Below are 71,565 nucleotides of genomic sequence, written 5' to 3'. Positions count from 1 at the left end.
CGCAGAGCCGCGCCTCGGGCCCTCCGCGCTGCGGCCGGGCCAGCGAGGGCCCTCCCGCCCCGAGGCCGCCGGAGGGCGAGGGGAAGCGGGCAGAAGCCTCACGGCTGGGGGCAGGCGTGACCGGAGAGCCCCGAGCACGGCGTTCTTGGATGAGGAGAGCTGAAATGGAGCCGGGCAGCGGCGGCAGCGGCGCTCCCTGAGCCGCCCAGAGCGGCTGCGCAGGGCCCGGCCCGCCCCCGCGGGGCTGCGGGTGGAAGGGGCGGGCGGATTTCAAAGTGTTGCCAGCCAGGTTTTCCTGGCAAGGCGTTTAGCTCGGGTTTATGTCTCTGGATTCAGGGGGAGGGGTTTTGGCGCGGTTCGGCAATGGCGCTGTCCCGTGCCTGGCACACCGGTGCTGACTCGGTCGCTGCACACCGCTGCAGCCTGGCCGGGCCCTGAGCCGCGCGGGGCTGCAGCGTGCAAACACCGCAGCGCGGCCCGAGGAAAAACCAACGCGATTCCACGCGGAACATAAGCTGCCAGCCTTCCTCCGAGGGCCTGCGGAGCTCACGGAGATGTGCACCGAGGCCGCCCGTGTGCTCCCGCCAGGAGTTTCAGCAGGCGGAAGGTTGGCAAACCCCGCTGAGCAGCGGGATACAAACCAGGCTCGTTTGGGGCATCCATCGCTTCGGCACCTGGCGCGATCGGTGTGTGCCGCCACAGCCACAACAGGCGTGGTGACAAGGACATCCCGAGTCTCTCTAGCAGGGAGTGTCGCGGACAAGCGCTGGGTATTTCTCCGGCACAGAGAACGAAGTGCAGCGCACAGCCAGACACCCGGGGCGGAGGTCAGGGATCCGCCCTGTCACCGTCTGGGCCGGCATCGGGACGAAAGCAGCCGGCCGGGAAGAAGTGCTGCCAGGAGAGAGCTGCCTGGGCCCTTTGGCACACTGCTGTGAGAGAGACTGGGAAGGAGCTGGGAGTTTTTTCCAACAGCCTTTGGACATCAGAGTTACTGAGGGCAAACTGATGTGTTTAGGAGGAAATCACTAAAAGGAGGGAAATCAATTTGAAGTCCCGTGACTGCCAAGAGGGCTTTGTTTTTCTCGCAGGTTTGAGCTGGGAAAGGTCTCCATGGGGAGAGCCTTTGGATCTGTGTTTCAGGCACAGTGACTCTGCCTCGCCCTTACAGTGTCTCTCGAGCCAGGCCTGGGCATTTGAGGTCACTGCCCAAGTGGAGATGCAAACCCAGCTGCACCCTGAGCTGTAGCTAACCCTGGGCCCTGCCCTAGTGCTAGGCTACCTCTTGCCAGTCGTCTGCGTGCCCAAGAACTACCCCTTCCTCTCTGGGGGTGTTCTGTGACCTGGAAGGCAGCACCCCAGCCCTTCATTTCCTTGCAGGGATTGGAGCTGAGCTGTGGAATTCAAAACACCAGCAGATCTGCTTTATGTAGTTCTGGGAGCACATGCAATATTACAGCATCCAGAAAACAGCCATCTCTGTGATTTCACCCCACTGGATCATGCCAGGTCTCTGCCACTAGAAGAGCTCTGGCAGTGGGGAGCACCACTGGCTCCTGGAAAAGCAAGGAGCTGCAGCAAACAGAACTGCCAAGGAAGCTGTAGTACTCATTAACAAACATGCACAGCTTACCAGTTTCTATTTGTCATACTGGGTGGGCAGCCAAATCTTTGAACTTCATTTCCCTCCTCTCCCTCACCAGAATGAGGAGCTCCTGCAGTGCTGGCACCGCCACCATCGTAGTCTACACATTGTAATCTTTATTCCTTATGAACTGCATTATCAGCAAAAAGATTAAGTTTGCCTGTAGTATTTAGGGCAAGTCTCTAAGTGTGTACTACGCTCCCCTTTATCAGTGCCTTGTTGCTAGCACACGATAAAACTCTACCAGCAGTCATGTCTGAAGCTCGTTAAAATAGAAGGTACGTGAGAGCCAGGAAACTCAGAACTAAACCCCACACTTGACATTTACCAAAGATCAGACTACTGAGAGTCAACTGGGGGAAAGGAAATGCGTTTTCTGACTATTGCAGCTCTGTCACAATGAGATTTTTCAGTGCTGACAGTCTCAGGGCCAGATGGTACAAGCTGTACAGATCCATATCATTGAAGATAATGTGTACCTGCCAACTTACCATCTTAAATACTTAGTACATAACATGAAGAAAAAGAGTCTGTCTTCACAAACAGCAGAACTTGCACATTCATGTCTTTTTAGTTCTTTCCCACTGTCACACCACAGGGGAGCCTGCCTACTTCCTTCTTTCTTACACAATAGCTCGAAGTTAATTTAGTACCTCAAAGCAGAGCAAGAGCTGGATTAATAGAAGCTAATCCAGGAAGTGAGCTGAAGGGATGCTAAGGAGACATGAACAAGATTGATCCCTACACAGTTGAATTTAAAAAGATTGTGCTGTTGATTAAGAGAAATTATTTCACCAAAATTTTTAGCCTATACTTCAGTGTTTTGGGTTCACTCCTCACCATGAACTAGTCCTTTGTTCTCAGAACTAAAAGCAAGAAAAAATACCAGTATATTTAAATTTGTTAATTGCATGCATTTTCCTTCTCAGCTCAAGATACTGTTACTAAAACAGATGGAGTATCAGGCTCGATCCCAGTTTCCATTCTGGAGCTTTCCCCAAGCACAGCAGACAGTGTTTTAGTGGCCTTTGCTCTGAAAAATCCTGTTGTGGTTACCCCAGGAATGAGTGTTTATAGGCTTCAGGCCAGTGTCAGTGAGAAAGAGCTCTTCAAACCCACGAGATGAGAAACAGCAACTGGCAGCTCATCTCCACTCCTTCCAAACCAGCAAGGCTTGCTGACAACACTGCAAGCAGCAAAAAGCAGAGGAAGGCTGTAAGAAAAGCTCTTTTCCACCAGTCCACTATCCCATAAAATGTAAGACACCTGGCATTCTCAAGTCACTTTTTGCATGATCATCATTCCTTCACCTAGAGCCATGTCCTTTGTGTGCACAGTACAGCTTTGAGAGTGCAGCTCAGCTGCAGAGGCAAAACACATTCACAGCTCTATTATCCATCCTGATTCCTACCAAGGCCAGACCAGGATTAGCATACTTCTGGGAATATCCTTGCTTACCTCAGGGAAAAAAAAATAGGTTGGCTACCCTAAAACTCATTGATTTCTCCATATGTGTTACTTGATCAGATGAAGAGTATTACAGTCCCTCCAAATTTGCCAATGTTTTCAGGCCCACATAAACAGACATTGTGTGTTTCATGTTCTGCCACATCAAAGGCAATCACTCAAAGCAGCAGACCTCCCTCTGAAGGGTCAGTTCCACTTAGACTGAAATACCCCTCCTGGTCATTAGTATCTCCAAGCTGTGGTAACTGCAGGGTTCATGCCTTTCAGAGTTTCCACTGAGCTATCTCAGAGAACTGATTGTTGACTCAGGTTCCTGGTTAACTCTAGGGTTAACATGTAAGCTATTTTACCTGTCTTTCTAATTTATAAGCTAATCTACCTGTCTTTCTCATCCACAGTCAAGCAGGCATCTCCCAACCTCATAAACTCTGTTCTGGTAACTTCTGTTCAAGACAGGTGGAGCTCATAAGCAGCAAGCAGTCATCTGCATTACAAAAAGTGGGTCAGCCAGGCAATCAAAAACATTCTTGGCCTTCTCTTCCCTGGCTATAGGACAAATAATGCTTTTTGTTTCCTCCTTAGGTAACAAGAGGTTTAAGCCTTTTGCATGCTGCAGTCAACACCCTGGGGTACAGGAAGTTTCAAAGACCAAATGTTATTTTCTGCTGTACCACATGCCAGTAAATGGACTTTTTTTTTTTTAATGAATCTCTTGTTGTTGCCGTGACCTGCTTTTTCTGGTATCTTACTTTTTAAGGTGTCACTTCTAAACGAAACATGAAATCATGGTAGCCAGTTTATGTATAAATACTATGTCTTAGAATTCTGTGATTCCAGGAGAAAATGGTTTTCTCTTCAAAAAGTACTTTACTATGGCAAAGGTTTGACAATGTGAATGTTGGAGATCTTTCAGTACAAGCAGGAGCAGGATTTTTTTTAAATACAGTTCTGTGCCAAACCCCACCTCTCTCCTTTGAGATCCCCTGCTAGAATGGGTGCAGAACCATACCTTCCAGTGCTCTGAGTGATAATACCTTCCCTCTTTTTTGGGCTACCTCCTTGGCATCTGCTGCTGCTTGAACCCACTTTTAATGACAGCTTTTTAGGACCTAACACCATTATTCTTGTTCTGTACAAGATTTTAGATCTGTGGATGCTGATGTAAGGCTCTGTGGGGCCTCATTTCCTCTCTTCTGCATCACAATTGACTAAAATAAAACAAAAGCATTAGGTGACTCAGGAGTAGGCGTGAAGCACACTGTAACTTATCTCTCATGATGCTGAAGAGCACAACGTGGGTCTCCCTTAACTAGCATCCTGTTTCCTTCTGCCAGACTTCTCTTGCACTGCATTCCTGTTTAAATCCCCACACCAACACCTTTGCATTCCTGCTGCCCAGGAGTTCTGTTCATCCCAATCGCTCTGCCTGGCTGAGCACAGCTGCTGCCCATGCAATGCATGTAAAGCAGAGACATTTGGAGTTCCTAAGCTCGTGTCTCAGTCTCCCTTTGGGGCAGAATCACCCTTTAACCCTTGGGTTATCATCTGCTGTTTATCCCCTTGCGCTCTTGAAATGAGTGATCAACAGTCTCTTCAGCTTCTTAGACGCTGTACACACAGCCAGCAGCAGGACTCTATTTCTGGCAGGAAGCATGTGACTGAGTTTCCAGTTCTTGTATTCCTGGGATCTGGATGGAAATTGTTACAGCTGGACCTTCATCCCTCTATACACACATAAATACTCATCAGGGATATGTCATGTTCTCGTGCTGTTGAGCCTTCAGGGAATTTCCAAAAGATCCTTCCAGTTTCACTTGAAGTAAACAGACACAGGAGAACTGTCACAGTCTGGCTGCTTGCCTGGATCTTCCAGCTCCTGATATAGCATGGAGGTACAACAAGAAGTGTCAATTGCAGTAATTGTGCACTTCTCTCCACTGGAAGACCTCCTGTGTTTAGGAGCTGAGCTCACTTCCTTGACTTTCTACACTGCTAGGGTGTCTCCCCTGTCCAGTAGCAGGTTTTTGTTACCAGCAGCACACCAGCTGGTGAGCTCTGACCTCATTACCTAACAATCTGTTAGATTGGATCCAAGAGTTCAGAAGTAACCTGAGATAAGAATGTCCACGTTGACCCTGTTTTTCCTAGAAGCAAGATCAAAGTAGAGTCAGGTCTGTCATCTAAAGGGCTGGTGTTCTGCAGATGGGTGATGATGAACAGTGAAACTGAAGGGCAGAGATTGTAGAGTGCCCAGGGAAATCATCCTCTGCTCTGACACAGCTCAGCAGTATTGAGTCAGGGAACTTCTGAGTAGTTTTTGCAGTTGTGAGCACATAATTTTACTTTGAGTTTCCACTCACAGGACATAGACTTGACAATGGCTTTGGTGTTAATTTTGCCCACCAGTTCTAGGAGAGCATCTTTATAACTTAAAAGGGAGGCTCCATTCTGATGCCACTCAAGATTTCTTTATTTCAGTCTTACTACCTGCCCCATATATTGTGGTGGGGTTTGTTGGGGGTTTTGGGTTTTTTTTGGAGTAGTTACACATTTTCATGTAATTTCTGGATAAAGTCTGGCTCTCTGTGAGATTTGTTCAAGGTGTGTCTACCTCTAACCCCTGCCTTCTGTGTGAGTCACAGCTAAAGGACTAAAGCCCACCAAAAGTCAGGCTTGTGTCAGTGCCTGCATGGGAGGGACATTGCTGAGCTGTAACTCTGCAGAGACACACTGCTCATGGAAAGTGGTGAGATTATGCTCAGAGAGATGTTGGCTTCCAGCTGTTCTCCAGAAATCCACCTGGGCAGGGCAGGGCAGGGCACAGCTGGGCAGGACAGGGCAAGACAGGGCTTTTTCCTGAGCTGTGAAATGCTCACAAAGTCCTGCTGGTTTCTCTGGAGGGCCTGGCAGTAATACCAGAACAAAAAGAAGCTTCTCATTACTGCTTGGGGCTATCAGCAGTGAGAGAGTCGGTTTGGGCTTTCCTTTTCTGAGCTGTCAGCAGAGTAGAAGCACAATAGAAATTGTCCCCCAGGCTGGAGATCAAGAAGGAGGCAAAGCTAAACTTGGCAGAGTGAAGTACTAATGCATAAATTGATCTTCCCCTCAGCCTGGTCAGCCTTCAACTGGATTTTGAGTATCCACATAAGCTGCCCTGATCCAGTGTCACCAACACTGAGAACATGCTGTTATGTAATGAATCTATGTGAGCACCGCAGAAGGAATAGCAAACAGCAAAATTCTGGCCTCCCACTTCATTCTTCACAGCTCCAAAAGCCCCCACTCCTACTGGAAGGTTGAACCAACAATGTTTTGTGTTTATAAAGATTGTAGCCTTGTTGCTGGCTTTTGGCTGTTGTTGCTGATATCCTTCTAGTTGAATTTATCCACGACCTTCCACAATTGTGGAGAGTCCATCCTTTAGGAGCAGGAAGAGCCATGCAGGTTCCAGAACAGCTCAGACTGCTTCTCCATTCCCAGTGCTCACACAGCTCAGGAGAAGGAAAACAGAAGCCTTGGGCTTGCACTGAGGCAGGGGAACCCCAGGAGACCTCTGCCCTGCTGGAGCACGATTCCATGCACTGTGTTCCTGAGTCAGCTGAAGCCAGCCTTGAATTCCCTGGATGAAAGCATCAGACTGAGACTGCCATAAGCCCTGAAGTGAGCAGAAACAGAAGAGACCCAGCCTCTGGCCTAAGGCTTATTTACTGCCTAAAGGCAAAGACACTTCACAGACAGAGAGCTGTTCTTAGTCTCCAGTGTAAGCTCCTTAACTGCTCTTCTCAAGTGCTCCCTCCCTAATCTTTTATTTTTAGATTAGCTATTTTTAAGAGATTGCTTACTGCCTACTTAGAGGTTTTTGATGCTCACATTTCTCAGTACTGAATGCTGTTTTATTTGCAGTTGCATCACACCAATTATTTATCTACTGGCTGGATCACAGAATTTGACCTTGGCAGGCATGGGAACAGAGACCTCTAATTAAAAAACCCAAGTTACTAAAAGAAAAAAAAAAAGAAAATAAAAATCAAAGCTGCAATGACTCAGTCACTGGGTCACATTACGCTGAGAATACAGCAGATTCTCAGGGTGGAGACCTCTTTTCCAAGGGTGATGCAATCTGCAAGTCCTGACCTCTCAGCACTTTTCAAACCAGGGTGTAATACATAGAATTTGGCAATGCATTTCAGGGCTGTTACACTGACGGATACTCCTCTTGTATTTTCAGTTGTGACTTCAAACTTTCAACTTTTCCCCCTAAAAAGCAGGGGAGGGGGGAGCAGAGAGAACCCTGATTCCCTTAGAAAAAGAAATCTGAATTTGCTGATGGACATCTACCAACTGCAATGACCTACTAGCCAAGCATCCTCAGCTCCCAGTGCCAACATCACACAAGCCACTTAAATTACTTTCCTTCCTGTCACCACTGCCATTCCCATTGCTCCCAGCTCAGGTGAATGGCTCTACAAGATCTTGCAAGGAGCTCCCTGGCTCCACACAGCCCTGCCTCTGCATGGACCTCTCTTGTGCAACCTGGTCGAGCTCATGCAGCAAAGAGGTGCATGAAGCATGGCTTGAAATCTGAGGAGCCTGAGCTGCCTGTGTCTGATTTTGATCAGGCCTTCAAAATCAAGGGATAGCAGGTCCAGGACCTGTCAAACCACAACTCCTCTCCAACAACAGATAGAGGTTTGGGGGTATTTGTGTGCAGAAGCATCAGAAACAGCTGAGAAGTAGGATACATCTGTCTGCTACTCAGCTACCTGAGCAAAAGAAATCCATGTGCTCACAAAATCCTTTCAGGCTGTTACTACCAATTTTTCCTCCTGATGGAGACAACTGTGCTCAGATTCATTCAAATCTGCTTTTGAGTAGAGAAAGCAGCAGCCTTCTGCCTATTCTGCACCACAACCCTGTCTGGAAGTTACACAGAGACCAAACCACACTTTCAGTCACTGTGGCTTTGCACTGCAAGGCTTTCAGATCCAAAGCCAGAAGATGGAAGTCAAATGTTTCCAAGTCACATGATGACTGAGCTGATAAGAAGTATTGAATTCCTGGAATGCAGGCATTTTGGAGGAAAATGTATCACTTTTCAGTGGCTACTAGAGTAAATGAACTTCTCTGTACAAGTCATACATATTCAACCTAACAAAGGTAAGCTTAGCAGCTTCTGGCTAATCATCTGTAGGAAAAACAGTACACAAGGAGGGCTTCTGATGCATGAGCACAGCATCAATAATGAATCTCTGTAAAAAAATACCCATTCCCCAACTACACCAAAGAGAAAACCGAAAAGGTTTGATTATAGCTCAGAAGCTCCAGCTGGTCCTGTTCCTCTGACCCAGGTCACTCAGGGCCCAGCATCACAGAGCAGATGCTGCCCATAGCAATTTTTCCTGCAGCTCTGAAAGATTCAAGCCAGGAGCACATTCCAAACAGCAGCATCAGTACAGACAAGTGAGCCAAGACATTTGTAGTGTATTTTTGAAGACCAGTGAGGATCTAACCAGTAACTGCACTTGGCCTCCAAACCACTGCCAAAGATTGTATGTAAACAGCATAAAGATTTTTTTTTTCTTTTTAATGCTAAAAGCAAGGACTGAAATGATTTCTATACAATATCTATTTTTACTTTCATACCATTGTTTCCTCTTGCTAGAGGTCATGCCCCTTCCTTCCTTCCTTCCTTCCTTCCTTCCTTCCTTCCTTCCCTGTTTGCCTCTCCAGCTGGAGTTTTGATACACACACAGCAGCTCAAGTCCCTTGAAGCTGGAGAGGTTGATCAGTTTTTCCTTTGGCCACATGGAAGTCTGTGACTTCCTTCCCAGTGTCACAAAGGTTGTTTAGAGAGCAAGTCAGCCCCTCACCCTGCTGCATCAAGTGGTTGTACCTGCTAGGGCAACACTGTCAGACAAACTGTGCATGTCTGTAGCTTAGAAGTACTAAACAAATATTGTTACCTCCATTTGACCTTTTAAATCAGAAAATAAAGCAATGGTATATTTAATATTTCAGTGGGATATATTACTGGATCTAATCTGCTGCTCTCTTACCATCATGGGGAACACGGAGTTACTAAATAGCAAGTTCCCTAAGTAGATTGGAATGAAATCTTGTCTTTTTCAAGTACAGCATGTTCCATGTTACAGAAATTAAAACAGCTACGTGATCCTTGTGAGACCATTGTTCTGGCACTAGATGCATCTTCCCTTCCTGCATTTTCTCCTCCTTTGGGTTTATATGAGAAGAATTCCACATTCCCTCATAAACATCGTGTCTATTGATGCTTCCCTCGCCCTCATAAACTCTGCACTGGTATTTGCTTAGCAATTCCCTGGCACTAGTACCAGTTTCCATAGCAAAAGATGTTAAATGAGACTGTAATCACAAACTCGAGGAACTGCTGAGGACTGAAAGTCAACCAAACCACACATGAAGCAGCACAAAAATGCAAAATATCCTTGGAACACCCCTACTGGGAACTCCCTGAGAGATAATGGGAAAACATTCCCTTAGAAATCCTGTCCTGAGCAGAGCATCCAGAGCCTACGAGACACTGAGCTAAAAATGCCAGACTAGATCTGATGTCCAGAGCTGAACTGTCACAGGTAGGACAGGGAACAGATCACAGCCAAATCTGCCCCTTCTGCCCTAAAATGGCTCGGGATGAAACAGCACAGACAAGGCCAAAGAAGGGCAAGCTGCTCCTGCAGGCTGGCACTGGTGTCTGCTCCAGAGGCCACAAGGGAGCAAAGGATGGACTTCCACAGCCCAAAAACTGCTGCCAGCAACCCCCTTGCACTGAAGGCTGTCCATTGATACCCCTAGCAGCCCAAATTTGCCCTTTTCACCTAGGGTACAATCAGGGGGACAGAAATTCACCATGCAAAGGTTGCTCCTTGTTCCTGTTGTCTGTCACTGTCTCTGAGCAGGAAAAGCATTACCTCACTCAGGATATGCATGGATACTGATTCATTAATTTGACACTTTTTAGTGCTAATGGTACATTTGGGTGCCCCTGAATCATGTCAAGTGCAATGAATTTTTACATTAGCACCAATAACAATTACCCATCCAGTTGCCAACAACAAGGATTAATCTGAATTATCCCCTTGAAAACACTTTTTTTGTGTTGTGTAAGCCTTTACAATTACAGATAAGGTTCAATCTGCCAAACCAAGGACTAGAGTACAACGGCCATCTTGTAACACATGCAGTCTCTGTAGGGCTCCAATTTCTTCCTCAAAGGCCTAGCACGCTTTAAACTAATTTTTTCCACTTCCCCTGCTCCCCACCACCCCACAAAATAATTGAGATATTCTTTACACATTCTCTTGCTCATTTAGCTTTGAGGTTGTACGTGCTGTTTTCTTTCAATATTTCTCAAGACAGTAATCTTTACTTCCCTGCCAAGAAATAACTGATCACTGATTCATCACAATGAATGCCAGAGGCCAGCAAGATGACATATTAGATATTTCTAAAAACATATTTAAATACATTTTAAATAGTCCTTAAATACTGTGCTATAGGCCTCTAGGGATGGCATTCCATTTCTGGAGGTAATACAGCTTCTCAGTTACTGCAGCCTTGAGCAGCTGTAGAACTTATTGTCACACCTCTGCACAAGCTTAAAGCAAGTACATCTGCATATGTTCTGGGCAGGCTTGGGTAAGATATGGACAGGGAGCATATGGGTTTTAATCAACACTTGGGCTTTCACACTGATTTTGAGCTAGCACAGAAAGTCAGGCTCACTAGCCACAAGGTTCTTCAGCTCCATCCTCCCCCTGCCCCCCATGACCACATTAGAAGTGGGCAAATGTCTGTCTGCTTGTATCTTTAGTGTGTCCCCTGCTGCAAGGAGTGTTTTCACACTACAGAACTGCCCTTGCAGCTGTGTCTGGAGAAGGACCAGAGGGGTCACTTCGTGGTGGAACAGCATGAGAGCTGCCTGGGAGCCAGCTGGTCATTTGCTGCCATTTGGGTTTCCTTCCTCCCACTGCATGGTCAGACCCGCAGTTACAAATCCACAGGCTCTGCCCTAAATCTTCCCACAGCAAATGCCAGCAGGGAGATTGTCATCCCATGAGTACTTGACTGGAAGGGACCTTTGGAAGTCACTCTTGATCCCATACTCCTGGATGATTGCCAGTGTTAAATCAGGTCTGCTGTGGTTTTGTTCAGCAGAAACTTGAACCCCCTTCAAGGATTGAGGTTCTCCCAATCCCTCTGATGATGTGCCCTAGAGCTGCACATTTTCCCCATGATGAAGTTTTTCCTAACATCCCAAGCCACAATTTGTGATCTTTGTCCCACCACCAAGGAGAGTTTGGCTCTGCCATCTTTTCAGCTGCCCTTCAAGGTGCTGGAGGCTACTGTCACCTTAACCTCCTGGTCATGCCAGTACTTTGTTGCTGGCACTAAAGATGTGACACTCTTCACAAAGGAGTCACCAAGAGGACCCTGCTGGAGGGTTGCCAGCACTCTCGGCACCTCTCAGCTGAAGTTGCCAGTATTTGCAAACAAGCCACGTAACATCCACGCCAGTGGGTGTGTTACACAATCATGTGCCTTGAGTCAGAGTGCCAAGGGCAAGATTCTCTGCCAGGAATCTCTGAGCAGCTGCTCCTTCAGTCCCCCTGCATCCCTCCTGGAGGGGAGGGACAGGAGATCGTATTGCCTTGAGCTCAGAGATTCATCAAGCACCACCATGTAAACAAAAAATACAAAACATGTAAAAAAGACAAGAAGAATCACTGAAAGATGTTTATTTCCAGGACAAGGCTCAGCCATATTCATAGAAATCTTGTGCAAGGACATGCCAAAGGAGATTGCTGTGGAGCTAAGTCCAAACAAGCATCACAGTCCAGTGTTCAGGAAGTGCCCGTGTGGGCACAATCACCATCAGTCAGTGCTGTCCAATTTTAGTGGCAAAGCTCAATTCCAGTACATTCTACTTTCAGTACAGAGGGGGAAAGGAAACCTCAGCAATATTTAAAATAAGAACAAAATAGATCACTGAAGGCGGGCAGCCTAGCTTCCCTACAAGCCAGCACCTAAGTCCTTTAGGCTCTTGGAAAGCCATTGGTCCTTCATTTAGGACAAAATCACAGCAGAAGAAGCTAAAGCTTCCCCCAGGCCCAAAGCTACACATGAACACTGATCAGTTCCTAATGACAGCTGTACCTGGCTCTCCCCTCTCCTGTATGTACAAACTGCCTCCCCACCCAAATCAGATGCTGGAGGCAGGGCCACACTTCATGAATCCTTTGCAGCCCTGGTATTTCTTGAATTCCTTATTTACTTATTCCTGCAGAAAAAGGGGAGAATAGGTATTTGGTGTGTTCTTGACAAAAAGAGGTTTTAATAGGATTCAGGAATGTTTAAACATATTCCCCACGCAGGGTTGGGTTGCATTTTATGGAGAAGTCAGATCCCAAGGGTGTGTAATTCCTGCCTCCCGGAAAACATCTCAGGCTTCCAACAAAACTTTACATTGTGATTTGCAGAGGGTGAATTTTATGGGGTTTTAGTGAAGTGACCTAGAAAAGGCTGTGAGGCTAGACTTATCTCTGAGTACCTAAACAGAGATGTGATGCTCAGCTGCAAGATAAGAGTTTGCTTCAGTGATTTATTGATTTGCAGTGACTTAAACAGAGCTGCTTGCTTTGTGAGTCAACATTTCACAATATTTGGGTGCAGAACCTGACTCCCAACCACCCTGATGAAGTAATTTATGGATAGGAAGAGATTCTTACAAGACTGGAGTTGACTTGATACACTGATTTAAAAATGGTATCTTTCTGTGACCTTCTAACTGCAATAATCCTAATTGCACTTTGCCAACTGAGAGGATGATGTCACAATGCTGACAAATGGGCAAAGGACGGGGTGGTTTGACTGCACTACTGTGATCCTGGTAAATTAATTTCATGACCTTGTGCCTTGTATTCCTGCTTGTGAAAGTGGAGGGAACTAAAACCTCATTTCTTCCCCAATGTGCTTATGCTGCCTGTTCAGATGATAACTTTTCAAGAGAGGACAATACAAAGCAAAGCACAACCCAGGAAGAATACTAAAGCAATTATCAATGCCATGCATTTTTTTTGGCATCGGTTTGCAAAAGGGATTTAGTGGTTATAAATTGCTGTGGGGCCATGGCAAGAATTGTAGAGAACTCTGGTTTTTAGAAATGAGGCAAAATCTGCTTTTATAGGAAGAATTTATGGATGATCAGTAAGTGAAATCATCTTTTACTTCCCAAAGAAACAGAAAGATTAAATAAAATCCTGAAGTGCCTTATTTTCAGTAACGGTAAGATAAATCAAAGTGAGAGCTATTAATCTGAGACATGTAGGATTAAAATAAATTTGGGAAGACAAAAGGAAGAAACACAGAGATAGTTTGGTGTAAAACAGCAGAGCTTGTGTTACCCATCACATGCCCTGAGCAGAGCTCAGCAATAAACCAGGGGCTTGGTGTGACAAAGAGGGACCTTTTCCTTTTCTAACTCAGGTGTGTTAATAAAGAAGAATATATGTTTGCTTGGGAATTCTTATTTCTGGCATGCTCACTAAATTCTTTTAGGTTGCCAGCTGAAGTGCTGTGGGTCACATGGGAAGACTCATTACTTGTCCGGTAAAGAGGATGTGAAAAGATCCATAACTGATTGATGTCAGCTTCCCCTCAATTTCCACTTCAGCAACACTTTAAACTAGGTCAGAGCATTAATTAATTTTTGTATGAAATCTCCCCTCAGCCCATCCAGCCTCCCATTGGCTAGTTAATTAAACTCAGCACCATTATTTGGCTGCTACTTTGCAGCAAGAAAAAGAAAAAGCCAGTAATTATCCACTGGGGGAACAAATTAATTAGGTTACTATGTGTTAATGCTCAGCAGCTCTCTTGTAGCTAGAAGCCAGAGTCCTTTCTGTCCTGCCTGGGTTTCTGGAAGGTAACTGGGTCACAGGAACATGTGCCTTGGCTTCAGCCTTTGCTGTACTTCCTCTTGACAAATCTTTGTTGAAGATAATCTCCTTAAAATAGAGGCTGTTTCTTCCTGCCTTTTTGCTGGAAACAGGCTCCCTGAGCACCTTACAAGGACCTTGGAAAAGTTCGACTTCATGCTGGCAATCAGCTGGGCTTTCCATTCATGGAGCAGCTTCCAGAAAGCCAGGCAGGGTTTCTCATGAGGCTTTGCTGGCCACCCACTGCAGGTGCCTGCCCAGGTGTGCCCCAGATGCCAATCCTTCATGGGAATTATCACATCAGGTAACTCCCATCCATCACACCTGGCCTGTGTGCAGTGGGATGCAGCAATATTTACACAAGAATCTGATTCCTGTTTTGGGATAGGTCTGTGCTGCTCAACTGGCAAAAAAGTCCTGATGCTCACAGTTTTTAAAAAGAGAATCCAACGCCAATAGAATGTCACTTATATCCTGACTGGTGAATTTATACTATAAAAATGCAATTTCATACTTTGAATGTATGAGGAATAGCTGAAGAGATCAAACAAGATAATTGCCAAGGCAGTAAAATCAGAGAGACCATGGCAAACAGATAGGTTGAACTAGGGGTCAAAAGGACAGAGGTTCTCCCCTAGCTGGCCACCAGAATAATTTCCCTGCAACAGAAGGAACTTGCCTGTGTTGCACCAGAAAACTCCTGGTGTTTGAAGCCGTGCATTTTGTGCTGACAATACAGCTTTTACAATGACAATACAGGTTTTTGTGCAATACAGCTTTTAGCCCTAAAGCCAAGCACAATTTTCTCAGTTATTCACATTACACCAGCAGTATCCATAGGGATATGCCATTGTGCAGCACCTCTGAGACTGAGTGCCACAAACTTGCAAGCAAATCCTATATTTTTGTCTTTGCAAAACCTTTCCCACTGATAATTAATCCCTAATGCCAACATTCTTTCTTTTCTGTAGGGAAAATTGTTGGCAGCTTTTTTCAAGCCAGCCTTCATACCCCATGGCTCCTTTGCTATCCCTATCCAAGATGCCGCTGCTGTTAGAAGTGCCAGATATGGTGCAGTATTTTGTCTGGGAAAATAATAGAGTCATGCCTATTCTTTGCAATCTGAGTATGATAAAAGACAAATTAGGCTACTTCCAAACCCTCAGCTCTCATGAACTCTTAACCTGTCTTCCAATTTTGTCTTCCAGATTTTATCTGCATCTATCTAAAGTTTATGTGCAGTTTGTGCAAGATGCAATCTCACCATGAGATAAAGAAGATACAACGATTACATACTTCAGAAGGAAAAAGCAGACTTGTAAAACACTGCTTTATCCTAGAATTTTTTCTCTTAACACAACAGTTGAAAGGTAATGTCTGATGTAAACAATGACAATTACTTCCTCTTGCCTTTTGAATTCTGCCAATTGCAGTAAAGAGGCTTTGTACTGCTCATAAAGTAATGCACAGTAGTTTATTGTTTATAAAGTAGTTGTGCACGCTGAAATATAAAGCAGCCAAACATCAGAAAATAGAGTTAAGATCTCAAATCTTCTGAATTTGAAGGGTTACACACTTATATTGGCCCTGTAGGCTTTGCTGACCTGCAATGAGGACTGGTTGCTTTCTTTCCCTCACACCAGTCTCTACAATGTTCTCAATCCTTGCCCTCCTTTAAAGAGGCATTCAGTGGATAAGTCACTAAATCCTTGATGGATGCAGATGCTGGATCAGGCCTTTAGCAAATAAAAAATCACTTATTGGGTTGGAGACAGCTGAGTGGAGTGTAGAGGACTTGTGGACATGCTTTCCATCTAATAATATATTCCCATAGATAATCCTCCATTGTGCAAACAGTCCCACTGAACACAGGAATTACAGTTAAGGACAGCAGGATGAAACCCTGAGATAAGATGCAGAGTAAACAAAGTATGCTATTAAAGCTATTAATTAATGTGTACTAATAGGCAGCTAATGAAGCCAGAATGGCCATGAGTCATGAAGCTTCACTGGTTCCTGAGCTTATCAGCAAAACTGTTCTTAGTGCAAAGCCAGAGTGCCATTTTTAAATATAGCTACTGTCCATAAGCTGAGGCTGTGACCTGTCTGTGACTGGGCAACTGGAGGTGACAATGTCACCCTGGGCGTAAAGTTTCGACAGGAGCTCACTGTTTTCTGTTCAAGTCACTCTCCCTGCTATCCTCTCAGCTAGGGATAATTTTGATTTATGTTTTTAACATGCTTAATTTCTTTTGCCCAGTGCCCTGAGAAAAGTCAAGGTTTACTTATCTAGCCAATGTGTTTATATTTTCCTATTTTCCAATACATTCTGAATCTGTACACTGGTTTTGGACTTTTTGACAAAGGGGCAAGGCCATGGGAAAATACATCATGAGATGTCCCATGTCATTTGCAAGCCAGATTCCCAGCACCTGAAAACATTCTGAATCTGTACACTGGTTTTGGACTTTTTGACAAAGGGGCAAGGCCATGGGAAAACACATCACAAGGATGTCCCATGTCATTTGCAAGTCAGATTCCCAGCACCTGAAGGGATGCAGGATCTGCTGTCCATCTTTATTCCTATTTTCATTCTACTGTATTACAATACCTGTTCTATTATGCCCCTTGTTCTTGGGGTTTTCTTATTGAGATCTGGAAGAGCCATGCACCATCTCACCCACTTACCCTCCCAGGGGTGCACAGCAGGATCTGGGTCATGTTGGACAGAGGATGCACAGGCAGGACAGAGAGGCAGAGCTCATGTGCCACTTCTGGGGGAAAACCTGCTGCATAAAATTAGTCTCTAGAACACACAAGTAGGAGAGAGATGCTGACAAAAACTTTTCTACTCCAGAATCTGTAATATTTAATTTTAAAACATTTTGTGAAAGGTGCTGCAACTCAGTTGATAAATATAAAACCACCTCTGAGTGGTGAAAGCGTTTTGTGCAAGAGCATCAATTGGAAAACAAGATATCTTTGTTTTATTTCTACAGTAGTTTGACAAATACTTTCCTTGTTGAAACAAAAAGGATTTTCTGAATACTTATTTTTGTAGAAACATCTGCTGTGTGGGAAGTTATTTGACCAAAAAAACATATCTCTTTATTTATATTAGAAAGTTCTAAAAGTCTAGAGCATGTTACAAAACAAAGCAAAGAGAAATAAACAGGAAATAAGTGACCAAGTAGTCACAACATTTTAAGGTCAGTTCCCCTTGCTTTGGGTTTAAGTTGTACTCTTTCCCAATGTGTATTTTTTTCAAGGAATTTTCTCTTTCTGCCTTTTTTTTGGTGACTCTTTTTCCTTTCCTGCTGTAATTGAATTATTCCCTTTGGTCCTCTAGAGGGTTTGAAAACAAGTAAACTTTATTTCTACTTCACACTGGGTGTGACAATGCCTATGCACAAGTCACAAACTGCGCTTCAGAATATGTCAAACCCTGGTTCATTGACTGCCTTTTCAATCACTTTGATTTGATCCAGCCTGATCTTTGGTGTGCTTCGGGATCCTTTGCAGAAGATCCATGGGAGAGAGACATTGGAAAGCTCACCTAACAGTTTGTTGAGGCAGGGCAGTCTCCTGCCTCGGAATCAGCCTGTCCATTCAAAATCCTCCCAGTAATTCCATCCCTGGGATTTTCCAGGTATCTCATCCACCCATTCCCCAGAGGAGTCCTCATTTCAGGCAGCATCTAAGAATCTCCACAGATTTTGACTGCATGCACACAGTCCTGAGATCTGCTGAAAAAGAGCTTTCTGCTCTTGGACTCTCTGTATTCATTAGCCTGAAAGACCTTATTGTGGCCTTTCAGTACTTGAAGGAGGCTTGTGAGAAACAAGGAGAGAGACCTTTTACCAGGGCCTGTAATAACAGGGCACAGGGTAATGGTTTTCAGCTGAAGGAGGGTGGGTGTAGATTGGACATCAAGAATTCGTGAGGCACTGGAGCAAGCTGCCCAGAGAAGTTGTGGATGCCCCATCCCTGGAAGGGTTCAAGGCTAAATTGGATGGAGCTCTGAGAACCCTGATCTAGTGTAAGGTGCCTCTGCCCATGGCAGGATAAAATGGTCTTCAAAGGCCCTTTCCAACACAAACCATGCTATAATTCTGTGTTCTTTAAATCTTCCTTCCAACCCAAACTATTCTGTGATTCTAGTTCTGGTGAACAAGGGTGAATGTTTAGTCTCTAAAAAAAGTCCTTTGAGTTTCTTATTATCCTTTTACACAAATTATGTTTGGACCCCACAGGATACTGGAATTCTGGTTTAATAATGTTAAAAACTGGTTCAGTTCTTGAGGGTTGTAACTATTTGTGGATCAATACTTTGAATGAAAACAGCAGAAATAATTACAGCTGTTGTAGAAGAGAGCAGGAAAACACTACAGGCATACCATTAACACTGAGATCATTTCTGTGCTCATTTTACTCCTCAATGCTACCCATTCATCTGTTCTTTAGAAATGTGAAAGTTTTGTATAGTGCCTAACTGGCCATAGTTCAATACTATCAGAATTTAAAGGCAAATACTTTTCCACCTTGGGAGTAGGTGGGTGCTGTTTCTGGAGCAGCCTCTCTCCAGAGAGCATGAGCCCCAGGCAATTGCTAACAAAATTGGTGAGCACCACAGATCACCACCCTGCAAACTAGAGAAGGTTTTTTTATGCAGCCCAGAGAACTGCAAGGTGCAATAAAAAGATACTCTCTGCCACCTCAAACTGTGTCTCTCCAGCCAATAGCACCCCCAGGGAACTTGCTGTGCTCTGTGCTGCTCTGGGTTCAGGATGACCCCTCAGCCCAGGACTGCAGCACTGCTCCTTCTCACCAGGAGCCTTCCCCACAGGCTCTTTTAATCATTATTTCACCCAACTCCTCAGCAGGGTCAGGTCCCTGGAGGAAGAGCTGAAATACAGCACAGAGGTTTTGCCCTTCTGCAGTTTTTCCAGTGAAAACGAGTTTCCCTGGATTGTGAGCAGCAGCTGAGCTTTGCAGCTGCAATCTCACTGGCAGGGCTGCCAGCAGCTCCAGGACAGAGGCTCACACACTTCAGTTAATCAGTCATTTATCTGTCTGGGGCCTGTCTGTGCCTTATCTGTGCTGCCCATGCACACAGGCTTGGGACCAGGCCAGTACTCCAGCACACTTGGATGTCTTTTGCTCCCATGGCTGAGAGCAGCTGGGCAGGATTTTCAGTGCTTTTCTGTGAGGCTTTTTTTTCCACATAAAAGAGTGTTCACATCAACCAACAGGCTGCCTTTGAGTTCTCACTACCTCACACCAGTTACAGCCTAGGCCTTGCAGCTCTTATTTTGCTGCCTTTGGTCCTGGTACTTTTTTTTTTTTTTTTTTGAATATTCATTGAACACTCCAATAGATTTTGCAGTGTTTCCAGATTGTCTGCAGTGAACCCGATAAACCAGTTTTTGCTGTCGCACAAATGCTATGCATTGTTCAGCTCTACAATGTGCCTTTTATCACTTATCTTGCATTTTCTTGGGGGTTGCTCTTAACTGTTAAAGCTTTGACTAAAAGGTAAATGGCAAACTTGTGAACAGCTTCACCTGGAGAACTGTCAGACTCAGCAAAGGATGCTGACATCTTTTAAGTTACATACACCCATATCTATCCTCAAGTTTGAAAATGAGAGTTCTTTGTTCTTCTCAGCAAGGAAAATAAGAGTCAGAATTATTCGAAAAGTTTTCTTGGCTTGTATTTTATTAACCTTATTAAAATAAAAAAAAAAAAGTTAGTTTTTTGATATCTCCAAAGCTGTGGGCAGAATAGGAATGTTTTGTTTACAAGAGTTAGTGGCTGAGCACAACAGAGAGAGCTAAGAGTACAGAGTAAGCATAAAGTAAGTGACATGTACTCACATTTCCCCTCAGAATTCCACTTTGAGGTGGCTCACTCTTTTATATAGTGCCTAACTGGCCATAATTCAATACTATCAGAATTTAAAGACAAATACTATTTCACCTTGGGAGTAGGTGGATGCTGTTTTGGAGCAGCCTCTCTCTGCAACACAGTCTGAGCCCCAGGCAATTGCTAACAAAATTGGTGAGCACCTTTAAACACAAATTGATAAATCTGCTTGAGCTGCTCTTTGTCACAAGCAGTTCCCTAAAAACTAAGGGCAACTCAGCTTCTTCCCGCTGATGTCCCCACTTAAACCAAGGCAGCTCAAACATTCATCCAACCTGAATCTGAATTGTTTCAGCCCACTGGCTCAACACAGAGCTAACCTCATTAAAAACCTGCATCAGAACAGAACCCTAAGCAAAACCCCCCCCTTTCTGACTGAGAACTGTCCTAGCTCAGTGACAGCTTAGACAAGAGAGAGTACAAAGGACAGGTAGGAGTGCAGGAGGAGGTGTAGCAGACCCAAAATGCTGCAGCCAGATGTTGGGCCAGCTTAAGGCAGGGACACCCTCAATTTCTCCTCAGGCTGAACTTTGCTCCCAAGAAAGAAACTGTTTCTGTGATGTGGCTGCAGGAACAACAGCACAGTAACCTTGGGTGTTGCAGTAAACATGGGAATTGATACTCTTTAATAACCATAAAAAGGAAGATGATATTCAGTTTACTTTTAAGGACTTTCATGTCAATAACTGAAACCACATTTCTCTGTCACTATATGTGGCAGATGGGGGACAGGAAAAGCTAACATTTTCCCCCAATTAGATCTGTCCCATTTACTTTCTCCATATTGGTACATTCAATAGAGGCACACTTCAAGAAATGTTAAGTCTGGAAGTACAGAGATCCAATGGACAAAAAGTAGCAAATTTCAGGCGCTGTTGGGTCTTTGGTGTTCACACAGGTCACTGAGAACACCATTTTCCTTCTCCCCTGGCAAACACTGGGCACCACCACACCACAAACCCCACGCTGCAGTTACTCCTTACCTGCAGAATTCAAAGGAAGCACTTACATCACTACTACTGTTATCTGGCAGAGCATAAAGGTCAGCCTCACATTTCATTTAAAACACAAACATGACCTTTGGAATGGGATTTTAAATGACAGCAGAGTCAAACTTTCCTGCTGTCATAGGAAGCCCTGTCTCTCCTTATCTTAAGGTTTTCTTCCCCATTCTTGTGATTAAAGAAAAAAGGAATAAACAAAAACGTTATCTGTGCCATATTCCATAACTGCTCTTCATTTTATGACCATTTTAATTGTTTCTTACATAGTAAAATGGGTACTGCTGGGAAAACTAGCATAGGAGTACAATTCCAGAGATAACAAGATGGAGATAGTAACACAAGAAGATTTTGTGGAAGAATACAAGACAACAGCTTGTAATTGGCACGTAAACAGAACTAGGAGTTCACAGAAACCACATATACAATCACATTTACAAATTAATGTAAATATTTGTATTATTATTAAGGATATAGCCTCAGTTTTATACTTATATACAAAGACCTTGAGAATAGAATTTATTCTGGTTGTATTAAAACCTAAAAAGTTTCCCATTTGCAATTGACTTTGGCCAGTTTAAATGTGGTGGTGTGACTGTGTGGTACTTGAGTCTTTCAAGTGTTTTACAAACAAACAAACAAACCCACCACCACCAAAACCAACCAAACAGAAAAGATCCAACATGAAACAAAAAAAAATTCACAAAACCAAAACCCCCCAAATTATATATGTTTCATTTCAGAAACTATAAACCAGCTCAGATCAAGAAGCAAATAATGCTGGAACCCTCAAAACTAAATTATAGCTCGTCTCATTTCAAATGAAAATTTAATGCCTGCAATATTCTATTGGCACTTGGGGTTTTGTAGGGGTTTTTTTTTGGAAAATATTTGTTGTAACATTGTCTATCACCGGTGCCAAATTATACATAATAATTAACAGTGTTTGAAAGTGACTGAATTTTTGATAGAAGAAAGAGAAACTCTTCTCTTTCCTGATGTAAATTTGATTATTGCTCATAGTATCCATAACAGGGTTTCATTTTATATTTATGGTACTTTATACTTGATACTTTGTTACTTTATTTCTAGCGATTCTCTCATTGCCCACCTTGCAAAGCTCTAGAGAGTATGACAAAAGCATTAATTCTCACTGAAGAATGTCTTAGCCTTCCTTTCCACTTAGAAATTGGGACTGGGAGGATGAGAGAGAGGGTAGAGAAGAAGACTCAAAACTGGGGGGAAAGCCCCTAAACAATCCATAAAGCAATATCCCAGTCATAGAATGGTTTTGGCCATGAGCCCTTCCAGGGACAGGGCACCCACAACTTCCCCCAGCACCCAGTGTCTTGCTAACCTCCAGGTACAGAATTCCCTCCCAACTTTTTATCTGAATCTCTGCTCTTTCAGTTTCAAACCATTCCACCATCACAAAAGGCCCTTGTAAAAACCCCTCCCCAGCTATCCTTGTAACCTCTTTTGAGGCTCTGAAGTCCCTAAAGGACTGAAAGGGACTCCAGAGTCTCCTTGGAACCTTCTTTTCTCCAGGCTGAGTAACTCCAGCTCCCTTATCCTGTCTCCACAGCAGAGGTGCTCCAGTCCTCTGAGCATCTTCAAGGCTTCTCTGGACTTGTTCCAACAGGAACTTCACCTTTTCCTTTGGGGACCCCAGAGCTGGCTACAGCACTGCAGGTGGGGTGGCACCAGAGCAGAGGGGCAGCGTCACCTCCCTCAGCCTGCTGGCCACCCTGCTTTTGATGACAAACTGCTGACTTGTCCACAGAGAAAAATACATTATTCTGTACTACAGTAAATATTACAGAAAAAAAAAATGCCATTGCACAAGGAGCATTTTTTCTAATATTCCTTTCTTATCCTTCTCCATGAGACTGAGAGGCTTTTGCCATGCTGACAGCATGGTTCTTTATTGCTATTTTTTCAAATCCCTTAGCACCACTTTTCTTTAGTGCCTATAATCTGTCCAGATTTCCCATTAGGTAGTGATACAGCAATATTCTCAGTGCCAGAGAAAAGGTCAGAAGTGTATTTTCAGCTATAAGTGATTCTACAAAAGACCAAAGAACATCAATTTGACCCTGCATGCCTAATGCTGTGCCTTCATTTGCACAGTTTTACCAGCTGTTTTTATTCACAATTACCCACCAGACCCAGAACAACTACAGAAAGATTAAGTGCAGTAAAATGAGGAGTGAAATTAATCTGTATATGCAGCTCTCATCAGCTGCGAGCACTGGTGTCAGTAAAACCAGATCACTGGGACTCGGTGCAGGCTGTGGAAGAGGAAACACAGCTGTAATTTGATGTTCACAATCTTTACAGCTACTTGTAGTATCAATGAAGCTTGATTATAGGTTGAATCTATAATTCTGGCAGCTGAAGAAAATATTCCATTGGCTACAGAAACAGACACAAACCCCTGAAGGCCTTTCCTAGTGCCTTTTTGGTACAGGTTTGCCAGTGCATTGTAAACATCGGCCTCAACCACTTATTTCCCACACTTGGGCAAGTATTTGTCTCATTATTTATAAAAATCATTGCAGTCCCATTGGGCTCCACATCCCAGCCAGTGCAGCCTCAAGGCTGCTTTGATATTCCACCTACAGCACACAACTCCATTCCACGTTGTCATGGCAGGGAACAGTGAGAGGGCAGATTCCCCACAAACCTTCAGCATCTTCCTTTGGCTCTTTCACTCCTGCTCAGGGACTTCATGCCAGAAGAAAGAACATTTTACCCTCTGGTTAAGCATTATTCTCATTCACCTTGTTAAATTTTTATTAAATATGAAAACCTGTTTTCCAACAGGTGCACACATGGTTTAAATATTTGTGTTCGGGCACTGGAAACACATCTGGTAACCTTGTATTTCTGGATCTCTTTGGGGCTTTTGCAAGCAGCACCTCAATTCAATGAAGGTTTTATATTATAAAATCCCATTTCTCTTGTTTTGTTTCTTTTTTTTCTTCTGTATAAAAAAAGCAGATCATCAACCTTAATTTTTTTAATAGACAAGAAGAGTTCTATAAACTGATCCACGTGCTCTAATTACTGCACAATTTAATGTTTTATATTCTCTTAAAGAGTGGCTGAGACCTGTCTGCTGCATCATGGCAAAGTGTGAGTTTATCTGACCCAACCATATTGAAGCAACTCCTTAGGGTGGAAAAAAAGTGTGCTGGCAAGTTTAATTAAATGTAGACTTTTCTTAAGTCAACATAAAACAGTATTTCCCATCCCACCCTTTTCTTACTTGCTCCACACTGATGCACATCTTTAATAAAATGAACACATAAGTATTTATGGAGTCCATTAAGGGACTAAATTGTAATTTTTTAGCTACAGTGAATTAGGGAATGAAATGCAATATTAGCTTGACAAAAAAAGTCCTTTTTCTTTTTACATGAACTCTAGGGCTGAATGAAACTGAGTGTTACATTCCTAGTTTTTAACAAAAAAAAAAAAAGGTACAATTTTATATTATTTCTGGCATGACATAAAATTTTGGAAAGTTTAACACACCAAACCATGATTGAAAATGTTCAATTCTATCCCTGCTTTACCACTCCTTGAACTAATAAATCTTTAAGACAGGGAAAACAAGAAGACAATTGCTTTTCTAAATACTGTTTGCTCTAAAGTTTCTTTATCCTCTTTCCTCCCTCAGTAGTGAATACACCTGGAGAAGTGATGGCTCCTAATGTTTTCCTAAATACCAAGGGTTTGTAATTAGAGTAATTCACATCTGTGTTTAACAAGGAAATCACTTTGCACCAACCCTCCCTGCTCCTCACCCAGAGAAATTCCCCTTTCTTTTTCACTTAAAAATGAGTGCTTTCAGCTACAATTTCTTTTTATTGCATGTTTCCCCCTACATTTCTTTCCTTGAAGCTTGCAACACTAACATAGAGACCTCAGCATCTGATATTAACATTACTTTTGCCTACAACACCCAGTGGAATGTCACAAATTACTTATAACCACAGCTAGATCTGCAGGGCAGGAATAAGCAGAAAATAGTCCTTTAATTTAAATGGCAGATTGAGGGACAACGTTGTGTGGCATTCCTGTAACAGCACTAACTCCCAACACAGGATAAATGGTTTCTCCACACAAAAAAGCTCACAGTATGAAACATGCCAATCATTTGCTTTTAAATTTTTAAAAGTTTAATAATAATAAAATGGCTATAAAAATAGCAATATAATTAGAATAATAAAAATTTGGACCATTTGGATTAGGACAGTATGAGACAATAAGAACAAAGGGTTATGGACGGTCCAAGTACCTTTTTTCAGGGCAAAATAAACCCCAAAAAGGACACACATTAACCCTTAAAAGCAATAGCCTGTTACATATTCATACAATTCATACAAGATGCATAAATTCCATTCAAACAGAGTATTCTGTCCAGTCAGTGTCAACTTCCTCTTAATCCTAACAGCATCTTCAGGGCTGAGCAGGGCAGGAAGAAGTTCGTTTCTTCTGATAAGGGAGGAATAAATTCTTTTTCTCTGAAAGATTTATGTGTCCTGTGGCTGCTCTCTGTGCGAGTCCTCTCTTTTAAAAAAGTATCTTACATAGCATAGTTTCTATTTTAGCATTATGTTATAATCTAAATATTTAACACACTAAGAAAATTAATACAGCATAACTTTTTAACATAACAGATACAATATTCATGTTAATATTTGCAAAAGCTAATCATAAAATACACATTTTTCCACAACAGGGACAGATGGCCACCATCAAAACAAGGGAGATCAAAGCCCTTAAGGAAAGCCATAGCACCTGCTCCTTCATCCCACAAAAAATCCATTGTGTCCTTGGTGCCATGGGCTAACAGCCAGCTTCAACCACGGAAGAGAGTTTCCACCTTTAGGAAGCGGAACTCCCAATCCTTAGGGCAACCCTTACTGTCCCAGGCTGGACACAGAGGACACAAACAGAGGGAAGGGTGACCTCAGAGAGCGTGGGGATGGCAGAAAAAAACCCAACTCGCCTCAGCAAAGCCACTCTCCCGCCCTGCCCATCCCAGGACTCCCGTCCCTCAGCGCCGCGGCTTTCAAGGGAACGGCGCGCGCCCTCCCGCCCCTCCAGCCCGGCCCTGATTGGCTGCGGCGGGAGGGGCGGGGCCGGGCCGCAGGGTGACGCGTCAGCCGGGCGGGTCACGTGGCCGCGCCCTCCCCGGTGCGCTCGGGGGCTGCTGGATCCGGCTGCCGGCACCGCCGCCCCTGCCCTGCCGTGCCCGTGCTGTCAGCGCCCGGCCAGCGCCGCTCGCAGCCCCGCACCAAGGGCTGAGCAGCCGGCTGCAGTGCTCGGCCAGGTCAGTGCACGCCGCCTGCCGAGGGGGGCGCGGGGCTAGCGGGAGTGCTGTAGGGGCTTTATGGTGGCGACGGCGGCAAGGAGCGGTCGGTGCGTGCTCCCGGGGAGGTCTTGGAGGCTGGAGGAGCTCGGGTGGCGCTGCGGTGCCGGGAGAGCGCTGGGGGAGCGGCGCCGCGCTCTCTGCGGAAGGCACCGGGGGGACGGCGCGGGAAGGCGGCGGCGCTCTCTCGGGAGAGGCGGGCAGGGCAGGGCGGGCTGCGGGCGCGCCGCGCTCCCCGGCCGGGCCCCGGCTGCCCCCGGTGTGTGGCTTGGCGGGTCGGGGAGCCCGGGGCCTGCGGCTCTGTTTGTTTACGTCGCCGCCTGAAGCGCTGGCCCGGGGCGGTCCCGCGGCTGCCGCATTATGCAAGCGGCCGGGCCGGGGCGGGCCGGGGACGTGGCGCGCCGCCTCCCTCCGGCCGGGCTCCGCCGTGCGGGGCGCCGCGAGCCCCCGGTCCGTGTCGGAGCGGGCGGGCCGGGCTCTGCCGGGCGTGGGGGTGTGCGCCGCGCTGCCGTCCTTTGTCTCGGCTCTGCGCTAAAGGAACGCAGCGGCGGTGCTGCCGGCTCGAGGTTTGGTGTTATTGATCGCGTAGGAAATAGTGAGGCTGCTCTAGATTAAGCTGAACTTTAAAAATTAATCTGCTACCTGCACCCTAACCATGTACAGATCCATTCTTCCATTTTTCCTTTTCTTTTTCCTTTTAAGTTAATAGCTTGTCTTGTTAGTATTAGCGTTTTAATTTATCAGAGCGCGCAGTGTTAGATGGTGGTTAACCTTCAACATATTTTAAATGTTAACGGTAGGGTGAAGTAGTTGATAAGTGGAATTATTTTTGTCATATATATTTCCATTCTAGCACTGTTTCCTGTACAATAACTATATAAGATGTTAAAAAAATAGGAGATTGCCACTGGTCTTGAATAGGCACTGGTAGCCCAAGCTGCCATGTAATTAGTCTTTTGGTAAGGCACGTAGCCCCTCAACAGAATGGATCCAGGCTTTGGAAACCTGTTAAAAAGTGGTTTGTTGAGAGCTGTGGGGAGCATTATACAAGTTGTTTGTCCAAGTCATTCCTTAGTGAGGAGCGTTAGTGTGATCACAGAGAGCTAAATTATCCGCTGCCTAAGATCTTGTCAGCTGTACGTTAATAGCACGCAGCATTTCACGAAAGAGGAATCAGACTGATGCTGCTCTGTCTCACAAACGTGCCCCAGCTGTTTCCTGTCTGTTTCAAGAACTTTGCAAAACTGTGGCATTGCTGAGGCGGAAGAATCTGTCACATGAACAGGTATTTGCCAAATGCTGAAACAATCAACTTATTGTTACTTAAAACCAAGCAGATACATTGTGGGTGAACAAAGAGAATCACGGCTGATGTGGCCCTGCACGTGGGGAGCTAAATTGATGCTGAAAATACAATCCTCAAGATATTTTTCTCACTTGCTGTATTTTAGTGTGATGCAGTTTCAGAGGTGTCACTTGGGCTTTGCTGTTTTCTAAATGTCAGCGTAAGGCTGTTGGTAAAATTTCAGCCTTTGAATCAGAACAGCATGTCCAGATCTTCTGTGTAAGTTTGTTTGCTGTCCAGTGTTAGCACTGCAATGCAGAAGGAGAGACCTGCTGACTTCGTCCTTGCTCCTGCAGTCAAGGTGCACTGGGGGGAAAGGAGGGGGCAGGAAGAACCCTCTTTGTCTTTGGTTGAACATGAAGGAGTCGATGCTGTAATGCTGTTTCTAAAAATTCTCTCCCAGTTGTTAAAGGGAATGCCCTGACAAATATATCCTCTGACGCGGTTCTAAAACCCAGGTGTCGTCAGCTACTGTTACATAATTTTCTTGCATGTCTAATTTGTTGCTTTAGATCTATGCTGTAGTATCTGATACTTCATTAGGACCAACCACAAGCAACAAAATCTGTTCATCATACTACAAGATTAACCAGATACCACTCGGTATCTTTGGAATATCACAGAGTGTGACTGAGGCTCACATCCCTTTGTTCAGCACAGCAGTAGATCTGATGCATGCTGGATTTTCTGTTGCTGTGTGCAGCACATCTTTTAAGAAGGGAAAATCTGAGCACAGTACCTTCTCCAGCAGTGCTGGGCTGTGTTCAAATTCATGGTTCACGAGGGAGGCTGTAAGAGGTCAGAGGCTGTGTCAGCCCCAGTGCTGCCAGTGTGTCCTCCCAGCTGTCAGATGACTTGGCTGGGGCTGTGGCACCTTTCCCCTGCTTCAGCGTGGAGTTGGACTCTCCTGGGTGTTGATACAGCTCGTGAATCTCTTCTCTTAAGGTGGAAAGTGTCAGCTCAACATGACAAAAAAAACCAAAAATACTCCAGCCTTCTAGCCCTTGCTTATTTTATCTTTATATGCAGTAAATTGAGAGCTATTTTCAAATAATTGGGCATGTGTAGCTTTAGGATTGTGCACTTCCAGGACTGTGGAGCACGATCTGTGATGAAATGTGTGCTGGCATTATGAAAGAGCCTGTTTGTGCACAGAAGGTGCTGGTGGGTTGACCTTGGCTGTGTGCCACTTGCCCACCAAGCAGCTCTGTCACTCCTCTGCTTAGGGGGAGAAAGGTGGAAAAAGCTCAGGGGTCAAGGTAGAGGCAGTTAATACATCAAAAATAAATTATGCAGAAGATTTTATTCTCTGCTTCCCCATTAGGGAAGCAGAGCTTCCATATAGACAGGAGCTGCTCTGGAAGACAAATGTCTTAAATGACAAACACCCTCCTTTCTTTTAGGTAGGTTTTTTTTTTTTAATTTAATTTTTTTTTATTTAATTTTTTTTTAATTTGTCAATCTCTGAGCTGATGTCATATGATAAGGAATGTCCCTTTGGCCAGGTTGGGTCACCTGTCCTGGCTGTGTCTCCTCCCAGGATGTTGCCCACCCGCAGCCTCCTGGTGACAGTGAGGAATGTTGGAGAGACAGCAGTGATGCTGTGTGAGCACAACCGAAACTCTTCGTGTTATCCACACCTTTCTAGCTGCCAGTACAAAGCACAGCTCTGGGAGGGCTGTTGTAGGGAAAATTAACTCCATCTCAGCCAGGCCCAGTACAATGGGCTTCATTTTTCTGCAGCTAACTAAGCAAATTCGGTAATAGAGCAGGCAGAAGTAATCTGACACTAAATATTAGATGTCTGAAAGTACTAAAATGCATCCCAGGAAATTCGTGGCACCTGTGTACTTAGTTGTCTAATTACCTTTGAAAAATCCCATTAAGTACCTATAAAATGTATTATTTAAAAAAACCCCTACCCATTAAAATGATACTTTGTGAGCTGTATTTTTTCATCTCATTGTAAAAATCTGTGCTGCATATTATCCTGTCATTTTTAAATATAATGTTACCCAAGAGAGTTTTGGGTTGATAGCTTTCCATCAGAATTTTTTACTTTTAGTTTATTAGATAGAGATTGGTGGCTTTTTGTGGGGAGAGAAGGGGAGAAATGTGACACTTTGGTGTGAGTCTGATACATTTTTGCTTTCTTACCAGCATGTTGCCAAAGTCTGATTGTCCTTAATGGATATGCTAAGTGTAACCAGCCATTCTGCAGCCCTTACAGTCAACTTAGAGTTGATAAAATCAGCCTTTCATTCAGGTCAGTGCGGTTGCTTGAAGTGTTCCCTGCCTAATTTTGAAAGCCCTCTGTCCATGCAACAAAATTCAAGGCCTTCAGGCTTGTAAGTCTCCACAGTTTAAAAAAAAATCCCATTGTACTTCAAGCCTGCCCTTGGACCACTAGAATCAAAGCCTCAAAACCTGTTCAAGTTGCTATTAAAAATATTGGTTGTAATGAGTAGAGAGCAGGTAACCTGGCTGCAGGGCTGCTGTGAATTTTTATGACTCTGGAATTTGTTTAGTGTTTGTTATATTCCATGATTGCCCCAGATTACTTGGTGTGTATTTAGCTAATCCTGAAAAAACATATAAGATATGGTACAGCAAGCAGCCAGCACCTCTTAAATCATATTGGAAAGGTTAGGGAAATTAAGGGTGGGGCAGAATAATCCACTAAAGCTGAAGGCTTGTGAAGGGTTTTAATATATCACCAGACCTGTAAGCCTTCAAGGTTCAAATGAACATCAAGATTTGAATTAATAAATCAAGTCCCTGTCCTGGTATATTTCTACCTACAACAAAAAAATATCGTGGTCTTCCCCATCCATGATGACATTTATTACCTCATTTTAGAGAAAATCTATGATACTTTGTGACATTTTAATAGTTGATTGTATTATGTCATCTTTTTTTCCTTATCTGCATTTTCTAGAAGTTCCCTTTTAGAATCAGGGAGAGGAGAGTTTGGATTTCCTATTCTTTTCTTCCTATTAATGTTGGGGTTTTTTGTGTGTTTTTTTAAAGTGCTGATAAGTCTCTACCTGTGTGATATATCTTTCCCATGAGGAGAACTGAGGCTCAGGTGTTCACTGCTTTCTTGCAGGTGGTTGTAGTCTATAAGAGCTAACCAAAGGAAGAGGAGCAATTGTTTGCACCCGGGTTAGCATCTGAATGCCTGTTGCTGCAGCAGATGTGAATTCAGCTTTATTACTTTTGGACTCAGAGGTTGTTTAAAAAGGGTTGTTGCACAAGGATTCCTAGTTTGTAAATCGCCTCAATCGATTTTATTAATATTTGCTGATTAGGAAATGTTTGTCATTTTTAATGTAGCTCTTCTAATTTGCTTCAGTTCCCCCAAGCAGTTATGACGTGACCCCTCTGAGCTGAAAATTCTTTGCATTCACCTAAAAGTCCATCATTACAGGAGTGGGGAGGAAAAGAGGATTTTGTTAATTCTTTGCCAGCTTCTTTGGCTAAGCAGTGCTGAAAATCTGAAGGAAGGAACATCCTGTTTCAAAGATGCCTGACACTAAGAGGTCAGAGGATTTGATTGTTTGAGCTTGTCATTCCCCTTTGGGAATTAAATTATTATCTCTTTTCAGGAACCATCAGTAACTAGACAGCTAAACTGAGGTTGTTTGGGTTTTTTTTTCCTCCCCCCACAGTAAAATGTTTTTGTTTCATGTCTTGAAAACTCAGACTGCTTTTATAAGTGCATTATAATATACCACATAGGTTTAATTCCTTAACAAAAAGCAGACCTGGTTTTTCTTTGCTGTGTGTTTGTATTCAGCGCTCTGCTAGAAAATATATTTTTTTCAGAATGAGGGGTAGTACTTTGACCCTAAATATAAGAGCAATACCTGTACCTGCAGTTCTGCTAGAAAAAAAACAGGCTCTTGCTTGGTGAAGTGGAATTTTTCTTTTCTTTGTATACATCCCTTGGGTAGGCTGAGTAGGTTTTTGAGCTAAAATGCATTTGGGGTAGAACTTTGGCAATTTTACAAAGTCAGTTTATCAAAACCTCCTTATAACTGGCTACTCCTATATAATAGGAAAATATATATACTACTATAGAAATAGATATACTCCTATATAAATAGAAAAATAAAATTATTTTACTAGGCAGTTTAGAAAAGCTCACACCTGTCTGGAAAGTAGGTACATAGAATTTTTACAAGATTGGCTAAAAGCTTTATAGACTTAGGAGGATTTTGGATGATTCTCTAGGAACAGTTAGGTAGTTAGTTAATTTGCAGTAGTAGGACACATGCTGGTTTTTGTGAAGTTTAAATTTGAGTCATTGCATTGGCTCTGGATACAGCTTTTTTTTTTTTTTTTTTTAAGCCAATATTCTTGCTTTGGGGAACTGGGTGCACACATCAACTTTCATTTTCCTGCTTGACTTCCGCAAGGCATTTTTTTTTTTTTTTTTTTTTTTTTTTTTTTTTTAAGCAAAAAACACATTCTTGCTTTAGGGAACTGGGTGCACACATCAACTTTCGTTTTCCTGCTTGACTTCCGCAAGGCATTTTTGCCTACTTCATTTCCCCTTTGGCTCCTCTGCTCCTTCAGTTAAAGGCTGTCCAAACAGGCTTGTGGTGAGCACAGCCAAGCCCCTGACTGCTTGGTGGCATCATAAATGCACACTAGTAATTTATATTCTCTGCGTTACACTGAGATTTTTTTTTGTCACATTAGACCAGTTTCGTGAGTCCAGTCTTAGCTTCAGCACTGAAACGTGCTGTGCTTCTCTGTCTATAAATAAACAAGTGCTAGAATGTGTCACTTAACACACACAGGTGAGAAAGTTCCTAAAGGGCATGCCCTTCGTGGAATTCCTGTTTATCAGCTGTGCTTATTTCTAGTTTCAGTAGTCTGGGGTTTTATCGTTTGCAGAATGATAAAATTTGTGAAAGACAAATGCAGAATTGGAATATGTGACCGGAAACCTTTATATGTCTACTGGGTTTTTTTTGTTCTCATTTTATTACTGAAAAGTCATCTTCCTTGACAGGGAGAGGGAAAATAAGGGAGGAGGAAAAGGAATGTAAAGTAAAGGCAGCTGTAGTTACAGTAGCAATAGAGGAGCAGCTTTAGAATTGAGAGGAGGAGGAGGAGGAGGAAAAAATCAAGAAGAAACAATTCTGAAGGTCGAATACCTGTAATAACATTCTAAATGCCCACAAAGAATGAGGTTTGATGATGAGCTTCTTTTTCCCCTCCTATTTAGTATCTGTCTTTTGCTTTCAAGACATATTTAACTGTCCTGTGCCCTTTGAAGGCAAGGACTTCCTCTTGTAGTAGTAGAGCTAATGAAAAGCAAATTTTTCTTCAGTGTTGTTAGTTCTTTCTGATATTGTTACTAAAAGATTGCTGACCAAGATTGTACTGAAATAAAGTGCTATTTGTCCTGTTCAAGAACAGCAATAGTAACATTCTACCTCCTTGGTTAAAAAAAAAAAAAACCAAACAAAACACACACAGAACAAAAAAAAAAAACCCACAGCATTGTAAAGAACTGGATTGAAAGCATTGCAAAATTTATTCTGCACATAATTAGTACAATTATTTTGTAGCCCATGTCCAGATAGATATACTTGGGTGGTGACAGTCTAGCAACATCCATATGTGGACTTTACTATGACTGCTGCTTTTGTAAATAATATAAAAGGATGTGATATATCAATGGTGTTTCTGCTGTAATGGTGAAAATGGGATTCTGCCAGGTTTCTTTTCAGTCAAGGTGTTGTGCATTGGAGGAGAAAATTGAGGCAGTCTTCCTGCTGTCCTGGCTAAAGGCAGTCTTTCCTGCTGTGCTGCTTTGAAGACTGCTTGGTGCTTCCTTCCAGTGGTTCCTGGTGCTCTCTGTGAAAGCCTGGAAGTAGGGGAGCAGAGTCTGCAGGGATGGACAAGTGCCAGCAGAGAGCTGTCATCTCTTATGGTGGTTCCCCTTTTCCTTCAAGGTGGTTGTGCTTCTCTGTGGAAACTTTCTTGTGCTTTGTAGACGATGCTGAAGAATAGAACAGATGTGTCAGAAGTTACTGTTTGCCAAGGATCCTCACCTTAAATCTCTTAAACCTTCCAGTGGCCTCCTTGGAAGCAAAATTAGTCAGAAAGAGTTTTGAAAAATCTCTGTTGAAGACTGATAAATGCTGCAGGATAATGATACTTGCATATGGTATTTCATTTAGTGGTCTTTTTCTTATGCCAGTGTTGCAGCTGGATCTGGGTCTGCAGCTACTTTTAAAGAGCTTTCTGCTTCTACTGCTCACTTAAACAGTAATAGCACAAGTGGCTTGCTTCCCTGTAAGTGGTGGGATTTCTGTTTCCTCTTACTTAGAGCAGCAACAAATGTAGTGATTGTTCCTCAAATTAGTTCTCTTTCTTCCCACTACAGGAGATTTCAACGATCCCAAGACAAAAGTTCTGCAGAAATGACCTCTTGTCAAGTCACTTTTGAAGTAACAGGATCATCAGCACCAGGTATTCAAATCATACGTTCTCCTTTTTGTATGATTGGTGTAGGAGAAAAAGTAATGAAGGAGTGTTCAAAGGCTGTCTTGTCTGTTTTCCTCAGAAATGAATGTATTAGATCAAATATCAAGGTGATAAATCATTGTAAAATGTATTAAGACATTTCAGCAATGAATTTGAAAATGAGATTTGGGAAATAAATTTTACCTCTTTCTCCAAACAAAAATTTCATAATGTGCTAGGGATTTTGATGCTAACTGAAATGGTTATCATTAGTTTAAAATCTTCTCTTTTTAGTGCCTTTATATTCCATGGAAACAAGCATTTGTATTCTGACCCACAATACTTAGGTACACATTGATTTGTTTTTTTGTTTTTTTATTCTCTCTGCATCCCTGTTGAAAGTTCTCACAAGATGTGACCTCTATCAGATGTTACAGACAGAAAGAATATGCAGCTTAATTCAGTATTCTGTCTATGCAAAAAAAAACAAAACAAAAAACCCCCCCAAAAAAACCCCTTCTGTTATCCAAATGAGGAACACAAGGTATCACATCAGGTAGAACATGAAAATCTGTTATTGATAAATTGTGCATATTACATTGACCTTCATCTTCAGGAACCTGGAAAGAAGGAGTTGTATTTAACCACAGCTGGTAACTGAGGTCCACAAAACTGCTCCCAGCCGTGTTCCTTCCCAGCTTCTTCCTTCCCAGCCCCCTCTCTGGTGGGGAGAGAACAGAAAAGGCCTTGATGCTGTGAGCACTGCCCAGAAATAACTGAAATATCCCTCTGTTATCAGCACTGCTTCCAGGACAAATTCAAAACACAGCCCCTGCTAGCTGAACAAAATTAACTCTACCCCAGCCAACAACCAGCACAGAAGTTACACCAAAAAAGTAATTGATTGTTGCCTAACAGAAGCAGATGAATGTGGGAGCAGATTGGCAAAATTCCTGTGCCAGGCCAATACCAGATGGCAGAAGTGTCTCCTGTAGTTGGCAGGGGAGAGAATGATAAAGACACTGTACAGGTTTTGACATCTGCCCTGTGTTAGACCTCTCCTGTGTTTCTCCCTCATGGTTTGGCATTTGGGAACTGAAAACTGGTACTCAATGTAGTCATAAAGATGTTAGTAAGGAGCAGAGGTTTTTACAGCATTCTGGAGAAAAGTGTAAAAGTTTAGAGTAAATTGACCTTAGCTCAATACCTGTGTAGCTGTACCATGGAGTATGGCAAGCTGTGCTCTTCGTCCTGCTTACACTGTTGCTTCCACAGCAACACTGTCACTAGCAAAGCTGACTTTGGATGTATAACTTCTTCCTGTGCTAATAGTATCTGCAGTGAAAAGTAGGATTAGTGAGAAGCACATCCTGCCTCAGTGGCTGTTCACAAAGAATTATCTGGAAATACAGCATCAAGAGATGACACAAAAGGGTGCTTCTGCTTATGACAATGTTGATATTGTCATAAGCAGATATGGATATTGGATATGTTGATATTGGAGCTTTTGTTATTATTGTTGGATTAGTGAGGCTGTTGCAAGCTTTGAGTTGGAGCAGAAGGCTTAGATTAACCTTATTTGCTGTATCTGAAGGAGCTGTGCCAGGAGTAGCCTTGAATTCCATGACTAGGAGAGGGGAGAAGCTGAGGACCCCTGAGCTTGAAATGCAAACCCAGCCCAAACCCCACTGTGCTCAGAATTGCCTATGGAGAGGCAGTTTGCCATGCATTTCACTTTGGCTTTACTGGGATAATTAAGGCAGTGTTTTATAAATCCTAATTTGGCCTCAGTGCAGTTGTTGAAGGGAGTTTAGAGTGGCTGCACACCCAATTCAGGCATTGCCTTTTGTGTGTGGTGCCTTACTGAGTGAGAGGTGGTCACTGATGTTCACAGGTCTGTTTAAAATAGGAGCCCAGAGAACTCTTCCAGCTGGCACCTGTTAAGAGGAATATAATTACATGGCACTTCAAAGCTTGGCTGTGTGTACACAAAGATGTATTAAGTACTGCTGTTTTAAAGGGATGTTAAAAGAATTTTAGCTCCTTTTAAATAGCTCTACTCAAAAATTCTACCCATGTGATGTTCAGGTGGTCTTCATACTTTATCTCCTCCCTGCAAAAACAAATCCTCACGTGCCTCAGGATAGGGTGGAAAAGGGAAAGCTAACATAGGCAATTGCATACTAAATATACTCATAATGTAGATTTTTGTCTGCATTTGTATGCTTACAGTGAGCATCCAGAAAGCTCAGGCTTCTTTTTTTTAACAAATTGCAGCAAAAGATTGAAAAAAAAAACCAAAAAAACAAACCAACTGCTGAAGTTCAAGGTGTTATGTAAAATTATTTCAGTAAGCTACTTTCAGAGAAATGTTGTCTTACTTTCTGTCTTCTGCAGATTTTTTCCAGAGGTTTCTTTCATAAGCAGGCCTGTGGTATCCCTTACTAGTTTAACTGGAGAAAAGGGAGACAATTTTAGAGACAAAAGAGCATCCTCAAAACTGTAACTGTGTACTTTGAAGTGTCAGCTGTGATTTGTGGCTTAGGGACAGGCAGTGTACTCTTGCTGCATACAGCTGGTCTACTTTGTATCTTGGGATTATCGTGTCCCCCACACTGCTCATTTTGAGAACAGGAAATAAGTCAGAGATGCTTCTATCATTCTTTTGTGGTGCCTAACTGTACTTTAAAACTCCATATTTTCTCATTCTGCAACAGCTTTTTATTATGTCTAAAAATCTTGTTGAAACCCAGTGAGAACAAAATACTAATTTGTTCTTTCCATTAGTATTTATCATTGTTGTTCTTACAGTCAGATAGATATACAGGTTTTATATTAAAAACAAGGGTAAGTTGCAATGGTCACTTGGGATATCCCAAAATTAAATATACTGAGACTTTTGGGTTCTGTATATATGTATGCATTAAGATAAGCGTGACAATTTCATGTGGGTTTTTTGTGTAACAATGTTACATTTTGATATCCAATAAAAACTGAAAGTGTAGCAGCAAAATGAACTTTATTCCTCTTGGGAATCAAATTAGTTGGGTATGTTGCCTTGGGAATAATGCTAGCAACCTCCTGTTTGTCTGTGCTTTCTAAATTGTTGGTATGACTTTGAGGGAATATGGACATGCATTAAAAATACAGAGTATCTAGGGAAATAACCATGTCACCTTGAGATGAAACATCTTACTGTGAAAATTTGCCTGCTGCATTCCCAGAGATGTTTTGAACACTATTCCTTAAGAATGGTTTGGAAGCCAACCCTTTTAGGGGCTGGGGTTGTCATTAGTCCCTCTCTCAGGGCCTTGGGATGGTGAAGAAAATGCTGTTGTAGTTTTGGGTGGGGTAAGATTCCTTTCAGGACAGGAGGAATTTTAGATGAGTGATACTGGTATATATATTTAAAATACTTGAAAGTTTGACTGTGGCTGTACTTTTTAATGCAATCCAGTCTGAAGTAATGATGATTGTGGGTTTTTTTCTGTTTGGATTTTTTAGGAGAGGTTTTTGCAATATGTGGGAGCTGCAGTGCTTTGGGAAATTGGAATCCCCAGCTTGCAGTGGTCCTCCAGGGTCTGGATACGTAAGTTGGTTTTAATTTTTGGTTTTTTTAGGGGGATTTTTTTTTTCTGTTTTGAATTTTTTTTTACTTGTTCTGTTTGAAGTAGCTGGAGTTCTGGAGCAACAAATTTATTCTGTCTTTGAGTTTGTAAACTGCACGTACTCTTAGTAGAACTCCAGAATTTCTTGTGTTGCCTTTGAGCACTTTGAACGCTTAGGAATATGTTTAAGAAAATATGAAACTTGGGTGTGCTTTTCTATTACAGATGGTGCTTCTGCTGTTGTAGCTGGGATTTCAGTAGTTTAGCTTTAGATATTTGGAGTAAGAAACTGCTCTGGGACAATTCTCAGTACCATGGCTGTGCAGCAAGTTATAGGAGATATATAGGATAAAAAGAAAATAAAGACTATAAAAAAGTTATTATTGTGCAGCTAGAAAGTGATAGGGTGGAGATTATTTAAACTGAGAGTTACATTGAAATTCTTAAGGGGGAGGGGATATGTGTGTAAGCATGAGTGTACATAAAGTTTAAATGCAGTGGAAGAATTTAGTATTTTCTTAAAATTGTGCCAGCTTATAGCAGCTCTGTGGTGAAGGAAAATAAGGTTTGCAGGCTGTGTCTAATTCTGTCAGTCACTGGCTGTGTCATCTTGGATGGGTCTCTGAATCACTTCACCATGTTTTCCCCATCTGTTCAACGGGGATGAGAATTCTTGTTCTCTTAAAGCACTTCAGATCTGTCGATCAAAAAGTTCAGTTTCATTTCTAAGGACATCTCCTGTTCTGTGCATGTTTGGCTGGGGTACTTTGTAATAACTTTCCTTGCAACAATACACTAGACTTTTATTTTAGAATATTACTTATATATGTGTCTGAGGTGGCTGTTAGGCTGTATTTTAGAACTTTTTTTTTGTTTTGTTTTTTTTTCTTTTTTTCTCCACAGTCTGTCTGAGGTAAAATGGACAGCTACTGTAGAGCTTCCTAGAGGAGTTCCTGTTCAGTATCGGTATTTTAAAGGATACTTTCTAGAACCTAAGGTATGTACAACCTTGGCTCATGCCTAGTAAAAATTCCCATATTTGAATAAAAAAAAGGACTGCCTGAGATGAGATTTTTTTAGAAATAGGTCTTGAATTGCTACATGTGAAACACTAAAACATTTGTGGAAATACTCACAGTTCACTTCTAGAAATACATGGCCATATGCTCTTAACTGTAATTATATTCTCTTCTTTTAGCAGTGTTAGTGTTCTAAAAATTTCAGTGGTAAAGAAATCCCTGACATTATTATAAAGCTTAAATAATATGGTGAAGTTCTCATAGTTACAATATAGTTGCATATAGTCTTCAGCAGGGCATGGATGTCAAATGATCTGTGGAAGGAATGTGATAGTATGTGATATCTATCCTATATGATAGGACAGAAGCAAGTGATAGTAGGAGAAAAATGGTCAGTGTAGGAGGTGCATTAAAATTTTAAAAGTTTTTAAAATCACTGCAGATTTGTTTTTGTGAAGCATGAGAAGTATTAACCAGATTTTGTGCTGCATAATCAACATATATTAATCTCTTGAAGTGAAAAGGTGAAACAAGGGATGAGGCATCCCATTGTTTTGTGTATTTTTGTATATAGGAATTTGCACAACTTGGAGGGTAAAAACAGAGTCAAGGGACAGAGACAGATATGTTTTTACAGGTATTGATGTCAAAGCTGCATATGACTTTAAAGTTACATGAATTAGAGTTTAATGTATGTGGCAATGTACTGGTTTGTAAGCATTGCACTAGGGCAGGGGGAAGTTCTTCAGATGGGAAGAGGCTGCATCCAGGAAAAAGCTGGGCTAAGTTGGGAAAATTGAACTCTTGAACTGTTTTTCATAATAACAAGTAATAACCTTAAGAAATTTAATGCTGCCTTTGCTGTATTTCTTATTCTATTAATATCCTGTAACTGTTCACCCTGGGCTTTAGTTCCTCATTGAAACTGGGGTTATGAAGGCTGTAACTAAATGTGCAAAGGACTTACAGAACCATCTCATCAATATCTTGTAAAAATTTCAATTACTGTCAAGAGCATGTAAATTTTTGTCAGCCTTTTTTTAACTTAAACTTACATTTGGTGGAGGTATCATTTCAATTGTAAAAATTTCAATTACTGTCAAGAGCATGTAAATTTTTGTCAGTCTTTTTTTAACTTAAAAAAACTTACATTTGATGGAGGTATCATTTCAGTGAAGGATACTAATTTCAAATGAAACACAGTTCTGTTTTTTTCATTACAGCATGTGAAATAGTCTAGTCAGAAACTGGTGTTTAAATTGGTACTTTGAGGCAAAGGAAGGCCAGTAATAGATTTATTTTGCTGTGGTCAAACTGAGGTCAAAAGTAGATTAATTCTTAGAGCTCAACAGCTCTGATGGGCCTCTTTTTTTTTTTTTTTTTTTGCAAATGCCCAGAAGTTTAAATGTAAGCAAAAGTAGCACACTCAAAAAGTAGAGTTAGTGAGCAGAGGCTGTGCCACAGTTAAAAGACAATACAATTTCTGTTTTACCATTTGCAAAAGTTTACCCTCTGTGTTGGTGAGTGTGTTTCTTTGAGTAGGTGCTCTGTGTCGTGCACACTTGTGATGCAGGGTCTGCCAAGGTAAGTATGAATTTTATGCAATACCAGCATAAAGGGCTTCTAAGTGTAAAGAGCAGGAAAAAAGGAAACCACCCTACAAAACAAAGCATGTGAATTCCTGGGGTGCAGGGTTGTCAGCTTAGTGGTGTCTGACCTGTTAAATGCACAGGGCTTTACTTCTTATAAAATAAAGTCTTTTGAAGGAAAGAAATTCAGGTACAATGGTGTTTTCTTCCTCTTTTTGTAAATCTCTTGCAGAACAATGAAAAAGTAACCAGAATGTTGTGTACAGTATAGTGCAAGTGAGAGAGTACATGGAGAATTTTAGCATTAAGGAAATGCTGATAAGGAAAAGATACTTTTAAGTTAAATTATTCTGCATGTTTTTATTTCAGAATTTTTTCATTAGGCATTGCATGTGATTAATCTAAATTTGACAAGCTGGCAATATATGATCTCTGACACTTAATTTTTTGTATCAATTTTATGTGTAGTGGAACAACAGTGCAATCTTAACTATATGTTCAAGTCTGAGTGTATGAATTTGACCTCACATAATTAGTAAATCGTGCTGAGGACAGATCCACCTGAAGTTTGCAACTTCTACAGCAACTGCATCTGTGAAGATGCTTGAGTTGGATGTGGTGGCAAAGATGGGGCTGATACATGTTTACACAGAGAAATGGTAGTTCCTAGATTACCCACAGTAGTGCTACAGCCTAGATGTAAAGAGAAAAGAGATCAAATAATGGACATTTTGCTAAAAAAAAAAAAGTCTTTTTCTCACTTCCCTTTAAGAAGGTCATAATTTGATCTTAATTTTTTTTTACTTGAAGGAAAGTATGATGTAATGGAAAGTCTTGTTTGTAGTGAAGCATATTGGTGTTAACATAGTTGTGGTTGTGTAATTAGAGCAAGGGTTTTTTTAAAATAATCAGTATATTGAAATTCATAGAATTGTTGCATGAATATAAATATATATACAAAGAACATTTTCCTATAAAATTTGTGTCAGGTCTTGGCTCCTGGATATCAAGAGATTTTACTGTGTTGCAGACATTTTGATCTTAAGCATTTAAAAAGAAAAATAAATACACACACTTGGATGAAATGAGACAGTAACTTAAACTATTTTTGTTGAGGTTGTTCTTTCATTGAACATAGTCTGGGACCAGTGAGCTCCCTGTGAGGATCTTCGTGGGCTTTATTCTACACTCACTTTCTGTTTGTGGCAGTGGGTTGTGAGGGGGTTTGTGTGAGGCACACCAAAACTCCCTTGGCTGGAATTTGTCTTCTGTGTATTTTACATTTTAGAAGAATAATTTTACATGCATTGTTTGCATGATGCATATTGGAAAACCTTAGTAAGGAACACACCTTAATCTTTTCAACTGTGTTCTGTATTTGCTTTTAAAACTGTAAATAAGCATGCAAGTTCAGGGTTAGTTCTTTCAAGGCAAGTGTGAAATAACTAAGCTGTCTGTGTATGTAGCAGGACTTTAAAAACTGGATTGGAGGACATTTTTCACACTTTCTACTTAATTACAGAGGATTCAAATGAGAGATTTACTTTTATAAAGTGCAATTAAATTTAGTGCCTGGACTGTAGTAATAAAGTTGAAACTTAGTCCTAGACTCAGTAATTAATGCCTTAGAAAAGCTTTTTGTAGATTAAGAACCCTTGGTTGTCATGATAGTAACAAAGGCATTATAATCTGCTGAGATAGCAGATTGTGTGTGAAACTGTTATTGGAAGTACCAGAGCTATAAAATCTCTCCTGAGCTCAGCATTTCCTGCCAGGTGACTTTTGTGTGCTGCTGCCTTGCAAGTGGGATGCGATGGCTGAATGGCTTTAATTACTCAGTTTAGTGCTTAATTATTGTCTTCTACATGGTACAGAAATCCAGAGAGATTTTGGTCAGAAATGCAGCTTTAGCAATTAAGCCTAATTTAGCTGTTTCATATTATTGAAGTAGATTATTATTCTTGAAACATAGTTTTAATTAGTGAAGTGCACTTGGATAAATGTGTTTGTGTGGCGTTTTTAAGATTTGGTTTGGATTTTCCCCCACTCTAATGCCTATCTATTGTGTTGCCTTAAAGCAGGAACCCAGGAACTGATCTCCTAAATTACCATTTTAAACATCCACAGAAGTGTTTGCATTATTTAATTGTACTGAGTACCCAGGCACTTGGTGCAGATGGTGCATCTGCTTTCAACCTCAGAACCATTATGCTAGATAGGCATTTTTCCCTTCATTTCAAAAGTGTCTAATGACTGCTGGGGAGGGAGGCCCCAGCTTCTCATAATGGAAGAAGACTTGATTTTTAAAGAAAGTTCTTGAATGTCCTTTAGAAACTTGAAAATTGAATCAGATGTTCAGCTAATCAAGATCAAGCAACATAACATTCGTGTTGGCTTAAAAAAAAAAATAAAAGTGTCTGTATTAGTAGAAAAAGATCCACACTGCCACTTACCTCAGTGTACTGCCCATGGGATGCTTGATGTGACATTTGAATGGATGCCCTTTTAAGACTGTCCTCTAGAAACTCTCCTTTTAGGCAACGTTGCCATACTGTTAATATTGATGAGACATCATTTAGTTCTGCTGCTCAGCTAAGCTGCTTTTCAGATGTGGTCAGTATATGCCATGGAAATGACATTACTGTTTTGACCTCATTGTAACAATGGCTTTGGTTACATGTAATTAAAACGTTTTTTAAAAGCCTGTAAACTCAGAGAGGGTCTGAGTAGAAAATGAGAGGGTTCTTAGTGATGTCTGTGCCTGTTCTCTAATCAATTGCCCTTTTTTTCCAGGTAGCTTTGCTTGGCTCTTGTTAGTATGGAAAGTGTTGAGGGTTCCTGGGATTAAATGCACAATCAGTCCATTGTATTCCTTTCAGGAGAGGAAATTGTGCTGAATGTATCTGGCCTGGTGTCCTTATTGTTGAGAAAATGTTATTCAAATTTATTCATCATTTTAGAACCTAACTTTAGAATGGACAGTTACAGTAGTGTAAGAAATAAATTGGTATTTTCATACAATGCACTGGGGGTTTTACAAGGAAAAGCCTTTGCTTACCTTCTGAAGGAAACAGCTTGGTCCATGTTAGGAAGATTTGCATTTCCCAGGTTCACAAACTAAAGCTGTACATGTGTTCATGGGAGCTGCTGTTGGAGATCTTGCATGCCTGCATGGTGGGAGTAAATGGCAGCCTCCCTGCTGACAAACATGGCTTGCAGCTTTAGAAACTGTCATTGTGACAGGCAAATGTCACTGTGCTGTGAAAGGAGGGGAAAGAAACTTTTCATCATTTACTTTTCTAGAAATCCTAAGCATGGTCACTGTGACAGCAGTGACAAGTTGGGAACTAAAACTGCCCCATAACAGGAATAAACTGGAAGCAGTAATATAATTTTATTTATGTTTTGTATGCATTTTGTCTTTAAAACGTAACTAAGCATATGTGTTTTATTCTGACATGATCTTTAAGTGTGGATGCCTCTGAACTCATTAGGAACATTGCTTTAGCTGAGACTCACAGAACAAAGCCATCCTACTGAACACTTCTTAAATGTTTGGTGTTTGCTATTAACTCACCTTGCTTGGGAGATTAAATATGCTCAGTGTATGTCAAGAAATCCCATCTGCATGTAGAGAATTTATTGGGTGAGCTGTAATGGAACAAAGCATTGTGGTGCTGTGTAATTATACTGCTGAGTTTGAAGCTTGTCTGGATGTCCCTGTGGGGCTGAAATCTGTTTAAACAAGAACCTGAACTGCTGGGACGAGCTGGCGTTGGAGTTTCCATGTCTTTGGCAATAGTAGCAAATTTTTTTGGAAATAAGTTACTTGGGCTCCAAACATCAAAATGACAAATTGCAGCTATTTGGTAGTGGTTTTTACATCTGAGAGTAACATCTGTGCCATGCTAGGAGAAACTTCTCAGGGTGACTGAACTGGTAACCAGGCATGTTCTCTGTTGTTAAATTTTGGTTACCTAAAACCTTTTATCTAGAAAGCTTTTTCAAAGTTAAATTGTTCTGAAAGAAGAGTTTGTGTTACTTTTCTGGTTATCTGAGTCTTGGCTATGTTTGTCAACAAATGTATTTTTTTGGTGGACAGTATTTCTTTTTAATGAAAGTATCTAATTTATCCTGCTCCAGTTGGAATAGACTGCAGGGTCTTCATTGCTGGCTGATTGGGTCAATTATTTATGTTTTAATTAGATGATAAATAATTTGCTTTCCAGTACCACAACTAAAATAACTGTGTTTTATAGTCTTTGAATTTAGTAAGGTAAATTTTGAAGGAGAACTCACCCCTGCAACTGCTATGTGCATGAGTAGGTGCTGAGTGCTGTTTGGAATTAGAGATGTGGGTTTTTCATAAACTGTTGCTGTAGATTGAGAACAAAGTGAGCACTCTTAATGAATTCAGAGATTTTTTTTTTTTTGTATTAGAAGGAAACTAAAGTAGTTCAGCAGAGTTATCTGTTAGCAGTAAAGGTTTAATGATTCCATGTAACTTCTCTGCCATGTCAGACTGTCACAAGTTTTGTCATATGTATTCACAACACATCAAACAGAGTCATCAGCAGTTGCAGGGGTAAGAAGCCTCATCTGTTTTCTTTCTTTCTTTCTTCTTCAGTCTTTTTCTCTCTCTGTTCCTCTCCCTTTCTTCTTCTCCTTCTTCTTTTATTCCCTTAAATCTCTTAAGTTTAGTTCACAACCATCCCAAACAGTTTCATGGGTACAAAGTCAGATCTAACAAAAGAAATTATTGCAGACATTTAACTTTTAAATTACAGACTATCGATGGTCCCTGCGAAGTCATAGTTCACACGTGGGAGACTCATCTACAACCACGATCAATTACCCCTTTAGGTATGGGCATCAACTGCATCTGTTTGAGGCATATGCATAAGATTGCTGATATGCTGCACACTGGTTTAGAGGGATTGATACCTGTAGTTTTAAAATACTTAAATTTATTAATGTGTGGGAGGTATAGACTTTTTTTTTTGCAAAACATGGGCCTTACTCTCAAAATATATATGTATATATATGTAAGTGGCTTCAAAATGGGAGTGGATGTGAAATTCTTTGCTGTCATCCTTAAGATTATGTGGGTTGGTTTTTTATTGATTTGAAATTTTAATAATTTTCTGTAAGCTTAATTCTTTGAGACTAAGGATCCATATGATCTCTTTAAAGAAAATGCGGGGAGGGTATGATATTCACTGGTATGATATTCATGGTTTTTTATTTAAATACTTTTTAATTAGTAAAATTTTAAACAAAAAATGTTCAATTAGGCTCCTGTAAGTAAATGGATTAATGAAGGTACAAACATGAATGCACTTATTTACCCGGCAATTTAGCAGAAATGTATTTTGCTGAAAGAAAGGGTGGCATGCAGACTTGCATATGAGTTACTAATGCTTTTCTGAACAGGGAAAAAGTTTGGGTTTTAAGAGTGACTGAAATAACCTTTGAATGTAGCTTGTAGTTTAGATCTCTTATGCTGCTATGGCATGTTTTATGCACTGTCTTTTCTAGCACATAAAAAATACTATTTTCTCCACACTTAGAAGTTCACATTTGTTAAGAAACTTTCTAATTATTTGAAAAAATGTATTTTAGAAAGAAGGCGGTATCAAAGAATCTGTTAGTCATTAATAGTACCATGATCATGTTCTGTTCTCCCTTTGCCTTTTTTTTAAATTATCAGTTGAGTCAGTAGTGTTTCTATTCACGTAAGAAGGTTATTTCTGTATTTGTCAGTAGCTGATAAGAGAAGCAGCCTATCCTCTGCTAGGGCCTAGACTTTATCTCTAAATTTAGATTACTTCATTCAAAGTAGAGATTTTTTTTTTTTACCCCAGGTAATACTGAATTCTTCATAAACAGTTTTTAAGGAAATGCAGCAATGCACAGTATGTTAGCACTGGGTCATTTTGATCCTAAATTGTTGCCTGTGGTTATTAAGAAATTAGATTAGGAGGTGAATGATTCTTAGGGGAAAAAAAGGGATTAACCACTGTAGAGGCAAAATTATGTGAAGCTTTGTGTTTTGAGAAGTGGATGGTTTGTTTAGACTATCTTTTCTGTTAATACTGATGAATTTACTTAGTGCCTTAGGATTTCAGTTCTTAAAGCTTTGGAAAGAGTAAGGATAAAAGTGTGAAGTGAGCGTTTTCAGTATTTCATGCTAGGTTGGTTTCTGTCATGTGGGCAGAATAAGCATTTTAATTGTGACTGACTTGATTTAAAAGCTTTGAATGTGCAGCAGGACAACTTTCTTGTATGTTTGCAAGAAAATTTAATGTCTTTGACACTATTTTGACACGTAAAGCATCTTAGATAATAGTGGGATGTAGTTATCAGCAAAATACTGCAGAAAGCCAGAAAATAGTGCAACCTTTTTACTCAGTTCAGATTCTTAGAAGCGAAATGTGGTGTTTTGTGTGTTGGTTGGTTTTTTTGTGCAGAAAGTGAGAAAACAAACATAAATTGAGATCAATCTTTAGAGAAGGTTGCAAAAACATGCTGCTTTGTCTGTTTCAGTTCTCCTGCATTTTTTTAGATACACTTTTTAGAAGTGAAGTGGAGAAGTAGAATTAATTTAACTTGGCAATGATTTTTAAATGTGAATACTAATTACTTTTTTCCATTCTTTTCCATTCCTTTTAATTCTAGAAAATGAAATTACTGTCGATGATGGAAACTTTGGAATCTGTAGTAAGTGAGCTATATTAACCTTTATTCTTTACCTTTATTCTCTATGAATTTAATTTAAGCAAGGTTAAGTCTTGTAACTGAAAAATGTTTGAAATGATAGGTTTTGAGAAGAATTGCCTATGATAGTTTTCTATGCTTTTACAGATATTTTTGTAACCAGCATTTGTGAATTCACACTCAGGCTGTTACCCCTTCTAACGTTAATAAAAGAGTGCTAGGAAGAGTTGAAGTCTTGTCACTCTGATGGTGTTAAAGGTTGAAATTTGGGAACTATAAATCATGAGCATGCATTTTTTGAAAGTACAGAATAGGCTTAGCTTTTTCTTAATACCTAGCCTTAGAAAAATTCTCATGCCTGCACAAACATAATCACTCACGCTGAATGTTCCCATCTCTTCAGTCAGAGATGCAGCTGCCAAAGGGTTCTTGTAAGCCCACACCTCATGTTCTTGTGTGTGCACCAATGTCTCACTTCTGACGGTTCTGACCCACCTCTCACTTAATGTTCAATCCTCTAAAGTAACTCCTTATCATACCTCATAAATCTTGTCTTCAAGCTTTTCCATTTTCCCCTCATCTCCTCATCAAATGATGGGTTTGGCTCTTTAGGAACTCTTTAAAACTGTAGCGTTTGCTTCAGCACCTGCTTTGCAGCTTGTGTTTCTGGTCCTCCTGCTTGCAGGCTTTCCTTGTTTTGATGTTCAGGTGAGGATTCTCCACACTTTTCATCACAGCTGTTGCTGTAGCCTGTCCTGCAGACTTGCACTGCTTTACTGGCACTGATTATGATGAGCTAATGGACACTTGTATCTCATCAGAAACAGGGAGCCTCTGACTGCTTTGGAGCCCTCAGAGTTCCTGTCAGTATTATTCCATGTGCTTGAGAGATCCCAGGACAAGGGAATGTTCCTCAGTGCTGTCCTGCAGATAGTTTATACATTATCATTGTTGCTGTTTAATCCCATTAAAATCCAGTTCTTGGTGGCTGTTCTGGGTAGTTCAGAAAGTCTGGGGAAAGGCTGCACCCAGCTTCTTGCATTACTGTAGATCAAGGCTGGTGATAAGGAGGATTATCTGGAAGGTGATGGCAAGAGGAACTGCCTAGATCTCCCTAAAATGAGTTACTAAAATGTCTTCTCCTCTTTGTTTGCCTTTTGATAGATAGTATTGAAACTGTGGATGCTGGGTGGCTGACATGTCAGACAGAAATAAGGCTACGTCTGCATTATTCCGAGAAACCCCCTGTACTGATTTCTAAGAAGAAATTTAAAACATCAAGGTTTAGGTAAGAGCCTGCTCATCTCAGTATGCAATTTACCTCATGTTAATTGTCAACACCAGGGATATATTTTTTTACTTAATTGATGTAGCCTTTAAGTTAATTTTGGGTTACTAATAGCCCAATTTCCAAGTGTTAAAGCACAAATATTTACTCCATAATTGTCTTGGTGTTTCTTGCTTTTTGGCTGGAAGTGTAGTGTTCTTAGGTTCTTACTAGGATCTTCGTAATTTCTTACAACTCATATTGGTGGTGTTCTCTGCAGAGATGCCTCAAAAAGCAGGCATTTTTATAACTCCACAGTTAATTGTCAGAAATGGGTGTCTTAGCCCTGGTGTTTAGAGCACTCCACTATTGCACACAGCGGATAAGGATTTGGCTGGGTGGTTGGCCTGGATGTTGTGGTCAGCAGCTTGATGCCCCAAGTGAAAACCAGGGATGAGGGGTGTCCCTAAGGGGTTGGTGGTGTTTGTGACATGGAAAATAGGGTTGAGTGTCCCTTCAGTAGTTTGCTGATGACAGCAGCCTCAGGGGTGCAGTCGCACTGGAGGAAAGGGATGCCATCCAGAGGAAGCTTCACAGGCTTAGGAGTTCAGATCTCACCAAGGCCAAGTGCAAGGTTCTCCACTTGAACTGGAGCAATCCCAAGTGCAGGCCCAGTGGAGAATGGATTGAGAGCACCCTGAGAAGGACTTGGGAGTGTTGGTGATGAGAAGCTCGATGTGACCCAGCACTGCATGCTTGCAGCCCAGAAGGCCAAGTGCATTGTGAGCTGCAGCAGCAGTGGGGCCAGCAGGGTGAGGGAGGGGATTCTGGCCCCCTGCTCTGCTCTGCTCTGGTGAGACCCCATCTGGAGAACTGCATCCAGCTCTGGGACCTGCAGGATAAGAAGTACATGGAGCTGTGACAGTGAGTCCAGAGGAGAGAGACCATGGAGGTGCTCAGAGGGCTGGAACACTTCTGCTGAGGACACAGGATTAGAAATTCTGTCTTCAGCCTAGAGAAGAGAAGACTCTGGGAAGACCTTTGCTGCAGTCCCTAAAGAGAGCTGAAGAGGGGCTTTGGACAAGGTCCTGGAGTGATAGGACAAGGGAGAACTGCTTTAAACTGAAAGAGGACAGGGTTAGATTAGATATGAGGAAAACATTCTTTAGTGTGTGGGTGGTGAGGCACTGGCACAAGTTGTCCAGATTTGTAGGTGCTGAGACCCAAGAAGTGTTCAAGGCAAAGTTGAATGGGGCTTGGAGGAACCTGGTTGAATGGGTGTCCCTGTCTGTGGTGGGGGGGGGTTAGAACTAAATGATCTTTAAGATCCCTTCCAAACCATTCCATGGATCTGTTATACTTGATTTATTTCTTTCCTTCAAGTTTTGTTTTGATTCCCCCTCCCACCAATTCCAGATTTGCTGATGAGGGGAAGATTTATTTAATATGATGCTCTTCACTGAGATTTAATACTTACATTGTGTTCTGTACAGCTTTGCCTGTTTTCCTTGCATGTTATAGCAGGTAGAGCAATTTCTGAAGCCAGCTTCTTGTCCAAGTTAAATGGTTGAAATAAAACTCAATAAGCTAGTTGCATTCACTAAATACTCTGTCCTAAAATGTTGGATCTGTCCAGTAGTTTCTGTGACTGTCACTCGCTATGGCAGTGTCATTTTTCAAGTTTCTGGAGTATCTGTGTTGTAACTTCTTTTTTTTTTAAATGAGGATATATTTCAATGTGGACTTGCTGTAATAGATTTCCATTATTGTAATTATTTCTTTGAGATATGACTTCAGTTTTACTGGTGACTTGGCATCTATAAATGATACTCCTGTATCTCATCTGCTGTGTCTGTGATGCAGGAAGGGATTTGGTTTACTCATGTATGCTTACTTCACTGACATAACTAATTTTGTCTGGGAGTTTTGCTCTCTATGATAAAGGACTTTGAGTCTTATAGAGGCTTATGCTTCTCAGTTCAGGATTTTTCAGAAATCCATTCAGTTTACATGCTCATTTAGGATTTTTCAAGGGACATAATTGCATCAGCCTATATTGCTTATGTCTATTAGAGTATATTTGTCTGCTTTATCAGAGAGACATAGCAGCAGCCACCAATGTTCCAGTCTTGATCTTGATGATGACTGCTGTTTTCAGTGCTTTTCCTTAGCCTGTTGGCATTATGGGTGTCATCCTGTACAGGAAGGCTGTCTATTTGGCAGCCCAAATAGTCTGGTGGAGTGCAGCTTTTCAGACCAGTAGTAGAGTTTTCAAATTTACCCAGGTTCAACTTCTAGCAGTGACTTGAGCACTGCAATCTGACTAAAACAGGATTTATACAATGGCTGCAAACTCTTGCTCGTGTGAGGACACTGTATACAGTCCTGTTCTGTGAGTGGTGGAGTTGAGAAGAATTCTTGTGTCATACGAGCTTCTGCTCAGGCTTGTTCCTAAATCTTTATCATTTGTAAAGGCACTGCAGTGACTTAACCATTTGTTTTGTGTTTCTGGTCGAGTAGAGTAAAATTGACCCTAGAAGGGCTAGAGAAGGATGATGATGAAGAAGGCCAAGAGAAGACATCCCCTACTGTCCCTCAGAAAATGGCAAACACGGTGGAGTTCTCCTGGATCAGTGACACTGACTACATATGTCGACGCACTCAGCCAGACTGTGGCTATATTTTGCAGCCAGACCGATGGATAGAATACACAATACAAACCATGGAGCCTGATAACTTGGAATTAATATTTGATTTTTTTGAGGTATGTCTCTTTACCCCTAAGAAGCAACTGCAGTCTGCCTTTTGGAGCTCAGTTGTTGTGAAGATTCCACTGTTGAAACGGAGCTACTGCCTGATGTTCTTCATCTTTTGTTTACACAAAGTGTGAGACTTGACTCCCAGCCCATTGGTAGAAAGGTTTTTGTGAGCCTTCTTGATGTGGCACAGGAGGTTTTTCAGTTCTGCTTTTATTTAGAAGTCAGTACAAATTAGACTTGAATCTGTGTGTCTGCAGTATTGCATGCTGTTAGGTTGGCTTGATATTAATCCTTTATCAGAGCTAAGTTATGCTTCTCCTGCTTCAGACTGTACAATGTGTGTATGGATTGGTTATATCACAACTATCGAATCTAAATTTTTATATTAGAAGCAAAAGACATTTCTTTGAACTAACTCATGCAGATTAAAACTGGATTCTCACTACTGTGTCTGTTATTTTGCACTGTTTTTTCCCCTGAAGGGTCTTAGTATTTGAAGTTCTTTTTAAAAGAAAGCAACTTACACAGAATACAGCAGAATAAAGTTTTTTAAGCATTCTCTTTTTGGTCTGAAAATGCCTTCAAGATCACTTACAGTCATAATTGTAAAGTGTCTACATAGTTCCTGAACTTGACTGTGGTCAAGTGCACATTCTGTATATTAGTTCTTCCTTGCAAATGCATACTGCATTTTTTAGCATTTTAAGCATAAATATTCTTCCAGTTCATTTTTGTTCTAAATAGAACTTGGGCATTTTAGAAGACAGACTATTCCATGCATGCTATTTTGATGTGAAAAGCTTATGAGATGTAAGGGGTGTCAAAGAAAAATATGAATTTTGTAGATTTCTGTTAAGATTTTCATTTTCCTGATAGTAATTCGTAACTCACTGTTACATTAAACAATTTTAGCTGAAAATAGTGTTTTATGTAACACACAAGAAAACTTGTGTTGTGTCCTGAGGAGCAAGCCAGAAGAGTTTGTGTAGAATTCTCATTCACAACTAACAGTGGGGGTTTTGGATTTTTGTTTGTTTTGTTTTCAGGAAGATTTAGGTGAGAAGGTGGTACAAGATGATGTGCTCCCAGGTCACGTAGGCTCTGCCTGCCTCCTGTCATCCACAATCGCAGAATTCGGAAGGAGTTCTGGAGTTCTTACACTGGCTATCATGAGCAGAAATCCAAGGAAGACAATTGGAAAAGTTAGAGGTACGGTTGATGGCAACAACAGATGCAGATAACTTTCCTCAAAGCTGTCTGCTGTTTACTGACATGTGAAGCATTGCTGTTGTTCTTGCAGTGGACTACATCATCATCAAACCCATCCAGGGATATGCTTGTGATATGCAGGCTTCATATGCAAAGTACTGGAAACCAAGAACAACTCTGGATGTTGGACACAGGGGAGCAGGGAATTCTACAACAACAACTAAGTAAGTTTGTTTGCATTTTAAACTGAGGAAATTGTTTTGTGTTACTGACATCGGTTGAGGAAGTGGACAGTTTACAAAGCTGCAACCCATAGTCATTTACTTCAGTATCAAGTTGTGGGTATTCCCTAAAACAAAAACTTCTGATTTGTGTTTCTGTTGTTTTAATTCTGTGCTATACTGCGTCTAACAAACCCTTTTTCTTGGCTGTTGTTTCAGGCTTGCTAGAGTTCGAGAGAACACCATTGCATCCCTGAGGAGCGCTGCTAGTCATGTATGTGCACACATTTTCATACACACAGCACCTGTCTAGTGCAAACTAGGTTGGCTTGTACACTTAATTTGCATGATTCAATACAGTGAATGATAATTGGACTGATGTAAATTAGATAAAATCACTATGGAAATGGCCTGAGTTATGGGAAGTTAATAGTAGGTTAGACTCTGATTCTCAAGTCCCTTTAAAAAATCAAAACTTCCATTTAGTGTATTCTGCTGGTATTCTAATACAGGGAGAATTTTAATCTCAACCCTGTACAGACAGTTTGAACAAATGAATCAAATTTTGCCACTGCTGGAGTCTGTCAGCATCCTCTCATGTGGCAAAGGTCTTGCTCAGGGACTGCTGTGTACTGAAACTTGCTGTCTGAAATTGTGACTTGGGAGCTGAGCTGGTAGAATAAACCAATCCTTGTTTTGGTGCTTGCTGCAGTGAAGACTTGAAATCTTAAGGCAGAACTTCCCGTTTGGGAGATAATAGCTCCATGTGCCTAAATTCTGTGATGGAGGTGATCACTTTTATTCCTTCCAGTAATCTTGATCACTGAATAAAACCATAGCTGCTAAATGACTGTTTTGAACAGTAGTTCTTAATCCTCGAGTGGACACTACAGGTTTATAGACAGGCTTTTAGAATGCTCACAAGAAATATGCATTGAGGCAGAAATTTCCTGTGAAGTCATCAGCAGCATCGCCAGAGAATTGCTTTCATCTATTTCCAGATTGAAAAGGCTGACAAGCCACCACTTTAAAAATATTTCTGCTGAGAAAAGGGCTGAAAAAAACCCATGTCCTGTTTTCTCTCTGTGCTGATTGAAAAAGTGGGTGTCAGGGTGATAATTTGATGAATGGTATTCTTGGAGGCCTTCAAAGGAATGACTTGCAGAAAGTCAATATAAGTAAAAAACCCCAAAACTTTTACTGTCTTACTCTTTCTTTCTGGCCCCCCCTCTTTTCCAGAAGACTGTACTTCGAGCTTTTGGATCTTTCTTCCTTTTTTAAAGCCTAACAGAAAATCATTTACAGCTGAAAAGGGCAGGAGAGTGCTGGATGCAGCTATTTCTGCTCTTGCACAGATTATAATACACTGCTGCTGTGTTACTCACTAGTGACTCCAAAAGTTTGTTCCTGTATGGAATATCTCCCTAAAGCCTTGGCCATGTGGAGCCATCACTTGTCTCTTGGTGTGGTGGTGGGAAGGAGGGAGGAAGATGCCTCAAAATTATCTGTGTTTAAAACATTTGTGTCTAAAAATATTGTCTTGGCCTTTCTCTGTAATCAGGTTCACAAGACTTGAATCTTATTAGAGGGTTTTACAAGATTAAGCAAGATATATATATGTGTGTGTGTCTGTATTATGGTAATTAGGATAATTTGCCATATATTTTTTTCATCTTTAATAATCTATTGCTGAACATGATTTAACTGGTAGCAGCTAGGTGTATTCAACTTCTGCTTGATGTCCAGGACCTGTGAATACTTGACAATACTTGCATACAGTTCTATAGTCCTTGTGTATAAGTAGTTAATGGGCTTTTGTTTTGTTCTGTGTGATTTTCAATTTTCTGTAGGGAGCAGCATTTGTGGAATTTGATGTACATCTTTCTAAAGATCATGTGCCTATAGTATACCACGATCTCACGTGTTGCATGTCCATGAAAAAGGTAAAGAAGATAATAGCTGTATTTTATGTATAGATATGCCTATTCTAGAAATTTAAAATGTTAAGCTCTCATAGAAATAATTCTGGACTCTCAAGGGATAGAATGACAATAAATATGCAGCATTACTAGTGTACAGAGCAGGGAAGTTGAGTTTTTTCCTTTGATGTTGTAGCAACAGCATTTCAGATGCATGGTTTGGCACTCTTCAAGCTCACATTGTAATTACTATTTAGCTTCTTTCTGACCTAAGATTTGGAAGAAAAAAAGCCGACAGCTCTGCTATATTCTGTGGTGCCTATGGGGCTCTCTTATACTGAGGCCTGAATGCATTCTGTCCTGTTCTGCTTATCTTCCCTCCTGGTGCTGGCAGTGAATCCAGAGAGAGATTGCAGAGCACTTTTTGGCAGTGGGTCTTGTGTTTTCAAACTCCCACACTCATTGCAGTATTGCACTTTATAAGAAGCTTGGTTTAGAACAGCTGTTGAAATGGACCTTGACTGAGCGGAATGAATATTCAGTGTATCTTCACTCAGTATTGTCTTGCTCAGTAAAAATTTCTTAGTGAAGAGGGGAAGTGAGAAATGGACAGAATTTTTTGACCCCAGATCTTTATTTTGGGAGTGGTCTGTGTGTGTGAATTTTACTCCAGGACATTTATCTTTTTTTATTAATTTCTGAGACATTGGATAAACAGCAGTAAAGTGAACTGCCTTGGAATATTTTTTACTGCATTTCTTTACTTGTAAACATCTTTCCTGAATGCATTAACCAATCAAGATTTTACAGAATAATTATGCTAACATTTTGGGAGGCAAGAACTTTAAAGCTCTGACTTGCGTGAAAGACAAAACACTAAGTTTCTTTCAAACTGTTTTATGCTTTTAGGTGCCAGTGTTCTTGTAAAAACTGATCATCTTAATAAGATATCACTTGTATCTTTATCAATAAAATATGAAACATTAATTGCCTTTATGGCTACTATATGAAAAGTGTGTAGGCTTTTTTGTTTTTTCAGTGATGCTTAATTATGTGTTGGTTCTCTTCAAAGAAACTGGACACGGAGCCTTCAGAACTGTTTGAGATTGCAGTCAAAGAACTCACATTTGATCAGCTGCAGTTATTAAAGGTATTGTTTCCTTGCCTAGTACAATATGCCATGTGTAGAATTTTATGAAGCTTGGAGGTTTTGGGAGTGACTACAGATAGTTTGGGAGAGTACAGTTTTAAAAACTGTACAAACAGAACAATTAGGTAATTCCAAGAAAAATACTTTTGCACCGTTTTTACAGCTTGGATAAATGTTACTACTTTTATCCTCTCAAAATATGGTATCTAATTTTCAAATGATAAAGGGACCGTGTTGAACTGCTCTACCTTCCAAACAGAAGTGCCCTGTCTAGGTAAAAAAGGGATGAGTAGGCTACTGAAGACCCTGCTGAGATACCTGCCCTCAGTCAAGGAAACCATCTGGCTGGTCTATGTACCATATGATTCTTTTTACTTAAAATTACTTGGCCTGCTCCCTTTTGTGAAGAGAGCATTTGAATGGAGCAGAGGAGTTGGCTGTGTCTGGCCTGATTCTAGCTCAGTATGTGTGACTGTAATATAAAACAGGTCAGCCCTTTGCACTGCATTGAAACACAGAGGAGGGATTAATGTTCAGACTTCTTCACATCTTGATATTGAATTATAGTTTGCATGGGTTTACCCTTAACACGATTCCTGAATTTTCAGTAAGCATGTTTTCAGTTTGGTTTTGAGCTTTTCTTGAAATCGTTAAAACAAAGTTTGAAAGAAAATTGTGATGTATACAATATGGTCTTTTATTCTTTTACAAATTACTGTAACTATGTCTGTAATAGACTTTTAAATTGTAAAATTATTTACAAGCAAAATGAGTTACGTTTTACATGTAGGAAGATGTGGGTAGAGTGTTAATGTTGCTCTTATGCTCTTCAGCTGGCTCACGTGACGGCCCTGAAAGTAAAAGATCACAATGGTATGTACTAGTTTGGAAGAGTGTTGGGATTGATTTGTTGCCATGTAATTATATAAATTCTGTGGTTGCAGTTGCTTATTGTAATCACATTTGTCCTGAACATTTCTAAATGCTTATGTAGTTAATTTTGTGCATGCTGTGGAGGCCTTTACTGGGAAGGAAATATCTGAACAGAAGTTACTCCCTTGGGAAGCAGGGACAGAAGGGTAGAAGGCAAATATATAGATCAATATGTGTTTCTGAATAATCATAACAAAATTGCCACTGATGTTTCTATCTTATGCCTCTCCAACTGTACCGTCAGCTCTTCAGACTTGCTGGCAAGAACTTTGGTAACTGCTGTAGGATGTCTTATCAGTGCTGTAAATTTTTGGCCTTAATTATCCCCTTTGTAGGGACAGCAAATTATCTCACACATCCTACCTGTATAAGAAAAGATTTTTTAAACAAATAAGCATTGATAGCTGAGGCTTATTGTGGATATAATTCTCTGAGTGAAATGGTGAGGGATGGGAGAAGCCATTCTGATATATAATGGCAAGGTTTTAAATTCCAAACCAGGAATTGCCAACACCATCATTGGAGTATGTCAGTGTTAGAGGAAAAGGTGTAGGTAATCAAAAGGGAGACCTGATTTCATTATTCACTCCAAAAGGCCTTACGATTTTGGGCCAGTCTTTTCTTGCTGGCATTACTGGGATTATTCTTCTGTTTGTTTTAATTCAATATTTTATCTTTCTTTCCAGCATCTTTTAAAGAGGAAGAGAACTTTGCTTTTGAGATGCAGCCATTTCCTTCTCTGCAGACAGTAAGTAGTGAATATGGAGCAAGATGACTGGGGAACATGAAAACCTGTGTTTTACTTTCAGCTTTGCACATGTAGTAAGGGGGATATTGATTTTTGGGTTTAGACCTCTGGTATCAATACTGGAACTGAGAACAGGGGTTTTATTGTTAGACACTGGAGGGTTTTCAGTGCTTACAGGTCTGTGTGTATTTCAAGCTTCTGAATTTGTGAGCCCAAGCTGTGTTGCTCAGGGTGCACTCAGTTTTACAGCTGCCCCAACATGTGGGCATTGCCTGTTAATGCATTGGCAGTTGTTTCTAATTGTGAAAGAAACCACACCTGGCCTTTGGCAGTTCCTCACAGTGTCTTGGCCATCTTTCAGAGCCAGACACTGAGAAATGTTGAGTGAATTTCCAGTGAGTTTCCATTTAGGACTGGTTTGTGTTAGCTCCACCTCTTGAAATCACCTTGCAAAATTCTTTACGGGAATTTCACATGAGAGAACTTTTGTTATCATGGTAATGGCAAGCTCCTGGATTTCATGCTTAAGATGCATTTTGCATTCAAAATAACTTTCTGGAGAAATAAAAAAAAAATTTTCTTTAGGAGTACAAATGGGGCGTTTCTTACATGTGTTAAGGTGAATTGACTCACATCTGTATGTTTGTCAAAATCTTGTCCTTAAGATTGTATCCACTTTTATATATTCATTAGGTTTAAACTGGAGTAGAAAAGAGTGTATATGTGTGTTGTATAAATGTTAAAAACCTAGGGTTTTGAATTTTACTGTTAGACACCATTAGAATTAAACTCCAATGTATTCTCCCAGCAATTACCTTCTCAGTGCTTTGTTGTGGGGTCCTCCTTTGCTGTGGTGTCACTTCATAGTAAAATTTTTTTTAGGTCCTGGAGTCTGTTCCTAAAGATGTTGGGTTCGACATAGAAGTAAAATGGATCTCCCAGCAAAGGGTGAGTAAACATACATGTGATTTACTTTGTTTGTTTGACATTCTTATGGCTAAAGCTTGTAATTTGATGTGACAATTTATGAGCTGCAAAGGCATAATTTTTGTGGGGGTTTGTGCCTTTTTAAAAAAAAATACTGCATTATTTTTAAACTGGGAGTATAGGAGTACCACTCCAACAAATTAACAGTTTTATTCTTAAAATGATAAAATTTATAGGATTGAGTTCAGACTGCTTTTGGCAGGAGATTCTTTTTAGAGTCAACAGCTCACAACAGGACAGGCAGGAAAGTGCCAAGAAATTCAGCCCCTCCTGGCCCTGTGCAGGAGCAGCTACAACATGGTGCAGTAATGCAAGCAGCTGCTTCCTTCTAGTCAGCAGGGTTGCAGACTCAGCTGGATTGTGCAGCACTCAGTCCAGAGGGAAATGGTTGTAAAGGCTGGGATTGGAAGCCTGGAGTGGGAGAAGGAAGCTAAGGACAGTGGTAGGTGGGAGTCAGTATGCTAGAAATAACAACAGAGAGTAGCTGCTGTAATTACTGGTCTTCAGGGAATTTGTGTTTTTGTAGTTGTAATAGGCATTCCTAGGAATGCATTCCTTGGATGGGGAGACAGGGAGTTTTTCAGTGAATTTCATTGCTGTAAGAATTCAGCTGCACCTCTCAGGCTGTCAGTCCTGGAGAGTTGGAAGCAGCACTGAACAGACTGAGGGATTGATTCTGCATTCAAACTGGCCAGCTGAGTTCTCACTTTGCTCAGGTTGATTGAGAGACCATTGCTGGTTAAAATAATTTTAGTAAGCATTAATTTAAGTGACTCAAACTTGTGCTTTCTTTTTCCAGGATGGACAGTGGGATGGCAACTTGTCAACTTACTTTGATATGAACACTTACCTAGATATTATTCTGAAAACTGTTTTGATGAATGCTGGACAAAGAAGAATTGTGTTTTCTTCTTTTCATGCAGATATTTGTACAATGTAAGTTAAGAAGAGAGAAATAATGTACTTTGTTTCTGAAATTTATTTTATTTGGTAAAATTTACTTTGTATTTAAAAATACACACCAGGAAATAAATAACAGGTGTTTTCCTTAGACATAAAGTTTGGATACAGTTCCCAAAATAGTTGGGAACTGAAATGAGACCACTTTGCTATCTGGAATGAGCCTGAAAAATAAAAATAGGTGAACAAAGTCATAGTGTATATTTTTGTCAAGCGCCTTTCTGGATGCATCACTCTTGCTTAGCACAACAAAAAAGGTCAGGGTTTCTTCTGGTATCCCAAAGTCTTTTCCAGTCATACTTGAGGGCTATGTAAGCCTAACTTAGGAACAAATAATCTTCTTACAGTATTCAGCTTGAAAAATGCATTAGTAAAGTTAGGGGTTTATTATTAAACATGGTGTATTAACCATGTTTATAAATTCCTGTCATGGATCTTCATGATCATGAATCTGTGCACTGAAGAAGAAAATTACAGAATTAAATGGCCTTTGGGAGATTATATATAAACATATTGAGGATGTAAGGCTGAGTTCAACATCAAGTCTAGCTTTCCCTAACATGTTGTGTTAATTTCCAGTAGTGGCAAAAGGACTCAGTTGAGCAGTCTGTCAGCACAGTTTGATGCTAAACTGCAAGACCATCTCCTTGCACCAGTTAGGAATTAGAAGACAGGACACAGGACTAGAACATACAGGAAAGAGAGGAATTCCCCTTGAAACAGTGAGATCAAATCAAATAAATGAAAGTTGTTTTTTCACTTTTTTTTCTTCCATTTGTTACTTGTGGACTTTTTTCCTGGCAGGATCCGGCACAAGCAAAACAAGTATCCTGTGTTATTTCTCACCCAAGGGGAATCTAAACTCTTTCCAGAGCTGATGGATCTCAGATGTCGCACAACTCCAATTGCCATTAACTTTGCACAGTTTGAGAACTTGCTGGTAAGCTGACAAGTTAAAATCAAACTGAATTATTACTGCTTCTTTTAAATCTATCATTTTTGGCAATAATGCTTTAAATTATGACTAACCTCACAAAAGAAATACACTAATATTGGGTAACTGCCAAAAAAAGTCCATTGTTTGAAATGGTTTTTAATACAATGTTTTAAAAATAGCAGTGTAAATAAACACTCTAATTGTATTAAATATTTTTTATTGTCATGGATGAAACAGTAAGGAGCTGCCAGTGTTAAAAGATTAAAAAAGCTGATGTAAATGTCTCAGAAACATGGATTTTAATTGATTTTGTATTTCAGGGAATTAGTGTGCATACTGAAGACCTGCTGAGGAATCCAGCATTTGTTACACGGGCCATATCCAAAGGCCTGGTGATCTTTACATGGGGCGATGATGCAAATGAGCCGGATAACAGGAAGAAGCTGAGAGAATATGGTGTTCATGGGTTAATATATGACAGGTACTTAGCTGTGGCTTTTTAAAAGAATCATCATAATCACCACCATCATCAAGCTTAGAAACTGTTGTAAATTGATTCTGGTGAAATTTCATGGTGCTTCTTGGTTGACTGGGTGCAGAAAGTACCAGGACCCCATAAACCTGGGCCAAGAATAAGTCTAACACCAGTTCCCACTCTTTCAGGTGTATCTATGAAGCAAAATAACTTTTGTTTTTCCTGAGATCAACATATATGTAATTTGGTCCTTTAAAGAATCAGTGTATGGCATACATGTTTAAGATGCTACTAATATTCATGATAGTAATTTTTAAGTTACGTATGTGATACAATGAGGAAAATGTTATTGAATTGTTTGACTGGAAGTTTCAGCATTCTACATTGACCTGTGGAAATAGTTAACATTCTCCTGTGTTCCAAAGCTGTGAATTCACATTTTTCTTATTAAAATTACCTTGGAGTGACTCCAGGGCAAACTACCAAATTAGTAATTTCAGAAAGTAGCTGTTACATCCAAAAATTCAGGCAGAAACATCAGAATACTGTGTTAAATATTTTAACAAAAGTGTTGTTGCATTATCTGGTTGCTTACAACAACTCAAAGTTTTTAAGTCTTTTGTCTTTGAAGATGAGAAATTCATCATTATGAGATGAAGTTTAATTTGAAAAGCTGTATTAAACTAGAATTTCCAATAGATAAGAAAGTAATTGGGAAAACATTAAGTGTAACTGAAGTTTGAAATTACAGAAGGCTTTCAAACCTTCTGCTTTAGCAAGAGTATTGCTTTGAATATTGTTTTACCTAAAAAAAAACCCCAAAAAACAAGCAAACAAAAAACACAGAGGAAGGGGGAATCAATAATTGTCAAAGCCTTCATTTTATAAAGTGAAAATGGAGAGTCAATTTAATCATCTCTAGGGGCAGGAAATCAAATATGTTTGCTCCTAGGGTTCTGGGCTCTCAGTGCAAAAAAAAAAAAGTTAACTCTTTTCAATCTGTTCTTGACTTCTGAGAGTCCTTTCAAGGTGGTGGGTCCACTGCTGCTCAGTTTGCCAGAGGTGCCACTTCTTGTGCTGTACAGAATGTCTCCCATTCATTGGCAGTAAAAAAAAAGGAATAACTAGGTTTTTACACTGGGGATCAGCTTCAGACTGAGGACTTGGATACATAAGCCCTCTTTCCTGCTACAGCTGTGCTGTGTGCTGCACCTCTGCTACAGCTCAGGATTGGGGCCCAGTTTAGTCACTGAAAAATACCTCTGGATTGGAATGTAGGTGAAAGAATCCTCTAACTATATAATGTGCAGTCAGAGGGTAATGAAATTTTATGCTGTGCTATGCATAAGTTAAGGTGATACATTGTTGGTGGGGTGTTTTAATCAAACACCACTGCGTAAAGCGTTTGTGAAATGTTCATCTCATGTCTACTAATCCAGTCTTCCAGAGTTTTTAATTACTCCTTGTGCAGTAGATATTCACTACTGTGGTAAAACAGTAAAGCAGGGGACAGCCTAATTTCTGACTTCACGTTGCCTTTATTGCTTTAGATGCTCCATGCTACTTAAATGTTGTGGCATTTATGTTGAGGCTGCAAGTCAGCTACTCGTCACCTTATGTGTCCTGTTGTACTCTTTGGTGTGCTTTAAGTTGTGGTAGGACAGTAGAACACCTTTTATCTCTTTCTGATAACCAGCCAATTTGTGTGAAGGCTGAATTCCCTTGTGGATTTCACTGAACAAAAATTTCTTAACCTTCCTTCGTTGTTTACATGATCTGGATCCTTAACAGTGTTCATCTCTCCTCTCTCTGCTGCTCCTCTGTCACTTCCACTTCAACATCTTCCCATTTTTTGGAGAGGAACCCCAAAATTAGTATTAACTCCAAAGCTGTTATTTCAGGCTTGTTAAGTGTAATTTCTAAATGTAATTTCCCTTTTTTTTTCTGTAGGCCAAAACAAACAATGGGATGTCCCTTTGCAATTCTTAATTACTTTTCAAGTTTTACTAATTGTGTGAGTAAAATTAAATTCACTCTTAATGCAGGTTAGGGATATGACAATTTGTGAAAGTTGCATCAGATGTCTCAAGGTGGGCATTTTGAAATGCAGGTGGTACCTGCAAGTCCTGGAATGTAGGGATGTAAAACCCAGCAGCAAATGTTTCACTCACAGCTGGAGCTGCTGGGTAAAGAGCCAGTCTTTCAGATCACCTGACACTTGAAGTTGTTATTTAGAGTTTAAATAGATATGGTGTCATCATCCATATCCTGTGCTGTTTGGAATTCAGAAATAAATGTAAAACTAAATTTAAAAAGCAGAACTCAAGAGAGATGTACATGACTGTTCCAAGGTCTAAGTGATAAGTAGGGACTGCAATAATCTGTTTTAGTGTAAAGCCAGTTAATGCTGTTGTTTTGTCTTCAAATTCCATAATATTTCCAGGGCTGAATTAAGATGGTGCTTCTTCCATGGTTTCTGTATTTTTGTTCTCTGGATTTATGGCCAAGTCCAGATATCTATCAAATATGGTATTTTGTGTTGCTGTTTACTAGGCATTTACTTACACCATGTTAAGTGCTAATTGTCTGAATAATTTAGGAAGTGAATAGAGGAATTGTAGTGAATTTTAGGTTGCTTGTACGTGGCCCCGAGTTACTGTGTGCAGTAGTTATTTCTGAGATTATGAACTGTGTGCATAGAGATTATTTCTGTAAGCTATTTTTTTCCAAACTTTAATCATCCATGTAGAATTGACCAAAACACTATAGCCAGTTGTGAAGATGGCAGAAAAACTGTGTCCTGAATACCAAAAGTTGGTGATACCAAGCACTGGGCAAATAAAAATGCAGGTAGGGGGTCTGGCTTTGCTTTGCATGGAGAAAAGCTGCAAGACTAAATCTGGGAAGCTTACAAATGCCAAAAATTTTAAAAGGCTGATCTCACTGGGGCGGAGGAAAGAACACAAATGTATTCCCTCCCCCCATCCAGGCCTTTCTCCACTTGGGCTGCAAATTATCACAGCCAGAGTCATCAATCCAAACAGATGTTCTGGGATGCTGGGGTGATATTCTCCATTTTTCTATGTTCAGCTACCATTCATCTCAGGGTTTAACCAAATTATTTGAATTAAAAAGGCAGCCTCTACAGAAAGGTGCCATGTCTGCCTTCAGGCTTTTGTTTGGGCTCTTAAACAAGAAAATACTTTATGTGCATGACTGGGTATCTTCTGTCTGCACAGAAATCACGTCCTTAAAATGCTTTATTAGTCTGATGTTTCAGTTTTAATTAAAGAAGAAATTTCAACCTATTGTGAAATTCTCTGGCTTGGTTAAAATGCTGATTTTTAAAGCAGGATTTCTGAGGTGATTTATCTGGTGTTTTTCTCCTGGGTAGGCTTTGGAGACAGTCCAGAAATATTTCTGTATTTGAAGATACTTAACTGAGTAAGAACAATGCAGCCTTGTGTTTTTACACCTCTGGCTGTATATTGAATACCAATGTGGAGAGGGGGTGGGTGCTAGCTTACACTTGCATCATCTTTTCTCATTCACTTTACATTATCTGAATTTTGTTTGTTGAATACTACACAGAGCTGCATAAAAATACTAAATCACTGTTTCCCAAACATGGATGCTGAGAGCTTTCCCATGACAGCTTTGTCCAAACACTGGAGTTCTTTAGGCTGCATGTTGCATTTGCAGGCAAAAGCTGTGCTTGACTGGTATTAGTAACTTCCCAACATTTACACAAATTTAGCTGGCAATCAAATCAGAAGCATTTTAAACACTTCTCAAAAGCACAAGACTGCTGAAATCTGGGCTGCCCTGTTTGCCTGAAACTGCATGTTACTTAAATAACAGCATGGATATGTGGAGGAAGTGTAGTATGAGTTGATTTATAATCTACACAGTGACTGAATTAAGATGTTGTGCAATGACAGTTTAAGTCGTCCCCATTTTGTGCATTGCAAAGTAAACTCGAAGTTTTCCTCGAGATCTAAAGAAAAGTGAAAAGCTTTAATCAAAAGCTTCAGAAAATCTTTTGAGCATGAAAACAGTATTTCAGTGCTGCTGCCTCTTGTCTTGTATGTGTTGTCAGAGGAGCCAAACACATCAGTTTTACACCCACTGCAGAGCCCTGCAACATCCTGCAAGTCTTTTGTAGAAGGTGCTTACTTTAAAAAGTAATGTTTAAAGGACTTCTCAGTCTTCTGCAGGGCTTGCTTGTTAGCACGAGGTTGGATGGAGAAACTTTGATGCATAGTTGCTTACAAATTATTGTCCTGTTGAAGAATGGAGGATAGGGAGATGAGAGTTTATTCCTTATCTTTACAGTGGTGTTGGAAATAATTAGAGAAGCACTGGAGCTCTGTGCCTGCAAACTGATGGTGTACTTTTGTGGACCCAAATGAAAAGCAGGGTCAAGAAATTCTGAAGTTCTGCTTTGAGTTGTCTTCTCTGCCTTTGGTTTAAAAGAAACCAAATACCCACATTGGAGTGGACTGGCTCTAGTGGACAACTTAAAAGGAGATTGGAGGGTTGAATTCATCCAGAATCTCAATTGAAAAGAATTTAGAATGGAGCAGGAATTGAAGAGTTTATATTTGTTGCAGTAAAGAACTAGTAATAAAGTACTTGCCAGAAGCTGCTTAGAATATGCTTAGCCATGTTCTAGGAATAAGGGGCTTAGAAGAACCATTCTTTTGCTCTCTAACTCAGTTAGAGTCTAACTGATGGGAAAGACTTCAGATTCTTAGTTTCTAACGTATTTTATATAGAATACTATGCTCAAGTTTCAGTGTTCTGTCTGGAATTCACAGGGAAATTCATAAGGTGTCAGCTGACTCAACTGAAGAAAGCACAGGAAGGTAGAGCTGTTATTTTGCAGAAAACTTCCATTGGGCAAATTTGGGTCATATTTTAGGCCTGATTGGATTACAAATGTGTGCAAGTAATTCAAGTGCTATGCCTTCTGTTTGGATTTCATCAAACTGGACAGCATCTATCCTCACTTCTAGGAGTTCCTTCACAGAAATTGTCCTTGACCTTACTGTGATCCATATCAATATTTCCTGTGGAAGTGTTTCCTCACTTGAATGCCATTACTGTACCCATCTTTGAGCTGCATGTTGGTTTTGGTGTCTTGGAGTTGCCAGCAGTTCACAAGTTGTCCTGTCAGGGTAAAAGGGCACCTTGCACTCTCTCACTTGAGCACTACATTGTTTTGTTAGTGGCATTGGTTCCTTTTGGGCATAACTTGAAAATGTGTGAGAAACAAAGGATGATGAAATAAAAACAAACTACTTTCTTGAAGGAATCATAGTGAAGTATGACCATTCTTAAAGACTAAGGCAGAAGCCATGGTAACTTCTTGCAGAAGTTTTCATTTGAAGGAGAAAAACCTGAAGACCTGCAATACCTGGAAGTGTGTATATGCAACAACTAAAAGTGAGAGCAGCTAGGTTCCAGGATTAAAATTTTGAATATAAACATGCAGATATTAAAAATTACTGTTGGGAAATCAAGATATATACTTGTTACAATATGTGTTGTTCCAATGTTAGGTTACAGGAGCACCAATGCTTTTTCTTTGTAATGAATTACACCAGAATAGTGTTTGAGTTGTGCTCAGTGCTTGCACTGTCTCTCCAAGTGTGGTTTGGATTTGGACAATCTGGTATGATGCTGATATTTCAAATCTGCAGCTTTGTTTACATGTGTGAAAACAAGAAAGTGAATAGAAGATAGACTGTTTAATGCAGTGTAGATGGTTAAACCTGCATTAGGTGTGCAGAGAGGTTAAATTCTCTATTTTTCACTCTTCATTTAATATTGTGGTAATTATGGTAATTTAATAAAGAAAAAATACTGAACTGGGGGAGGTGAAATACTTCTTGAAACAGTAAGTATACACTCAATGCAGTATTATTACGTGCAAGCAGTATATTACAGTCTGTTCAAATGATCTCAGGACTCTGAAATTTCTTATGCTTTGAACTTTGAATCCTGGAACACTGCTCTTGCTTCACTGCTTTGTGCCACCTGTAAAATCACATTTATCAGGAGATTCAGTGAGTATATGCCAGTAGGTTTTTAGTTCATATCCAGTGAAACACTAACCAGTCTGTGCAAAGGGAATACCATTTTGTATTGTGACATAAGCAGCAAAACTTAGGGTAATAACCCCAAACAAACTGACTTTGGAACCTAATTTTGCTCTGTTAAGGAAAAAACCCCAGGTGCTTGATCTGGTGTACATTTCTGTGGACTGCTAGTTTATACTGATCAGTGTTTTTTCTTTTCTCATTTATTCAGAATATACGACACAAATCCTGAACAACCAAATGTGTTCCAGGTGGAGCAGCTGGAACGTCTCAAGAAGGAGCTGCCAGAGTTGAAAAGCTGTGTGTCCCCCTCAGTTGGCCACTTCAAACACATGGCTCCATGTAAATGCCATCATTGTTACTCCGAAGAGAAAGCTGTAGATAACTTGAAGAGTGTTCAGATGCAGAAGGACTAATTGTAGGCAGAATGCTGTTTTGTATCTATAGAATTTTCACCATTGGAATAGTTCTGTCTATGCTTTCAGGTTGGTTTGGTTTAATTTTAAGTCTTCAGATAGCAATAACTGTGTTCCTCCTTCCTAACAGTACTTAGTAAAATTTCAAACAATGTTAAAATATTCAGCCAGTTACAGTTATTGTTCCAAATTACATGTACAATTTTAACTTATTCCTCACATCCTATCAAGTCTTGAAAAAGAAAATTATTATTATATTATTTTGCTTTTTAAAAAACCAAAAATTAATTAAGTAGTCTCAGTAGTGAAAACTCAGAAGCTAAACTGTAGAGAAATTACAATAATCTCATATTGAATATGCTGAAAATTTGTTTTGATTTTGATTTTACTTACAGGCTGACAAGCTGTAGCATTTATCTGACAGCAGGAAGCTGAGTGGTTTTAAGATACATATAAATGGATCTGGCCTAGAAAAAGATCTGAACAAATTGGTACCTCATGTATATGTATTTGCACTGGTAGATCCACCTGTACAAAGCTTTGTGCCATTTTAAAATATTTTATTTTTTAGCAAACTGCAGCTCCTTTTTCCCCATTTCATTGGACTTTGAGGCTGCTGCCTTTGTTTCCTCAGCCCCCAGTTCAGGGGCACAGCAATCAGGGGGGAAGCACAAGTACAGGTTTTTCATTAATCACACACAGGCCTGCTAAACTTTAAAAATGTTGCTAATAATCATAACAGAATTACAGAAACATCTTCAGTGGTCGAGAATCTTTTTTGCACAGTAACCTTAATGAAGAGTATGTACCCTGCACAAACTCTACGAAATGCATGCTTTATCTACTAAGCATGAATTTTAGGTGTTTGCTGAGGTCCTTGCATCTTTATGGTGCTAGTTATGTGTGAAGGGTGCAAGGACCAACTCAACAACTTAATCTCCTTTGCCTGAGAAACCACAAGCCTGTTATTCACAAACATTTGGAGAAGAGGCTACACCATACGTGGTACGTATGTATACCATACGTGGTTTGTCTTACTTATAATGCAAGCTACTGGCTTTTGTATTTTGCAAAATTTTTGGCTTTTACCATGGAGCAAGAATCACAAATGTACTGGATTCAGATAATCAGTAGTCTGTTGGCTGGTATCTGTCCTCTGTAATTTATTACAAAGTCATAGTTTAGAGTTCTTAATAGATAAGTATGCATGTCCCTTCTCCTTCTTATGTTGCAGGTCATGCCAACACAACAGCTGTAACTTTCTACTGAAATGTTAATGTATAATAAGAATGGAAAATATTTATTTTTTTTTCTCTTGTAAATCAACAATGAAAACAATAGTATGTACTATATTCTTTATATACAGTCATTGCTACATATAGAACTGATTGTACAAAGAGTAAAGCCATTGCAAATAAGTGCTTGAGCCTGCACTGCTGAGCAGTTTGAAACAGCTTGTTTTGACTTGTGCATTTTAGTATTTAAAGTTTGTTTGTCCTGCACAAACAGCACAATAGTATTAGGTATCTGGAAGCCTTCTTTTATTAAAAAAAAAATCAAATGAAAGCGCAAAACAACCCTAAACCAAAACTGGAAGTGTGTGAGCTGTGTTTTTCAGAAGGGGAGGGGCACTGAACCAGAATCTTGGCATCAGGAAACCTGTGGCTGTTACTTGATATATTCCTCATTATGTGATAAATTCCTTAATTTATTTTCTTAATTTTTTCTCCTCATTTGTGTACCCTGTGGGGTCCTTGACAGGTCTTGAGGGCTTTGCCAATTCTTACTCAGCTGCTAGCAGAGTTTGTGTCACTGCTTGTGAAAGCTGGGCAGCACATCCTCAGAGATGCTGAGACACCTGTTCTGTGCAGAGGGGGTTTGAAAGCTGTGCCCTCTCAGACTAATCCCAGTGAGATGCTCAGGCACCCTTAAAATCTTGTTTCCCAGCCTTCAGTGCTCAGGGAATAGCACTTCCCAGTTCTGTTTGAGGGGAGTGGGGGTGGAAATAAATCCACCCACTGTGATGATTTTACAGGACAGTTTTGAGCAGTGTTAGTGTTGGTGTTTTCTTGCTGACTCCTTTTTTTTCTGAGTAAGTTGTGTCAGCAGCTTCCTCCAAACCTGAGGAGCTTCACCAGCTCTCCTGCTGTGCCAGTTCTTGGAGCTGAGCTCACAGCTTGGGCAGGCTGAGCAGCTGTCACTCACCACTGGCATTGCAGAGGGGATAGAAGGAACTAGAGAGCAGGAATTCGGGATCTGGCAGGGGAAAATGCCCCCTCCTGCTCTGGAGTCCTCATTGGAAACCAGTGTGGTCCAGGGCAGAGATGGCTTTGCTCCAGCCAAGAGACTGCTACAGAATTTTATTCCAGAGATATGGGAGCTGTAGTAAGGGAGACAGAATTGCTCTCTTGATTTTGGAACATTTCCTTCTGGCCCACCCAGAGACTGGGCTCTACATCTGTAGGATTGGTTGCTGAATGACACTCCCACACTATGTCTGTACTTGTGTGTGTGGATATATATATATTTTTTTTTTAATATATGTATGTATGTAGCTGGACGGTGTAGGAGCTGGTCATGACAGAGCTGGTGTGTTGTGATACACAGTTGGATGCTACCTCCAGAATGTCTCCAAATAACTGGGCCTTCATGTATTTTCAGCCACACAGATCTTGTACCTTAACTAAACATGCAGCAAAAGTCTTGGTCACAACAGCTGCCAGCTGAGGAAACACTTGCTGACTCCACATTTATCTCACACCTCTGGAATTACACCCCACATCCTGGAGTTTTGCAGTTTCCTTCTCAGCTGCATCCATCATGTCAATCTCCCAGAGCCCAGCTTTGAAGATTGAAACAGCCAGCAGCTGCTTCCATACTGTTCTGGGGAAAAAAGCCAGCCCTGCCTTCCCCTCGTCTTGCAGCCTGTAAACTGCACCACACGCAGGTCTTTGCTCTTGCTTTCCACTCTGTGTGCCATCAGATTCTCTCACAGAATCTGTGTCCAAAACTGAAAAAATTCCAGCAGCTGCTCCCTCAGAGAAGGTCCTGGAAGAAAGAGGCAGTGCTGGACTACACCTTTCTTTTGTAACTTAGAAACTGCACTGAGGTGATTCCCTTCTTCAGGATCCAGACCTGAAGCCCTCCCCTACTTGCTCCCACTAAAGTGCCAGGACAAAAAAGATGTTGGCTTTTCCCTTCCCACTGTCACCATTCAGAACTGCACCCTCTATCCCTGTGTACTTCCTAGACAATAAATGTCCTGTGATGCTGCCTCAGAAACCCAAAGGGCCGATCTGGAGCCAAAAGTGTCTAGACCCTCCTGGCAAAATGTGCCAGGACAAAAAGAAATACATTTGTTTTGGCAGGCAGGCAGCTCTCCCTGGTGTTCCTGGTGCAGATAAGAGGCTCCCCAGGGGAGGTAAAGGCCAGCAGCTGCTTTTTTCATGGCACATCCTGTGTGGGAGCAATCCCCTCCCAGGAGCCCTGCCCAAAATTTGAGTGCTGCCTCCAGTGTTGAATACAGCCACCAGGGACTGCTCTAACACAGAAGTTCTCTCCAAGGGGCTGCTGCTGGATTGTGCCTCCCAGAGGCAGCATCTCCTGCACCACCAGCAATGGGGTGAGGTGCTTTCCTTAGCAGGTAAAGGCATCCTCATCCTCTTTCTGGAGCTCACCTCCAGTGTTTGGATACCAGCTCCAAAACTCTGTGTGTCCAGGGATCTCTTTCAGAGAAGCTTTTCCAGAACAGAAAACCCTGGTTTATACCTCCTTAGGGAATCCTGTAATGTCATCCTTTTCTTTCAGGTGGCCAGTAGCTGACAAGGATGAATAAATGTCTGCTTTATTTAAATAGACAATGATTGGATGAAAATATAAAAAGAGAAAAATGCAAAAAGGCAAAACTACAATCTGATCAGAGTTATTTACTACACAGTAGAGCTGCTAATACAGTGTTCTGTTTATTGCACCAATAACATAGCCAGCTTAATAATTTTCAAATAGAGGTTGATGTCACTCACCCATGTCAGTGACCATGGGCAAGTCTCTCACTCAGCCTCCAGAGCACCCCTGAGGGGTGTTCCCACCCAAGGGGAGGATCTTCCTGCATCTCAAGGAGATGTGCTGGGGAAACTGGGACTGATCTTCTGTAATATGAAGAAGTTGTCCTGCAAAGTGTAGGTTCTGTGTTGTCTTCAGCAGAACGTGTTAGTCAGATGTTAGCAGCTCTTTGGTTTCTGCTCAAAACTTCCATCTCTCATTTCCCTACCAGGCTCTTCCATGTCCCTGTTGATGCCTGCCTCAGTCAGGAGGAGCCTCAT

General features: G+C 40.9%; 2 protein-coding genes across 6 annotated transcripts in view; one reads left to right on the top strand and one right to left on the bottom strand.

Moving 5' to 3' along the window:
• Positions 1-634, bottom strand: part of SHLD1 (shieldin complex subunit 1) — a 40,108-nt gene extending 39,474 nt beyond the window's left edge. Inside the window, exon 1 of the mRNA XM_039719085.1 lies at positions 1-634. This exon is cut by the window's left edge and continues 321 nt beyond it. The gene's annotated coding sequence lies outside the window, so the exon portion shown is untranslated.
• Positions 635-24,384: 23,750 nt separating this feature from the next.
• Positions 24,385-68,833, top strand: GPCPD1 (glycerophosphocholine phosphodiesterase 1). 5 transcript variants are annotated; one of them, XM_039718816.1, is made up of 21 exons: positions 26,658-26,960; positions 34,146-34,231; positions 37,730-37,814; positions 38,737-38,830; positions 45,229-45,304; positions 47,120-47,161; positions 48,323-48,446; positions 50,946-51,189; positions 52,231-52,393; positions 52,485-52,617; positions 52,834-52,888; positions 54,465-54,557; positions 55,606-55,683; positions 56,517-56,556; positions 57,303-57,364; positions 58,247-58,312; positions 59,151-59,287; positions 60,116-60,251; positions 60,569-60,729; positions 62,674-62,737; positions 63,473-63,573. In XM_039718816.1, exons 1-21 carry the CDS (start codon positions 26,755-26,757, stop codon positions 63,476-63,478), a joined length of 2,151 nt encoding a protein of 716 aa, XP_039574750.1. In that variant the 5' UTR covers positions 26,658-26,754; the 3' UTR covers positions 63,479-63,573. The 5 variants fall into 5 exon arrangements, with proteins under 5 accessions (XP_039574753.1, XP_039574750.1, XP_039574749.1 ...); XM_039718819.1 differs by lacking the exons at positions 26,658-26,960; positions 62,674-62,737; positions 63,473-63,573 and adding exons at positions 24,385-26,355; positions 67,039-68,833; XM_039718815.1 differs by lacking the exons at positions 62,674-62,737; positions 63,473-63,573 and adding an exon at positions 67,039-68,833 and having other exon boundaries at positions 26,663-26,960.
• Positions 68,834-71,565: the final 2,732 nt, after the last annotated feature.

This window comes from Passer montanus, unplaced genomic scaffold, assembly GCF_014805655.1.
Source record: "Passer montanus isolate IOZ18808 unplaced genomic scaffold, ASM1480565v1 scaffold40, whole genome shotgun sequence".
Classification (NCBI taxonomy): Eukaryota; Metazoa; Chordata; class Aves; order Passeriformes; family Passeridae; genus Passer; species Passer montanus.
This window is presented reverse-complemented; position numbering and strand designations above follow the sequence as displayed.

What these genes read in the sequence shown, in the direction of transcription:
- GPCPD1 (XM_039718815.1), top strand. Translation starts at nt 26,755, where the DNA reads ATGCAAGCGGCCGGGCCGGGGCGGGCCGGGGACGTGGCGCGCCGCCTC. An exon ending in GGCGGTGCTGCCGGCTCGAG is followed by an intron (nt 26,961 to 34,145) that starts GTTTGGTGTTAT and finishes TTCCCACTACAG; the next exon opens with GAGATTTCAACGATCCCAAG. An exon ending in CATTTCCTTCTCTGCAGACA is followed by an intron (nt 57,365 to 58,246) that starts GTAAGTAGTGAA and finishes AATTTTTTTTAG; the next exon opens with GTCCTGGAGTCTGTTCCTAA.